Below are 70999 nucleotides of genomic sequence, written 5' to 3' on the forward strand. Positions count from 1 at the left end.
GAGTCATCAGCAAGATTCAGAGGAAGCAGGAGATAAACACGCCATGCTGAAACAGAAAACGAGCCACCCCAATTAAATGTTTCCTTTATAAGAGTTGCCGTGGTCATGGTGTCTCTTCACAACAATGAAAAACCTAAGACAGAAGTTGGTACCAGGGACTGGGGTATTGCTGTGGTAGGCCTGACCATGTTTGTGTTTGGAGGAGTTTGGACTTCTTTACTTTTGGTTAGGAAAGTAGCAGAATGAGTTAATTACTGCTTAATGCATTGTGATATTGTTACAAGTTTTTGGAAGCCACCAAGTGGAATGTGGTAGTTTAAATGTAAGTGGCGAGCTGGGCGGTGGTGGCGCACGCCTTTAATCCCAGCACTTGGGAGGCAGAGGCAGGCAGTTCTCTGTGAGTTCGAGGCCAGCCTGGTCTAGAAGAGCTAGTTCCAGGACAGGAACCAAAAAGCTAAGGAGAAACACTGTCTCGAAAAAAAAAAAATTAAAAAAAAATAAAAAATGTAAGTGGCCCCCATAATCTCACAGGGAGAGGTACTATTAGGAGGTGTGGCTTGTTGGAGTGGCTGTGACCTTGTTGGTAGAAGTGTGTCACTGTGGGGCGGGCTTTGCGGTCTTTTGCTTAAGCTTTGCCTAGTGTTACTGTCACGGTTAGTTGACTTCTGCTGCTTGCAAGATGTAGCTGTCTCAGCTCCAACTCCATGTCTGCCTACACATCACCACCCCCACCCCCACCCCCCCGGGATGAAAATGAACTGAATCTCTGGAACCGAAGACAAGCCCCTCCAATTAAATGTTTCCTTTTTAAGAGTTACTGTGGTCATGGTGTCTCTTCACAGCTATAAAAATCCTAACTAAGATATCTTGATTTCATTACTTAAAGTGAGACGATTCTCCCGCGGTGGATGGCACCATTCCCTGGTGGGAATCCTGGCTCTATAAGTGAAGAAGTGAGTATAGGCCTCCATCAATTTCCGCTTCCTGACTGCAGGTTCAACGTTGTCAGGTGATGGGGGACGCCCTTCTGTATGCCGTGACTATGCGTAGCTTTTGCTGGTTGACGAATAAAGGTGCTTTGGCCTATGGCAGGGCAGGAGAGTGTTTAATCACAGCCACAGAAGGGGGACATCATGCCGGGCGGTGGTGGCTCACGCCTTTAATCCCAGCACTCGGGAGGCAGAGGCAGGTGGATCTCTGTGAGTTCGAGACCAGCCTGGTCTACAAGAGCTAGTTCCAGGACAGGCTCCAAAACCACAGAGAAACCCTGTCTCGAAAAACCCTAAAAAAAAAAAAAAAAAAAAAAAAAAAAAAAAAAAAAAAAGAAGGGGGACATCATCCATCATTCCAGAGTTTTCCGCCCTACCTTGGTGCAAAAACACTGCCATCTGGTGGAAGTCGTTCATTTCTCTAGATTTAGTGTCTTCGGTTACACATGAATGTGGTACCCTTTGTGACCCCTGTCTCACACCTCTCTCTCTTACCAACTTCCCACTAGGATCCATCAGAGTAAAAACTGAGAACATGGCAGTGTTCTTGTCGTGTGGCATTTTGGGGACAGAAACTATTGAGGAAATCAGTGCCCAAGTCCCTTTCTCTTGGTGCCATGTCTCAGAATTCTGGGTGAGCTGCCCCTCCCCAGCCTACCTGGACACTCAACTCCCTGGTTGCTTCAAGCACAGTCACTCATAGAAAGAGACTGTTTTCTTCCTTTCCAATTTGTATCTCCTTGATCTCCAGTTATCTTATTGTTCTAACTAGAATTTCAAGTATTAAATTGAATATATTTGAATATATTGAGAGTAGACAGCCTTGTCTTATTCCTGATTTTAGTGACAGTTGCTTGGCTTAGATAGTTACTCACAACACCCGGATTACATAGTCAGTTCCAGGTAAATCTGAGCTAAACAGTGAGGTCCTGTCTCAATAAATCTGCTATTGCTGGAACTGGGGAGATGACTCAGCAGTTAACAATATTGACTGTTCCTGCAGAGGACCTGGGTTCTATTCCCAGCCTCCAGATGGCAGGTCCCTACTGTCTGCAACTCCAGTCCTGGAGGATTTGATGCTTTCTTCTGGTCTCTTCAGGCACTACATGCATATGATACCCAGACAAACATGCAGGCAAAACCTTCACACGCATAAAATAAAACCTCAAAAAATTTAAAAAATACTACTATTACTAGTAGTAATAATAAAAATCAAGTGAACTAAAATGGAATTGTCTTAGCTAGGGTTTCTATTTCTGTGAAGAGACGCTATGACCATGGCACCTCTTATAAAGGAAAACATTTGGTTGTAGGTTGGCTTACAGTTCAGAGGTTCAGTCCATGGTCACGGAGGGAATACTGGCAGCACGCAGGCAGACATGGTGCTGGAGAAGGAGCTGAGAGTTCCACATCTGGATTGGCAGGCAGCAGGAAGAGATAGTGCCACTGGATCTGGCTTGAGTATTTGAAACCTCAAAGCCCACCCCCCAGTCACAGGTTTCCTCCAACACAGCCACATCTCCCGAGAGTGCCACTCCCTACGGCATACATAATTAATAAACATGTAGGCAGGGTTCTTCCCACATGTATCCCTGCAGGCCAGAAGAGGGCACCAGACCTTGTTACGGATGGCTGTGAGCCACCATGTGGTTGTGGGAATTGCACTCAACAGCCTCTGGAAGAACAGCCAGTGTTCTTAATCGCTGAGCCATCTCTCCAGCCCTATACTACAGGTTGTATTAGGAATTTTTTTCTTTGCTGTGACAGAATACCTGGAGAAAACAGGCGGAGAAAAAAGGGTCTATTTTGGCTCACAGTTTGGATGCAATCCATCACGGCAAGGGAGGCACAGTTGCAAGAACAGCTCTCTCTAACTGTGCCACAGTCAGAAGCAGCTGGTGACGTCATCAACGGTTAGGAAGCAGAGAGAGAGGTGGACACGGGGCTGAGTTTGCTTCCTCCCTTTCTCTTTATCCAGTTAGGGATCTCAGCTCTTTGGATGATGCTTCCTGCAGTCGGGGCGGGTCTTCCTTCCTCAGGACACCCATGTAGAAATTCCCAGCATGCACACTCAAAGGTGTGTGTCCTCTGTGACTCCAAATCCAATGAAGCTGAAGATGAAAATTAGCCATCACCCAGATTGGGGGGCTGGGTCAATATTTAACTTTTGTCCAGGTTATATGAGGTAGCAGAGGAATTGTCAACGTTCTAAGCTTCCACTGGCTTTTCATCAAGAAACAGGATGGGCCAAGAATATGGTTTAATTAAATCTTCTGCAGATATAAAGATGTATTCTGGGGTGCATGAAAAGGTCTTTATTGGGTGACTTCACTTCTGAATCATTAGCTGGGCATAAGCATCTGCATTGTCTAACTGGGAGATTGGTTATTATACATTATAAAGCTGCCAAATACACAGGTAGATTGATGTTCTTGCAAATTGCTCTGGTCCTGCTGCAGAGCCTCCTGGGCATCTGTAGTTGAGTTAGATTAAATAAAGATTATGAATAAATGGGTCCCTAGAAGTTTAACTCTGCAACAGTCTAAGTTAACACTGGAAATCCAGAATTCAGCTTAGCTTCCCTTATGTAGAAGTTTGTAATTCTGAAAGTCTGACTATGGAATTGTCTACCATAGCCAAATAAAAAGGAAAAGCAAGACGCAGGAGAGAAAAAGGAGTAGGGGTACATGATAGGGAGAAGGGGCTCCTGATTTGTGATATCTGGAAGCTGCCTCTGGGAAGAGATCAGCCACTTTGTTGTGAGGTCCCCAACTGGTCCCCAGCTCCGAGAATTAGGAGGGGCTCTGGAGTTAGAGACATGGATCTGAGACTTCAGGGCCTGAAACCTTGCTGAAGTGTAAGGGAGGAAGAACTTGACAGAACTTTTCAGTCTGGCTCAAGGTGCTCTTTCTTTGGGATCTTTTCCGAAACACCTGATCTCCTGGGTCAAGTAATGAAAGATCTGGTCACCAATCTCCGGAGCACAGAAAACACCTTTCAAGCTAGAAATACGCTTTGGCATAACAGATCAAGGCCTGGCATCAGTAAGTCACAGCAGAGATTAGAAGCAGAAAACAGGTCAGGTGGTGGTTAATTCCAGCACTCGGGAGGCAGAGGCAGGTGGATCTCTGTGAGTTTGAGGCCAGCCTAGTCTACAAGGCAGATGCCAGGACAGCCAGGACTGTTCCACAGAGAAACCCTGTCTCGAAAAGCCACACACACACACACACATACACACACACACACACACACAGAGAGAGAGAGAGAGAGAGAGAGAGAGAGAGAGAGAGAGAGAATAGAAAACAAGATTCTGTCCTGAAGTATGCAGGCATCAAACTTGTGATTTCTAGTAGGAGTAAATCCAATTACCAATAAAGTCATTGGTAAAACTTCTAATATATTTTATCAGTTTGGTCAGTTTTAGTTTTAGAATACCGCTTGTTTATTTACCCTTCCCAGACAAGGAAGAAGAAGACAATGATGGATTTTTACCAGCCTCCACTACTATGCAGGATGAAGATTGCCTTCATGAGCTATTGGCTTTTGTTTCTGTAACCATTGCGCCCTCAGCACAGCTGATTGCCTGGGAAGATCCGAGTCTGGAATGTTAAATCTTGGGAAACACTCACGAGGTATCTGCATTTCATCTCTTAGGGTTAAAAGATTTCTCTCTGATCTTGGCCCAGCTTTTTCCAAAGTTCAGGGATGTACTCTGTAAGTCTTACTCTGTGCCCCCACTGCAGGTTGAAGGAGCTTCACCTGCAGCCAGCAAGGCTTTCTGCAGATGATGAACAGCAACAGACACCTGATCTTATTAGCGCTGCTTCCTTCTAAGTCTCGGATGTCCAGCGCATCGTACCTGTTAGCTCCATTCCTATTGGTTCACCTTTCCAGGTCACCCCAGTAAAAGATTCAACCACTGAGATGCCTAGTTCTACCAGTCACCAGCGATGGGGTCTCACGAGTGGCCTGATGGTGTGTGACCCAATTCCCAAACCTCACCGTACCACCCGCTTTTCTTAGATCATACCCAGTGCCCACTGTGGGAGCTCAGAGTCTCTGGAAACGAGAGATACAGGATGCTTATTAACTCTCAGCATTTGCAACGGGATACAAGGTGGTCCTTAGGAAGACGTTAATGAAGAGGGCAGCATAGCGAAGCCTTTGACAACCTCTTGGGAAGATCAGGAGTCGGCGCTGCTTGTCACTTTGCTTGGGCACACGGCCCGACCTGTGTAGTCCCCGTGTCTTGTGGCCTTTGAGTGACGTGGAAAGGATGTGACTCAGAGGATGCCACCGAGGACCTGGAAGGGGCTGACAAGTGAAGGGATTTGGCTGCATGAACTCTCTGCCATGGTTCAGCCTTTCCTTGAGGGTAGATTGGATGACGCTCTGGTCCTAGCATAGCTTTAAGATCATGCTCCTCAGTCCCAGCTCTGCTTCAGCTAGACATTTCAGATGCAGAGCAGCTGTGGAATGTGGAACAGCCTTAACTACAATATAAGTTAACGGCATGCATCTGTTTCTGAGATTTTTAAAAAGGGGGCGTTATATATTCATGCATATCTGGAACAAAGACACCCCCCTTTGCGACTTCTTTATTACAACGTGGATACTCACAAGCAATAGTGACTTGTATTGTCCTTTTTAAAATCTGCTAATAGAAAACCTTGTACAGTTTCTGCTTTCCATTCTTCATTGGAAATGCAGGGTCACTCAGCCCGCTGGGTCACTCACACACAGGAACATAGACAGAGTTAAGTTCGCCTCACAAGGCTGTCATGGGTTCCCTCTGCAGAGCTGAGTCACACATACAAAATCAAACTCCTTAGAAGGAAGTCTGCTACACAGTAACAAATCAGAGGAAGCCTCGAGGCTACAAACCTTGCAGGAAGGGAGCTTGAGGTTAGCCGAGACCCAGATTCCTAAGGTGCAGAAATAATAGCATGGTTTCAGTCACCAGCTGTGTACTTAGGGCCTGACATGTTGCCTCTGTGTTTCTATAGGTCCCACGGGAACACTGGAGGCCACGGGGATTGTCATCCCCTTAAAAGCCACGCCCCTCCAGTCACCATTGCTCATTCTGGCCAGACGAGTATGAAAGCCAGACCCCGATTCCTAGTTTAGCGCTTGCCTCTCTGTCTGCTTCCTCTCAACACTCCATGTTTATTTAGTATTCTTAGGGACACAATGCCAAGAAAAGCAGTGTCTTTGTTCCCACGCTTGGTGCCACTCCGACGGCAGATCACCACAGCAGATACTGGGTGGGCGCTTTCTTCCTTGGTGTCCAGCTTCTTCTCTATCTCTGGTGGTCTGAATGAAACTGGCTTCCATAGACTCATAAGGAGTGAGTGGCACTATTTGGAAGAACTGAGAGGTGTGGCCTTGTTGGAGGAAGTATGTTACTGGGGATGGGTTTTGAGGTTTCAAAAACCCCAAGCTAGGCCCAGTGACTCTATTCCTGCCGTCTTTGGATCCGAATGTAGAACTCTCAGATACTGCTGCAGTACCACGCCTGTCTGCATACTGCCATGTTCCCTACCATGATGACAGTGGACTAAACCTCTGAAACTGTAAGCAAACCCCAATTATAAGAGCTATAAGCCCTCTTTATAAGACTTGCCATGATCATGGTGTCTCTTCACAGATGTGGTTTTGAGGTCAGCCAGGGCTACACAGTGAGACCCTGTCTCAAAAACAAAGAAACAAACAAAAAGAATGGATTCAAACCAAATCTCAAAGACAATTTGAGTTTAAGGGCAAAGTCCCAGGGCAGGGAAATCTTAGTAGCTTCAGGAGATGGGAGAGAGAGAGAGAGAGAGAGAGAGAGAGAGAGAGAGAGAGAGAGAGAGAGAGAGAGAGAGAAGAAAAATAGAAAAAGCCATGCAGGTGGAGTTAAGCCACAGAGAAGCCAGCCACTCTGCAGACAAACAGCCAGATGGCAAGGAGGGGAGGGAAAAAGCCCAAAATGGCAAGAAAAAGCACACTTGGACTCTGGCCAGCATTTGAAAGAAAATAGAAGAGAGGAAAAAGGGAAAGTCATCCCTTCCTGAGTCCTGAGACCCAATAGACTCTCCCTGAGTTCAAAGGGACTGTGTTAGGGGGCAGGGACCCTGGGGGAGAAAAGCACATTATCTCCTATCTCTTTAGTCCCTTGGTTATGTGATTGGCTGAACCAATCAAATCAACTACTTTTTGTTGCTGTTGTGTTTTTGTTTTTTGAGACACAGTTTCTCTGTGTGTAGCCCTGGCTATCCAGGAACTCATTCTGTAGATTAGTCTGGCCTTGAACTCACAGAGATCCACTTGCCTCCTGAGAGCTGGGGTTAAAGGCATGTGCCACCACTGCCTGGCTCAGACCAACTCTTAAGGGAGGAGACAATGGCATGTTTTTACCTAGAAATAGATCTCATTCTTGTGTCTTTCCTTAATGGGCCTTCCATGATACTCTCACACCTATGCCTAGCAAGAAACTGAAGTTTTAATTATAAGTGTTAGGGTTTTGCAGAGGAAGCACCTCGGTGGATGGACCCAAGGAATGTCAGAGGGATCACACCACTCAACAGACCTCAATAAGAGATTTACTAGGGAGAGGGCAGGAAAGGCTGGCTACCTCTGAGCCAGGACAGGAGAGAGAGGGAAGAGAGAGAGGGGGGAGAGAGGGGGGGGAGAGGAGTGTGATGGGGGAGCTTCATGAAGGGCACCAGCCTCATGCAACAGTGGGAATGTCTTACATTTGGCAGCTGGTGATGAAGTGGCTGCTGCCACTGAGTCGTTGAAGTGGGATGGGGTAGCACCTAGTCCTGGAATGTGAATGGTTCTTAGTTTGCCAGCAATGACTATAGTCAATAAAATTGACTGGTACCTAGGACTCCTAAACCAGACACCATGGTACATGTGCCCAGCAACTAGAGGTCGAAGGATCCAGACCTGTTCAAGTAATTCCTTAGCCACATGGGACAAAACAAACCTTCCTGGGACATTGTCACCAGAAGAAATCATGCGTGTTTTCATAGATTACTGTCGCAATAAATATTTCAGAGTGTTTATTATTTCCATTATTGGAAACTAAGAAAACTATCAGTGTTGGGTGTTCCGAGACTCGCCAGGAGTCCGTTTCCCACATTCCAGCACCAGGTTCCTCTCCACGTCAATAACTCAGTGCCAACAGCTCCACCATCACTAATGGCCAAGGGGACACTTTCCCACCATGCTGCCTTTTCCCTGTGTGCTTGCTCCATGCCCCTGCAAAGCCCACCATCACAGCCTGACCTGTCGCTATCTCCATTCCCACACAGAGGCAGCCATTTTGTGCCCCCCTCCCCCATAACCTCTTGCGTGATGTCTATTTCATGGTGTGAATTTTGTGGTATTCCTTGGCCTCTGATCACCAAGATAATCTTTGCTTGAAAAATCCTTTTAGTGGGTGAGGTAGCACACACTTACACTCTCAACACTCACGGCCAGGAGATGGACACAGGAGGATGAGTAACTAAAGGTGATCTTCTCCTATGAGATGGGGTGCAGTAAATAAACTGCCAACTTGATCCAGCCATGATGTGGTTAGAGTTGTTATTGCAGAGAACAGGGGCATCTGGGAGAATCCAGAGCAGGGAGAGAAAGAAGTAGACTGAGCATGGCTGGCTGACTGCACACGGCCAGGGCTGTTGATGAGAGAAGGGAGAACAGAATCAGTTGTGGAGAACACAGAGATTATAGTGAAAATGGCAGGGCAGGGGGAAAGCTTGCCATCATAAAGAGAACGAACGGTATCTGGGATGAGGGAAGCCGGGGAGGTGAGAAGTCAGTGTGTTAGCATGGACCATTTGAGATGTAGATACTTGGGATACTGCTGTTGTGGGGTATCCCCCAGAGACGGCTGCTGGAGCAGAGGTTGAAGCCAATGATAAGTCTTTATAAGCTGGCACTGGGTGTTTAGGAATCGATACGGCATCCAGTCTTCCTCGGGGTGAGCTTTTAAGCACAAAAACCATGTTCTGGGTTGATATACTTCAGTTAACAAGAACAGTTAGCCAGAGGTGGAGCTACAGGATCCTAAAAGCAAGTTAGTACATTTAGAGACTCTCCCAGAACTATGAACTTTGATGGATGAGGCCTTTGTTTTTGTTATGGCAGGTGGTGCTGTCTGCGTGCTGAGTTTTATGGTCTGACTGATACTTCCATCATGGAGTCAGTTGTGCTAAGGTCTGGGGGCCTCCAGAGGTGTGTGGCCCTGTTACACCAAGGGGGCCTGGAAACCAGCATGGACTTTGATATTCTACCACAGGCAGCCATGTGCTCCTTCTGCCAGAGGTAAGGGAAACGATTCCTTTTGGCAGGTGGGAACCAGTTTTACAAGTTCCTGAGGCTAGCTGGCTTTTATCTAACTGCCAGAAAGCATACAGTCCAGTTTGAGCTCATTTCTGGGTATTTGGACAGACTCAGATGTAGCTCTTCTGCTATACAACAAATTCAAGTCCGTTGAGAGGAAGAGAAAAGGGAAAGAGAAGAAAAAGGCAGAGGACACTACCAAAACATAAAGGAACAAACAACAACAACAACAACCCCTCTGTCTCTTACTGTTACCCAAGCTGGCCTTCAACCCTGTCAGCCTTCCTGTTTCCAGCTCCTAAGTGTTGAGATTCCACATCCCGTGACTGAGTGAGGGAATCCAGGGTTTGGGGGCAAAGCTCACGTAGGGCTCTTGTCTAGGGAGGTTGGGGATGGAGGAGCAGGCCCACTAGCAGTGCCCCTGACTTCCCTAGACAGGAGCCCACAATTCTTTCAAGTTGCCATCCAGTCCGGCACAGATGCACCCCAGTTTTGGAATTTCAGTTACTGTCGTTCAGGTAATGTGTGGCCCTGTGCTTTTCAAAGCTCTATTTCTGGGGCTGCCTTGGGCCAGATGAACCTTTTAAAGTATGTTCTGAACAGCTCTTGCTCTAAGTTTTACTTATGAATACTTACTGTGCATATTCTGACCTGCTGTGGTTATGCAGGTGTGTGTCTCTGTGTGTGTATGTGTGTGTTGTGTGTGTTTTAAGATGCTCTCAGGGGTAAATCCATTGCACAGTTCAAAGAGAAATTTTAATTGCTAATTTTGCAGGATGGGATACGAGGAAGGATTGTTTCAGGTTTAGAGTGGAAGGCACATGTTTGACATTCCCATGAAATAACCCTCTCTCAGATTGCATTTGGTTTCCAGAAATAAGAACATGGCACTGTGAGGGTGGGTGAGGGTGTGTGGGTGTGTGTGAGTGTGCACGTGCATGTGGGAGTACCCCTTTGTTTCTTTGTTGTTGTTTTTGAGGGAGGGTCTGAAAACAGCTAACGCTGGCTTTGAACACCTGCCTGAGCTTCAGGAATTAGAGCTTTGCACTTTTCTTCCTTTCTAGTTGAAAAAGCAGAACTAGTTTATTTGGGCTCTGGGCTCCAGACTGCTAGAGCCCGTGACAGCCGAGTGCAGGCATGATGTCCCTTGTCTCTTACACAGGGACTGAGACTCGGGGAAGTGCCTGGCCTCTCAGACCTTTCCTTTAAGTCCCCCACCGTTGATCACCTGGGAAAGAGCTTGCATGTTCCCAGTCTTTGCTCCACATCTGGTGCCCAGAACAAGGAAGTGAGGGGACGTGGAAGAGACACACATCACGGAAATGTGGAGAACTCGTCTAGCACCAGGCCATAGGAGCCATTTGGAACAAAAGCATTTTAATTTGCTTCAGGCTCAGAAAGTCAAGCCAAGAGCTTCGAGGAGGAACTGGGCAGGTCTCTCTCCAAACCACTTCCTCGCTCTATTCTCTCTCAGGTGGTCAGGTGGTCATGACGCGGCAATCTTGACTACTAACAAAGAGCCAATGGCATGGCTCGTGGCATCTCAGCTGATTTTTATTGGGTATTACCACATACTTCATTGTACACCCTGTGTGTATATCAGCTGACTGACCTGGCACAAGAACTCCATGCGGTGGGATTTACCATCCGCAGCTGAGGGGTTGTACGGGGGCTCTCATGCAGTCAGCGCCAAGAAGCTCTTGATTTTAATTGACCCAACTTTTAGACTTTGACCTGAGCCTTGGAACGTAAGTTCGGTTTCAGTCTCTGGAGGTAGGAAGAAGGCGAAGAGTTAATATAAACCCAAGGCGGCAGCAAGAAAACTCTACAGGATCCTGTGGGTGCCTGGGAGGCCGCTGGCTTCTCCCAAGTACCTGTCTACTCACTTGGAGTCGTGACTTGGTGTTTCAGTTGAGAGTGTCTGCTGCTGTTAAAAAAACAAAAAACCCCACCATGACCAAAGTCAGCTTGGGGATGCTTTACACTTCTACACCACAGCTCATTGCATAGAAAGTCAGGACAGGAATTCAAGGCAGGAACCTGGAGACAGGAGCTGATGTAAAGGCCGCACAGAGGGCTGATTACTGGTTTGTTCCTCAAGGCTTGCTCAACCTGCTTTCTTTTCTTTTTATCTTCATTTTTTTTATTTAAATCTTTTATTAATTTTCCATACCAACCACAATTCCCCCTTCCTTCTCTTCTCTTCCTGCTCTTCCTCCCACCTCCCCACCCCCACCCATTCCGCATCCACTCCTCAGATAGGGTAAGGCATCCCACGGGGAGTCAACAAAGCCTGGCACATTAAGTTGAGGCGGGACTAAACCCCTGTCCACTACCTCAAGGCTGAGCAAGGCATCTACCATAGGGAATGGGCTCCAAAACCACCGCATGCACCAGGGCTAGGTCCTGGTCCCACTGCCAATGGCCCCTCACACAGACCAGGCTACACAAGTGTCGCCCACACGCAGAGGTCCTAGTTTGGTCCCATGCAGGCTCCCCAGCTGTGGTCTGGAGTCTGTAAGCTCCCACGAGCTTGGGTCAGCTGTCTCTGTGCATTTCCTCATCACGATCTCAACCCCACTTGCTCATCTAATCCCTCCTCCTTCTCTTTGACTGGACTCCCAGCTTGGCCTGGTGCTTGGCTGTGGATCTCTGCTTCTGCTTCCATCAGTTACTGGATGAAGTTTCTCTAACAGTTAGGGTATTCACCAATCTGATTACAGGGAAAGGCCAGTTCAGGCACCCTCTCCACTATTGCTAGGAGTCTTAGCTGGGGTCATCCTTGTGGATTCCTGGGAGTTTCCATGGCACCAGGTTTCTCCCTAACCCCATCATGGTTCCCTCTGTCATGATATCGCTTCCCTTGTTCCCCAACTCTACCATCCTGTCCCCTCATGTTCTCCTCCCCTGTCCTCTCTCCTCTACCCTCCCCCACCTCCAGTTTTCCCAGGAGATCTCATCTATTTCTCCTTCCGAGATGACCCATTCATCCCTCTTAGGGTTACTAGTTTATCTGGAGCTGTGGATTAGTCTGTTATTCCTTGCTTCACAGCCAATATCCACTTATGTGCTTGTCTTTCTGGGTCCAGGTCACATTACTCAGATGGATTTTTTTTTCTAGTGCCACCCTGCAAAGTTCATGATGTCATTGGTTTTTACAGCTGAGTAATACTCCATTGTGTAAATTCACCACATTTTCTTTATCCATTCTTTGGTTGAGGGGCGCCTAGTTTGTCCCAGGCAGGGAGCTATGTGGTGGGTGAGAGACACTCGGTGGGTGGGAGACAGAGAAGCACCATGCAGAGAAGATGGGTATTTATTTAGTGGGTTATGGAAGGGGAAAGGGGAGCAAGGGAGAAGAGGGAAGAACAGAGAGAGAGAGAGAGAGAGAGAGAGAGGGAGGGAGGGAGGGGGAGGGAGGGAGAGAGAGAGAAAGAAGGAGGGAGAGAGGGAGGAGAGAGAGAGGGGCGGGAGGGAGAGGAGAGAGGAAGCAGGGAGAAGTGGGGAGAAGTGGGGAGAAGGGAGAGAGGCAAAAGCTGCCTCTTTGGATGAGATACAGAAAGGAAGGGACTCAGGCTCAGAAAGAAGATCTGCTTGCCTCAGTGGACAGGGGTGGTGGGGGTGGGGGGTGGGGGTGGGGTAGGGGAATGGGCAGGCCTTGTCTCTTAAAGGGACAAGACAGACCATTACACTAATGACCTGAAAGCAACTGGAGGAGGAAAGGGTTTATGTCATTGCTGGGAGCCGATTCGAGTGGCCGCCATTACAAGATGGCGCTTGCCCCCCCCCCCCCCCCCCCCCCCGCCTCGCTTGCTGGACAGCTCCATATTAGGCAATGCAGTGGAACCGTGCCTCTCGTATGTGCAGTGACGATGATGTGCTTAGGGCCAATCCCGTGGCCAGGAGCATCGGCAGGCGCGCATCGGCCAATCCAGGCACGACTCGTTCCCTTACCCCCTATATAAGCAGCCACCGTTTGGCGCTCGGGGCCCCTCGCTTCCACTCTCCCTTCAACCAAGAGGCTCCAATAAAGCATGATTTGGGAAGAATCCTCATCTGGTGGTCGTCTTTTCCTGCTGGTCAGGGAGTTCGCCGCATGTCATCTTACAACTTACAGTCCATCATTGAAGAAAGCAAAGCCAAGAATTCAGTCGAGAACCTGGTGGCAGGAACTGAAGCGGAGACCATGGAGGAACCCTGTGTGCTGGTTTGCTCTCTAGGGCTTGCTCAGTTCACTTTCTTATACTATCCAGAACTACCTGCCTAGGGGTGGCATTGACCACAGTGGCTATGCCCTCCCACATCCATCATTAATCAAGAAAATACTCCACAAACATGCTCAAGGAGGCCAGAAGAGGGTACTGGCATCCCTGGAGCTGAAAGTGATTGTGAGCTGCTTGATGTGGGTGCTGGGAATGAACTCTAGTCCTCTGGAAGAACAACAAGTTCTCTCAACCACTGAGCATCTTTCTTGCCCTTCAAGCAGTTGTTTTTGAAGAACAAGCCATTTGGCCGTATTTTCCTCAAGTTTCTTTTTTTCCAAAGATTTTGTATTTTCACAGGTTGGAGCTATCAATGGAACATCTGCTTTCTCTACACCTACCTCGTCTGCCATTTTAAGAAGTGCAAGCTTCTTCAATCAAACTGCATTTTTCATGGTTTTCTTCTTTCTGATGAAGAGCTAAGAGCAGTCAGCAGTAACTGTTCTGCAGGCTGGATGTTACACTGTCATTAAATCCCCTGATGAGTAACATACTCTGTTACTTTTGAGCTTAGCCTTAAAATTTCAGGACATAGCCAAAATGCAGCCAAGTTCTTTCCAGAATCGGATACAAAGGACGTCTAGCCTAGTTCCCAATGGGGTCCTTGTTCTCCACTGGAATCTCATGAGCCAGGACTTCACTTACATTTCTGTGGGCGTTCTGGTCTTCTGAACCCCTCTCGGTATCGACTGATTAAGCTCTATACAGCGTTATAGAGCTGCCCTAGCCCACAGTTCCAAATTCTCCCACATCGTTTCTATAAACCTGTTTCAAAGGCTTAAGAAACACACGTTCAGGTTTATTAGACTAGAGATCCCATTTTTCCTAAGAATTTGGAGTATTATTTGCCTTTTTTGTGGTTGCCACAAAATACAAATAACAATTTAAGGGCAGAAAGCTGTGGTAGTTTGAATGGACTTGTTGCCCAGCCTGGGCTGTTTGAATACTCGGTCCTGGTGGGTAGGGTTGTCTGGGGGAGGTTTAGGAGGTGTGGCATTGTTGGAGGAAGTACGTCACATTTCCAGTGTGCTTCCTGCTTCCAGTTTGTGGTTTGGTCTGTGAGCTCTCAGCTATTCCAGCTTCTAAGCCTGTGAGCTGCACACTTCCCCGCTGTGATGGGAATGAACACATCCTTCTGGAACACAAACCCAAATAAATATAAGTTGCCTTGGCTATGGTATTTAGTGATATTTTGTTTGTGATCTAACAAATAAAAGCTAGCCTGAAGAGTGCAGAGCCAAGCCATGAGTTAGTCATAGAGGTCAGGCAGTGGAGGTACACACCTTCTTTAAGCCAGAGGGACAGAGGTGGGTGGATCTCTGTGAGTTCAAGGCCACCCTGAGCTACCTGAGATTGAACCTGTCTAAAAGAGAAACAGAGCTCACAAAGCACTTGGGATCACAGGGCTCTAATCCCAGCACTAGGGAGGTGGAGGCCGGAATGACGTGACTGGGTGGAGAGAGGAATATAAGGCGGGAGGAGGCAGGAGCTCAGGGCAGTCTGAGGATTCGAAGGACAGGATCGCTCCTCTGGTCTGAGCGATGGTAGAGGTACGAACTAGTAGCTGGCTTCTCTGCTTCTCTCATCCTTCCACTTTCACCCCCTGATAGCTGACTCCAAGTTTTTATTATTAAGACCAATTAGAATTTGAGCTACAATGGCGTTCTATTCTAGCAATAGAAAAGTGACGAATACAAAAAGAGTTATTTTGTCTCACAGTTTGTAGCAGGGTGGTAAGAGCAAGCTAGCTCTGACGGCAGGAGTCTGAGATGGGGGTCCTACGCTGTATTTATAGACAGGAAGCAGAGAGGTGAATGCTGGTGCTTAGCTTCCTCCTTAAAAAAAAAAAAAAAGTTGGGCAGTGGTGGCACACGCCTTTAATCCCAGCACTTAGGAGGCAGAGGCCGGCGGATCTATGTGAGTTTGAGGCCAGCTTCGTCTACCAAGAGAGGCATGCCCATCCTCCAGTAAAACCAACCAACCAAAAAAAAAAAAAAAAAACCCAAATATTTTTTAAACATTTTTCTACATTTGTATGTACACACGTGGGTCTTACTGTGTATGTGTGGAGACTGGAGACTATCCTGGTTCTCACCTTCCACTATGTGGGTCCTGGGGTACAACTGGAGACTATCCTGGTTCTCACCTTCCACTGTGAGGGTCCTGGGGTACAACTAAGGTCATCAGGCTTGGTGGCAAGCGCCTCTACCTGCTGAGCCTTCTCTCTAGCCCTTACTTATTTTTTAAAGCCCTATTTTATTTGTATTTATGTGTATGAGTGTATTTGTCTCCCTGGGTGGAGGCCTGATGAAGCTATCAGATCCCCCGGAGGTAACTGGAGTCATAGGCGCTCCACATGGGTACTGGTAACAGAATTCAAATCCTCCGCAAGAGCAGAATACGCTCTTAACTCCGGAGCCATCTCTTCATCGCTGGCAAAAGTCATCCTGTGTTCGCTCCCAGCCCACGAGATGGTGCTGCCCATTCAGGGCCAGCGTTCTTAGTTAAAGTTGGCTGGAAACTCCCGCAAAGACACGCCCAGAGTTGTTTCCAAGTTGATAAAGTCTATCATCACATATTCTAGTAAGGACAGCCAGGACTTAATGTCAAGAGTGCCCATTCCTTTGTGCACGGTCTCCACGATCTCTGGGCCTCCAGTTTGCTAAGTTGTAAATCTAAAAAACATTAAAATAGAAAAATCCCTCAATCCAGAGTTTCTAAAATTCTGAGATAGGTACCACCTATCTTCCCAACCAGTCAGATAGATATGCAAGGTTTGAGAGAGCGGCTCCATATCTACTATTTTGGGACCCAAGGCGGATGGTTTCCCCGTCCTTGCCTCTATTCTGAAACCGTCCTTGACCACCTGTATTCATTTTGCTACCGCCTAAACCAGACGCGGAGTTCCCTTGCTAGCTAATCTTAAAAAAAAAAAAACAGGTTGACAACGCTTGGTGCTCAGTGGCTAAAGCTGAACACGGAACGAAGTGGTACCAGACTGGATGAAAAACGTCAATACACCGAAGAGAACTTCTAGGGAGATTTCCCCGAAAGCTGGGCTGTTCGATAAAACTTGCAGTCGGGGCAGGAGGCTGGGGAGCCTGAATCGCGGGAATCTGCGGGCGGGGACGCGTCCGGGTGGCTGGCGACCCTGGTCCAGTGTCACCGGGGGCGGGAAGCCCCGCCCACGCGGAAGCGCGCGCTCCTTCCTCCCAGCCCCGCCCTCTCCGGCGGCCGTCACGATCGCGCGCCGTAGGCGGAGCGGCTTGCGCTGCGGTCAGCTGACTGCTCGGGCTGGCACGTGACTCGCTCTGGGCGCAGGGGTCGAGGAAGCCGAGAGGCCGGAGCTTAGGTCCGGGAGGGATGGAGCGCTGAGCGGTTAACGTCTGCCCGGCTTCCCACCTCCGCACCCGCCGCCGCCGCCGCCGCCGCCTCCGAGACACCTTCCCGGGTCAGTGAGCGACAGCCCTGCCGGGAGCTGGCACTGCAGTGGCCGCCGGGGAAGGATGGGGGCGGGCGCGGGGCCCTAGACTGTGGCGTCGGAGCTGCAGCCGGCCTGGGCGCCGGGTGTCCGCATCTCCGGGCCCAGGGTTTGGTGTCTTCGGAAGAAGGGGCCTTGACAGGAACCCAGTGGACAGAAGGGAGAGGGTATAGTACGTTTGGGTCCCTCTTGGGTTCGAGTCCTAGTCAGTGCTGGCCACTCGCGAGGGGTTAGAATGTAATAGAATGGCTCTCCAAGGAGGATCTGGGCTGGAGTGCTGTCTCCGCTGGGTGTTCTCGTCTGTCCGGGAGGAGAAGAAATGTCAGTTTTCAGGGCCGAAGAGGTGTCTACCGCAGGCAGGGGGCGGTCACTGAGGACACAGGGTCATTGTAGGCAGTGGACGGAACAGGAACAGAGGCAGCTAAAACCATTTCACCAGAATGTGAGGTGGGTAGGCAAAATCTCTTGAAAAGGAACTTGCGGGCAGCCTCTCACAAGGCAAATTGAATCACCTATGAGGCATAAGAGGGAAGCGAGTGCTCTTTTTCAGAGGAAAAATGCAATGTGTGTGTGTGTCTGTGTGTGTGTGTTTGGGGTGGTGGTGGCCGCTCAGTAGTTAGTAGTTAGTGCTGGGGTGTGACTAGCTGGGCCCTGGAGTTCGCAGTGATGGTGAGATGATAGGTCACAGGAGAGCTGATGAAACTAGTAAAACAGAGAGGAAAAAAGTATGGAGGAGAGAAAACTTGAATTTGGGTCTTGGTGAGCTAGCGGGGTTGGAGAACGGACGAAGGAGAACTCTATTCAGGGAAGGCCCCAGGATTTGAGGTCCTGACGAGAGGGAAGGCATGTTTCGGGGTGCCAAGGCCAGGTTTGAAGTCGGCTGCATTGTGAAGTAATGGGGATAGCTCTGAGGCCGAGTGACACCTGTCACCTAAGTGCACGCCCAGTACCAGAGACTATGGGGACGCCAAGGCTTAGGAAGCTGACCCGGTCTCTGTTCTCACCGAGTTTACAGACAATTATGCAGGAGGGAGGTTTTAATAATACTGTACGAGTTGGGTGTGGTAGCACAGACCTTACTTAAAACCTCACACTTGGAGGCAGAGCCAGCCAGAGCTGGATAGTGAGAGCGCGTCTGAATCACGGAGACTGTTATCCAAGGGTAGAATGTGCTCCGGAGGAGCAATAGCGTCCTGCAGAGGTGTTTTCCAGGAGTAGGACCTCTGCGGGAGAGTCACAGAAGGCCTTGCTGACGAGTTGACCTGGGGGCAGGTCTGAGAAGAGGTTGGTGTCAAAGGGGGAATGAGCAGCCAGGAGTGAAAAGAACATTCCAAGCTGAGGGAACAGAATCTGTCAAGGCCCCTAAATGAGAGGAGGAGTATACCTTTCTAGAAATCAGGGGGCGCTTGGGATGGGGAGTGGCAGACTGGCAGAGATGCATGCCGGGCCTGTGTCGAGAGCTGGGGTAGGCTCTCCAGGGCTTTCCTGTTAGCAGCACAGAGGATTTTTAGGCTGTGGCTTTAGAAGACATAGTTTTGTGAAGATATGGATGGTGGTATAAGCCAACGAGACTAGCTCAGGGGCAGTGCAGTCCACTGAAGGGTTGTAAGGAATTGGGGAGGGAAAGGAAGAGATTCCGTTCCATTTGCCCCTGCCGGGAGGTAGTTTTTATGGTGCTCTAAGTTGACCTGAAGTGTACAGTGGAGGCCAGATCTTTCTGACGTTTGTTGGAGGAGACTCTTGCCAAAATGTGTTTAAATTTATCTTTTTGTAATGCCATCTGTTGCCCTTTCCCGATTCATTGTGTAGATAGGAACCCATTTAGACTCTTGGGCTAGAAGCAGAGAAGTCAAGTGACTTGTGTAACGTAACTTCCATGGTTTCTGACCTCAGATGCAATTCATGGTGATTACCTATGTAGTAACCATATCCACATAAGAAGGGTAAGGTTTGAAGGTGCATGGCATCTCAGATTCAAAGCTTTTGGTGAAACTTTACCTGGTTAGGGCTGCAACAAGGGATTCTGCAGAGGGAGTTTGTGCTTTAGAAACGGCTTCTGTGAACTGGGCCTGGTACCTGGTACACACTTAAATTCCAGCACTGGGGAGGCGGAGGTAGGAGTCCTGTCCAAGTTTGAGCAGCCTGGCATATATAGTGAGTTGCAGACCGGCCAGGGCTGCATAGCAAGACCCTGTCTGGGAAAGCCCAGGGTTGCTTTTCTGTGTACTGTGTGGCTGGAGGAGATAAGAAGCAACAGGGTGAGCTGAAGTGCACCAGGTGTGGATCACAGCTCTTTGGCAACAAGCGAGTCTTCATTGTGCTGAAGTCTCAGAACTACGGGATCCTTTTCCCTTTTGGTTCCTTTGCAGATACTAGATCTCAAGAAACAGTACTCTGCATCCTGAATGTTGAGAGCTGGGTGATCACTCTAATTCCGAATTTAAAACAAGGCAGGATATTTTTATTTATTTACTTATTTTGAGACAGTGTCTCACTATGGAGCCCTGGCTGTCCTGGAACTAACTCTCTCTCTCTCTCTCTCTCTCTCTCTCTCTCTCTCTCTCTCTAAAAAAGACCTTTTTTATGAGTTAACCCAATTAACTGGTATATTAACTTTTTAAAAGAAACTATTTTTGTTCTGTGTGTATGAATGTTTTGTCTGCATGTATGTTATGTGTACCACATGTTCCCTGTTTCTGTGGAAGCCAGAAGAGGGCATTGGATCCCCTGGAGCTGGAGTTACTGGTGGTTGTGAGCTACCATGTAAGTGTTGGGAACTGAACCTGAGTCTTCTGCCATAGCAACAAGTGCTCTTCCCTGCTGAGCCGTCTGCAGCCGTCTAACTTCACCATTTAGCTTGTACTCTCTCGGTGCTTCTGAGCTGCAATGCTAACGACAGTTTAGACATTTAGGCTGTCCTACGTCTAGACCATCCACCACGTCATGATTAGTGATCCTCACATCAGGACAGCTCGAAATAGTCCTGTGCATTTCTCACGGAGACAGATAAGCATGCAGTATCCCCACTGTCTTGGGCAAATACATGATGAAGATTCAGAAAATAAGAGTAATATTTCTGTAAACTCAGTTTGTTTTGATGACTGTTAGTATTGACTGCAGAAACTACATTTTAATATTTCTAATTGTATGAAAACCTTGAGTTCTCTGTCAGTCTCTGTGTAGTTACCAGCTATGCAGTTGCTAGCTGTGCCTTTGGACAGATACCTTCATTAACTGTTCTCTGCTCTGAAGGAATTTAGCACCAAATTGCGGAACATACTGAAGTGCTTTTCAGTACTCACGATTCAGTGTGTTGTCCTTGAAGCAATTCTAAGAGGGGAAGTAGGGTGGGGTTTGGGGAATTGAGTCAGTCTTGTACTTAGCCCCGATTTTAAGCCTTTAACTTGAATTTCAGACCTTAGCGCAGAGTGCACCATGGTCTAGTCAGGATTATCAATGATCACCAAGAGCAAAGGGAAGTGGCATTCTGAGGAGTATGGGTGACTTCGGCTGTTCCTTGGTCTACTTTGGTGGTCAGGCGACAACTTGGAGCAGTCACTTCCCTGCCCACCTGGTGGGTGCAGGATCCTGTGTACACCAGAACTGACTTGTGAACTCTGGGTGGCTCTCCTGTCTTTGCCTCTGTCTCCACGTGGGAGTGCTCACCACAGTTGCCCCTCAAGCCATCTTTTACTCAGGTTCTGGATAGAGCTTGGGTCACCAAGTGGTGCAGCTAGGGCTCTTATGGCTCTGCCCTTTTGTTTTATGAGCTGGGGTTTCATACCCTAGCCCAGGCTGGCCTGGCGCTCCCTATAAAGTCCAGGCTGCTAGCTTCAAACTCCACCTTCCTGTCTCCTAGATGCTATTCCATACACGAGCCCCCCTAATGACTCTGAATAATAGACATACTGTGGATGTGGTCAGTGTGCCAGTTCACCTACAGTAGCATTACCAGAAGTGACTAGGTGCTTTCCAACGTTGTTTGGCAGGACTGACTTTTATTCTTTTTGAACAGTCAGCAATGACCTTGAACTTCGGATCCGGCCTCCCTAGTGCTAGGAATACAGGTTTGTACAACCACACACAGTTTATGTGGTGTTGGGGATAGAACGCGGGGCTTCAGCCTTCCTAGGCAAGCACCGTGCCAACCGAGCTACCTTCCCCAGCTCCAAAGAATGAGTTTTGAGTAGACCACAAGAGGATAGTAGTAACTAGGGTGCCATTTGCTGGGCTGGTCCTAACCTGCCTCAGATCTTCCTGTTTGTTTGATAGTCATCTGCATAAAAGCAAGGCTCTCTTTTCTCAAATCTATTTCTCTTTTTTTTATAAATTTATTTATTTATTGTGTATACAATATTCTGTCTGTATGCCTGCAGGCCAGAAGAGGACACCAGACCTCATTACAGATGGTTGTGAGTCACCATGTGGTTGCTGGGAATTGAACTGAGGACCTTTGGAAGAGCAGGCGATGTTCTTAACCGCTGAGCCATCTCTCCAGCCCTCAAATCTATTTCTTGACAGCTGGGATGACGAGATACTAGTTTATAAACTAAAGTGATTGAAGATTGTTTTCTTTCATATTTAAATGCACTGAAGACATTTAGGTAGTTCCCCCAAACAAAAGCAGGGTTTCTGTGTGTTGCTCTGACTGTCCTGGAACTCATTTTGTTTGGAGCCTGTTCTGGAACTAGCTCTTGTAGACCAGGCTGGCCTCGAACTCACAGAGATCCACCTGCCTTTGCCTCCCAAGTGCTGGAATTAAAGGTGTGTGCCGCCGCCACCCAGCAGGTTTATGTAGTTAATATTTTTTCACTTGAAAATAAACTTGAAGAAGTTATAGTGTATTTATTGATGATACATGGTCTTAACAATTCTAAGATCTCAAGAATGCTGGAAATATTGAAAGGTGAGCTAGAAATGTTTAAACAGGCTAGGAATAGTCCCTCCCACAACCACAAGTAAAAGGCCTCTGATTTGAAGGTAAAATATTTTGTAATCAAAGAGGAAACATATTTTCAAGGACCAAAAAGGAAGTTATTTTGCACCTAGACCATCTTCCAGCCTTAATTCCTGTGGAACTTAAACTACTGTTAGAGATGAGTGTATTTAAAAGAAATGGCGTACTGCTAATCCGCCTGCCTGTCTGCTTGTCCATTCTTCTGAGACAAGGTCTTACTGGCTATAGTCAGGTTGACCTGGAACCTGGTTGTCACTTAGCCTAGCCTCCAACTTGCCTCAGTTTTCCAAGTGCTAGGGTTATGGGTGTGAGCCATGCAGCTGGGCTAATTATAGGCATGAGCAACCGCAGCTGGATTCAAGCACTAACATCAGTGCAGGCTTGGGGTGCTTACTGGGACACGTTCCTGTTCTCTGTGGTTGTCCCTCTTTGGGGTTATCTTCTACTCTCCAGTCACAGCAGCAATGCTAGCAGATCTGTACAGGCCCAGTACCCCCACCTTTTGTGGTCCTGTACAAGTTGCTACATTGTTGTTTTTATTTTACATTTAAGTTAGTGTGGTATGAGAGTAATTCTAGCCTTCAGATCAGCCTAGGTAAGAGACGTGACAGTTAAACAATCCCAGGCTTTGAACCCAGGCTTTCTCTTCCTACTGTGCTTTTTTCCTTGGGCTGCTCCTGTATTGCACTGAGGTTGTTTTCCTGTCTTGGCCTCTGCATGAGCCTCTCTCTCATCCCTCTCTTTATCTGTGTACCTTTGCCTACCAGATCTGTGGCCATCATCGGAAGTTACTTGATAACGGGACTGCAGTTTTGCTTCCCAGAGGCAACCCCAGTTCTGGAACTTGAGATGAATAAGATCCTACATTGAAAACAGCCACTAGTTAAGTAAGAGATGAGACATAAAATATGTATCTGTCTTAATGCAGTTATAATGTTTACCTGGGTTTAATGAACCTGGGTTGAGAGTGGTGCAGTGGAATGTATGTTGATTGATTTGGACTTAGTTGAGAAAATGTCTTAGATACTTTATTTATTTATATTTATTTTACATGCATTGATGTTTTGCCTGTGTGTGTGTGTGCCTTTGTAAGACTGTTGGGTTTCCTGGAACTGTAGTTACAGACAGTTGTGAGCTACCTTGTGGGTGCTGGGAATTGAACCCCGGTCCTTTGGAAGAATAGTCAGTGCTCTTAACCGCTGAGCTTGCATGGTTTTTATAAACAGAAGGTAATTTGTGCCGAGTGGACCTGAACAGAGAGGCAGCATGGGAAATAGCTAAGGGCAGGCTTGAGGTTAAGGTGGAATTGGATCCAGCAAGGTTTGAGGATATGGCAGGAAAACCTCATCTAAGAACTGGTGGGCAGATTCAAATTTCATTCCATGTGGGAGCCAGAACTTGGTGCACATGTGTAATGAGTTATTCAACCTTCTGTTATCCACGAGGAAACAGCGTGGGCACAAAGCCGTCTGTCACTTGTCCATGTGACATTCAAAATGCTTTGTATTCTGATGTTGGTAAGTTCACTCACTCAAGACAGGAATTCACTGTGTTGCCCAGCCTGGCCTGAGTTCTATATCCTCCTGCCTCAGCTTCCCAGTGCTGGAATTGTAGCTAAACTGTTTTCTCTCAAGACAAGCTCTCACTGGAATTAAAGGCATTTGCCACCATGTCTACCTAGCAAGTGTTCATTCTTGAGCAAAGCGGAAGTTTATCTATTTTGTTCTGTACTCTTAGCATTTGTTTTTGTTTGCTTAATAAGTGTGCTAGTTACCATCAAATGCATGCAGAAAGTGGGTTGATGTATATGTCTGTATGTGTTCAGACATGTCCACACGTGTGTCATTCTAAACTCAGTGTAGTTAAAATAACTTTAGTGAACAACTCTAGTGATGCTGTGTGGTTCTTTGGAAACACTCTGCAATTAGCCTTTTTTGTTTTGTTTTTGTTTTTCAAGACAAAAAAAGTTTTCTCTGTGTGGTCCTGACTGTCCTGGAACACGCTCTGTAGACAAGGTTGGCCTTGAACTCGGAAATCTGCCTGTCTCTGACCCCCAAGTGCTGGGATCAAAGGCGTGCTCCACTATGCCTAGCTATCTTCTGTTGCATACTATTGCCACCTCTTACAACGCTAAACTCACACCTTCCTCCCCCGCCCCCCAATATAGAGTCACTATGTAGCTCTGTCTTGGAACTCACTATGTAGACCAAGCTGGACTTGAATTCACTGATCCACCTGCCTCTGCCACCTGAGTGCTGGGTTTAAGGCATGCTCCACCACACCTGGCTGGGAATGCCTTATTTTGATACAGTGTTTCTGAAACCTGTTTGTAATCTGATTTTCCTGCAGGATGTTTTTTAAAATAATTTTAAAATTATTTAATTTAGTTTATTGTTACAGTGTTTGTGATGCATATGTGAGTTTGGATGCATGCATGCTGTGGTGTACGTGTGAAGGCCAGTTCTCTCCTTCCACAGAAAGGTAGCTTCAGTCATCTCCCTGGCCTCCTCCTCTCATTTTGCATGCAGTGATAAGCTGAGCTGCAATCAGCCCCCTACTTTATGTTGTCAGTGCAGTGCTGGCTCTGGCCCTTTGGTGGCGCTGCCTGGAGCAGGCATGGAGCGGGCATTAGGGTTTTCTCTGGCCATAGTTCACAGATGAAATTGCTGTTGGCCAGCCTTGATCCTGGTGCTTCACACATGGTTATAATAGTGTAAAGTAGTCTTTCTCTTTTGTTTTATCCTCCCCACTCTCCCTTTCTTTAACTGTGGGAGTGTTTGCCGCAGGGCATTTGTGGAGCCTGTTTTCTCTCCTTCCATCTTCACATGGTTCTGGGAATCAAAGTGACGTAGTCAGGCCTGGTGGCAAGAGCCTTTCCCATTGGGCCGTTTGCCAGACTCTGGTGTTCTGTGTTGTGATGCTGTTTGCTAGTCTCTGAACTTTTCAGCTCTTGGGATAGGGGCGTGGTTTTGTGCTTACAAAGTAGGGACACCTGGTAGGCTGGGGAAGTAGCTTGGAGCTGGAGTGCACGTCTGACAAGTGAGGTCCTAGGTGTGATCTCCAGCAACACAAAATACAAAAGATAAAACTGAGCCAGACGGGTACCCACACCTTATTCCCCACTGCTTGGAAAGCTGAGGCAGGAGGGTGGGTCAGCCCAGGCATTTAAACTAGTCTGGGCAGTATAATGAGAATTTGTCAGGGCTGTGTAGTAAGACATTTGTTAAGACATTACATTGTGTGTGTGCATTTGTGTGCACGAACATGTGTGGAAGTCAGAGAAGACATGCAGGAAACTGCTCTGCTTCCATATGTGAATCCTAAAGCATGGAACTTGGTCATCGAGCTTGGAGTTAAGTGCTTTCGCCCTGAGCCAGCTGTTCGGGCCTCCAGCATTCTCAGAAGGAAGATAACATGAAGATTAGGAATGTGACCAGTGATTTAACGGACAGTATCAAATGAGAAGAAAATGGAAATTTTCAAACAGAAAATCCTAAATTAAAAAAAAATGTGTGTGTCTTTGTCTTTTGTGCGTGCACACACACACACACACACACACACAACTGAACATAGAAAGGGGGACTATTTTTTTGCTGGGGAGAAAGAAGCCTGAGGAGACAGGGTGTTTTCTGTTGTGGACTCTATAGATTTTACCTGCTTACATTAGAGGGTAGTGAGGGTGGGTGGAGGGGTGGAATATGAGCAGGGTACAGCAATACAGTGAAGCCATTATTTAAAAAGACAGCCAGCCATAGTGGCCTTTTAATCCCAACACTTGGGAGGCAGAAGCAGGCAGATCTTTGTGAGTTCAAGGCCAGTCTGGTCGACATAGAGAGTTCAGAACAACCAGAGCTACATAGAAAGACACTGTCTGAAAACAAACAAAAACCACATGGGTATAAATAAACCACAGATACCTGTGTGCTATTGCTTGGGTGATATATTTTTGTGGTACTAGGGATGAGACCTACGGCCTCATGACCCAGTGCTAGGCAAGAACTCTACCACTGAACCAGCCCAGTAGGGGGATCTTACGTGGTGTGTGTGTGCGTGTGTCCATGTCCGTCTGTGTGGACTGGATAGTGGGTGGATACTCTCAGAGGGGCTAAGTGGGAAGTCTTTAGCCTCTGAGACCTGTTGGGCTCCTGTCCCTCCTCTTCTCTCCTGTGTGTTTCTGCCGTGATATGCTATCTGACCACCTGCCTGAGTGGAGTGCTGTCTAGACTAGACCTCTATAGTATCGAGCCAAGTCAACATTTTCTCTATAAATCAATTAGCTCAGGTTATAGTGGTACAGGGCTAATCGTGCATGCAAAGCTGATTGCGTTTCAAATTCTACCAGTGTACAAAACTCTAGAATTCAGTAATAACTCAGTCTCAGTATTGTTTTATTGTGTGTGTGTGTGTTTAATTTGTACACAGGAACTGGGGAGATAGCTCCATCAGTAAAATGTTTGTTGTGCAAGCATTGAGGGCCTTAATTCAATCTTAGGACTCATAAAAAAAAAAGAAAACAATAAAAAAAGACCAGGTGTACCTGTTGGTGCTTGTAATCCCAGCGATAGCGAAGCTGAGACAGGTGGGTCCGTGGGGCTCACTGGCCAGCCAGCAAGCCAGCCAAGCCTGCTAGGTAAGCTGAAGGCCAGTGAGAGACCCTGTCTCAGAAAGGGTGGTGGATGCTGGAGGAGCACACCCAGGACTGCACTCTAGCCCCTACACAAACACACATGTATATATATATGTGAGCAAGTAATTTAAAAAGGAACTGTAAGAGAAGGTGAAAAGATACTGAATTTCATCACACCTTGTGGGAATGTAGGACACACCTGCGGCCACTGACGGCTGAAGACGGAGCAGGCGGGACCACTGGAGCTTGAACGCTTTAATAATGGAGAACAGAAGATGTTCTCTTGCTGGAAAAGTTTGGCAGCTGCTCTGAGGTCAAAGAAACCACAGTGATCTGCTTAGAAAGTGCACTTTTGTCTGGCAGTGGTGGCTCACGACTAAACCCAGAACTCGGGAACCAGAGGCAGGCGGATCTCTGAGTTGAAGACCAGTCTGGTCTATAGTGCGAGTTTCCGGACAGCCAGGGATACAGAGAAACCCTGTATTAACACCCCCACCCCCAAAGTTCATTTCTGCAATGTTCTCCGAAGATAAATGGAAACATTTCACAGAATTCTTTGTTCATAAAATGCCTTGAGTTGCAGTGTCCACCTGCAGGTAAGCAGAGCTGTGGAGGTGCGCAGTGACGTTCCGAGCAGGAGCGTTTGCAGCCGCAGAAGCCGGGCCCACCGCGCATCTGCTCCCACCAGCACATTGGCAGTGGAGTTCTGTGTCCCGGCTGAGAGCGGAGTGGGACTGAGGACGGCGAGGTTTAAGGAGACGGTCTCAGGTGGTTCCGAGTGCTGAGGTCGTAAGCATGTGCCACCACGTGTGCCTGACTTTGTTTTTGAGTTCTGGGACAGGGTCTTGCTGTGTAACTCGCTCAGCCTTGAACTCCTGGTAATCCCGTTTCAGCCTCTCAAGTGAATCACCCCTCCTGAATTAAAAATATGGTTTTCTTTGTTTTGTTTTGTTTGGAGACAGGATCTTACCTGTAGTCCTGACTAGCCTGAAATTCAAAGAGCTCTCCCTGCCTCTGCCTTCCTTGTTTGGGGCTAAAAGCAAGAGTCACTACAAATGTTTATTTTGGTTTTGGCAGTGGTTTAACAGGTCCATATATGGCTCAGGATTTGATTGAAGCCTTAAGATGGGTATATTTAATTGTGTATAGATTAGATCAAGAGTAGGAAAAGGGAAAGCAGATAAGCAACTATGATTCAATTTATCTGTTAAATTATCATGTAATCCTCAAGGTTATTCACTCAACAATATTGAAGAAATATAGGCCAGGAAGGTGTGAAGTGGGTGAGAGTCTTAACTGCGCGAGCCCAGGCCCAGCCAGGTCAGCCTGAGTCACTGCTCCTGTGGTGAGGGAGAGAGATGGAGGTCACTCCAGAGAGCACAGTACAACAGACACCAGAGACACTGCCTCAGCCAGTGAACAACCCCACAGTCAGTTCTCCCACCTGCACACACGTGCAGTGCACACATGGGTGCACACATGCACATGCTAGCGTTCCTCTCTGGCCCAGCACAGGAAAGAGCCCTTTAGAGGACGCAGCCTTCTGAGTCCAGGCTAGACCCGGATCTCAATTGTGCGCTGTGCCCTCAGGTACACGACTAAGCTGTGAGCTTCTCAGGGTTATTGTGAGAATGGAACATGGCAGCTTGGAGACCTGTGTGTTTTAGTACCAAATGCAAAGGCCACTTTGCCATCTTTTCTCATCTCCCTAAAGGGCTCTGGTCCAAAGCGAGACTTACAGAGCTTTCTGGTTTGCCCAGACGCTGCTCTGCTGTGTGGAGATAGATTTGTGATATTATTTCCTTTTATCCTGGTAAAGGCTCAGTGGAGGAGAGAGGCGTGTGCTATTTATAGATGGAAAATAGGGTCTCCAGTGTTTCTGGGAGTCTTTGGGACATCACGGGCCAAAACGGTATAGAGTAGGGAGATGGACATGTACTGGCCCCCACTGGACAGAGGGGCAGAGCTCAGGCCATACGCTCTTGACAGAGTTAGAGCAGTTGGTTTCCTTAACCTGCTGTCTGGGGAGAGAGCAAGTAGAAAAATACACCCACAAGTACCCTTCACCAGATTTTCTGGTGTAAACATGCAGTAAAACATCAAATTTCCCCTAACTGAGGCCCCCAAGGAACTTGGTATTATTAAAGGTGGCTCAGAGTGGGCTAACACAGGCCTGTAGTCCTATCTACTTGGGAGGCCTAGGCAGGAGAAACCCAAGAGACTCCAAGCCGAACATAGGCAATTTAGTGAAACCTGTTTCTGGAGGACTGGGAAGGGACCTGGTGTTTATCTGAGGTGCCTGAGGCCCCGGGTTTTGTCTCCATATTGCTAAACAAACAAAACAACCAGAGGCTTAAAGATGCCAGTAGATTCCTGATAGACCAGTGTAGTACAGTCAGGATAGTCTCCTGATTGCTATCTGGGGTAAAATAGTTTGGTGACTGTAGAGTGTTAGGTGGAAGAAACCAGATTGGAAAATAGCCAAGGCCGGTGGCCAAGACAGCATGCAGAGGCTGACAGCTGTGGGGCTTTTGCATCTCAGTGCAGCAAGCCTGCCCACGCAGCCAGAAAGTCCTGTTTTCTTGTGTGTGTGGTGTTTGAGACAGGGTTTCTCTGTGTAGCCCTGACTGTCCTGGAACTATGCAGACCAGGCTGACCTCAAACTCAAGAGATCCTCTGCCTCATTTCCTGAGTGCTGGGATTAAAGGCGTGCGCCATCCACACAGCCAAGTCCTTTGTTCCTCATGGGAGTGAAAGGAAAAAGAGGTGCAGGCTTGGTGGCATGTTCCTGGAATTGCAGCCTTGGGAAGCCAGAGTGGGAAGAGTGCTGGAACCCAAGTTTGAGGCTAGCTTGGGCAAAACATTGAGACCCTAGATCAAAACAGGTGAATGAAGGAAAGAGGGGCCAAGGTCCCAATGTCCCATCTTCCCTCCCCATTCGTAGTCCCCAGTAGCTCCTCTGGCTGGGGCCATTTTAGATCCTGACTGATGTAGGATTGTACTTTAGACATTCAGTGTTACTGTTCTGCTTTAATATTACAGCTTCTCCGTTGATTTCCAAAGAGATAACCAACATGACTGAGTTCTGGCTCATATCTGCTCCTGGGGAGAAAACCTGTCAACAAACATGGGAGAAACTCCACGCAGCAACTACGAAGAACAACAACCTGGCGGTTTCTTCCAAGTTCAACATTCCTGACTTGAAGGTGCAACTGCACTGCGCAGAAAACTGCAGTTGGGGAGCCCGGGGAGGGCACGCTTTGTTCTGTCGGAAGTGAATTTCTAGGTTCCTTGAGAAGTCAAGTCATTCCTCCCTGGCTGTTGACGTGATTTAGAGCGGCTCCTGGTCTCTGGATGTCACAAGGAAGTCACTGAAGTCACGTCTCATTCCCATGTTTCTCTGAGTTATAGGAGGCCTTGGTACTACATCACATGGGATTTTCAGGAGAGAAGAGTCTTAGTATTTATTTTTAAATATCGCAGGAATATTTCTGTTATTGTTTATAGTCTGTTACCACAGTGCCTAGTTAGACATTATTTACTCAATTGAATTTTTTTTTTTTTATTGTTTTTTTGAGACAGGGTTTCTCTGTAACTTTTGGAGCCTGCCCTGGAACTAGCTCTTTCAGACCAGGCTGGCCTCAAACTCACGGCAATTTGGCTGCCTCTGCCTCCTAAGTACTGGGATTAAAGGCATGCGCCACTACCCCCCAGGTGAATATTTTTAACATTTATTGAAGACCCATGGTCTAGCAGTTATGAGGCAGGCTCCAGAATGTTACCTGAACTTTTGCGAAGGCAGCACTTTACTTCTTTTTGTTTTTTTGAGGTAGGGTTTCTCTGTGTAGCCTTAGCTGTGCGGAAACTCGCTTTGTAGATCTGACTGGCCTCGAATTCACCGAGACTCACCTGCCTCTGCCTCCTAAGTGCTGGTATTAAAGGTGTGCACCCCCAGCCAGGCTAACAGCATTTTACTTCTAAAGCATGATCTCTGGCACACAGTTCTGCATACAGAGTCAACAGCAGGCCCTGATGGACAGCCCCAGACCCGTCCTGGGGTCGTACAGCAGGACTTCACATTGCCATTGTCCCTGGCCTGTTTAAAGCAAGCGCAGGGCTGCTCATGAAGTGCCAAGTTTTCATGAGTGGTGCTTTCTCCTTGGAGAATTCCCTCATACATAAAAATGCACTTAAATGTCCCACAACCTTTTCTTTTGTTTTCTTTCTTTTTTTTTTTGCTGTTTTTTATGAAATAAAACTGGAGAATGTAAGGTTTGTGGCCCTTTCAAATAAAGATATATCATCTAGTTTTTGTTTGTTTTTAAAGGTAAAGGGATGTGGAACTGGGAGGACTAGTGCAAGCCTGATCCCAGCACTCAGTCAGCAGAGGCAGGGAGAGCTCGAGTTCAAGGCCAGCCTTGGCCACAGGGACTAGGAGGGATCCTGCCTCAAAGCAAAATAAAAACAGCCCCTTCCCTCTTAAGGGGTGGGAGCCAGATGTGGTGCTGTGAGCCTATAGTCCCAGCACTGGGGAGATTGGGGATGGGAGCCTGAGGTTCACCTTGGTTACATAATAAGACCTTCAGTTAAAAGCGATGGAAGCTGAATACTAAGTTGAATTTCCCTTCTAGGTTGGCACGTTGGATGTCTTGGTTGGCTTGTCGGATGAACTGGCTAAACTGGATGCATTTGTAGAAGGGTAATGTATCTGCATGTGTGGGATTGGACGAAGTGAGATTCTGTTGTCAGCGTCTGGGTCTCTGGAGAGTCTTCCAGAGTACTCTGTGCTAGGTGGATGATTTTGGGAAATGACTGGATTCTTTTTTTATATGTCAATGTTTTGTGTATATTTGTGCGTGTGCACATGTGTATCTGTGTGTACCTGGGGTGTGAGAGCATGTTCATGGAGGCACACATGTGTGCAGGTGCCCATGGCAGTCAGGAAACAGTCTCTCAGTGGAGCCTGTGAGGTTTGCAGACTCAGGTAAGCCACTGACCAGCAAGCCCTAAGATCCTCCTGTCTGCTCTCCCTACACTGGGACTGCAAGCATGTACCACCATGCTCAGCTCCTTTCTTCTTATTAGCAGACGATATTCCCTTATATTCATTGTTATCAAATACTCTATTATATGTCATGTTTTATATAAGGTAGGATTCATTATATAATATGTCCTAGTGTGACAGTTATTTTATAGCTTTTTTTTTCTAAAAATGATTTTTTTTTTAAAACTTTCCAGAGTGGTCAAGAAAGTGGCTCAGTACATGGCTGACGTGTTGGAGGACAGTAAAGATAAAGTTCAGGAGAACTTACTGGCCAGTGGAGGTGAGCTGATCTTTTATGACCTACAATTGTTAGTGTATAACGTGAGTGGCTTAGAAACATAAGCAGAGAGGATTAGAAGCCCATAGGTGAGGCTGTGAGGCTGCTGCTGGCGATGTTACCAATCACATCTGTCCCCTGGATGTAATCTCATGTCACTCTTAGGTGACACAGAATGTAGGGTAAGGTGCAGGCTTTGCTCTCCTGTCTGAAACGACTTACAGACTTAAAGCTGAGCATCTCAGCATCATTGCAGTTAGATGCTCCTGTTTTCTACTTAGAATGATTGACTTATTACAGGGTAATGCCTCTTTCCCCTCAAAATGCTGCTTTTCTTAGTGCCCATAAAATAGACTACTAATGTGTGTGTCTGTAGCTCTAAGTTAATAATTTATACTGAGCCTCTTCTGTAATGATAGCTTTATAAAGAATGCTTTGATCTCATTATTGTTGATTTTATTTATTTAATTAATTTTGAGACAGGGTCTCACTGTGTAGCCCTGGCTGGTCTAGAATTTGTTAAGTAGACTTGGTTGGACTTGAACTCACAGAGGTTCTCCTGCCTCTACCTAGGATTAAAGGTGTGTACCACCACAACCAATAATACTACTTAAAAAAAAAAAAATCTAGTGTTCTGGGGCTGGACAGATGGGTCAGAGGTTAAGAGCACATACTGCTCTTCTAGAGGACCTGAGTTCAGTTCTTTGCAGACACAGTGGATGACTCACAACAACTTGTAACTTCAGGAATCTTGTCTGGCCTCTGCAGGCATGTACGCTCATCTATACATACCTGCCCCTCCACCTCAGATACGTGACTAAAACATAAAATAAGTCTTAATTTCATTGTTCTTCTAGTCTCATTCACATTTATCTTTGCCTATGTTAAAAGACAGCCTTGGTGCTGGAGAGATGGTTCAGGTAAAGACCGCTGGCTGCTCTTCCAGAGTCCTGAGTTCAGTTCCCAGCAACCACATGGTGGCTCTCAACCATCTGTAATGAGATCTGGTGTCCTCTTCTGGTGTGTGGGCATACATGCAGGCAGAAAACTGTTAGCATAATAAATAAATAAATCTTTTTAAAAGACCAGCAACAAAACAGACAGATGTATGACTTGCACCTTTAGTCTCGGCACTCAGGAGTTAGAGGCAGATGGATCTCTAAGTTTGAGGCCAGCCTGGTCTATAGAGTAAGTTCCAGGACAAAAAAAATACTACAACTTCTCTTCAGTAATTAATTTATTACCTTATTTCAGTTGACTTGGTTACTTATATAACAAGGTTCCAGTGGGATATGGCCAAATATCCAATCAAGCAATCTCTGAAAAACATTTCTGAAATAATTGCCAAGGTAAGACAAAAATTGAGGCAGGTAGGACACACTGATTTATAGAAAATTTGTTTAAATTATATATTGTATGTATGTGGTGTGTATGTGAAGTGTGTGTGTGTGTGTGTGTTTGTATGTTATAGCTATGAAATGCTTTTTAGGATTTTCCTCTGTTTTTTGAGACAAGGTCTCTCTATGTAGTCCTGACTGTCCTAGAACTCATTGTGTAGACCAGGCTGGCCTCCAGCTCACAGAGATCCTCCTGCCTCTGCCTCTTGAGAGCTGGGGTGTGCGCCACCACATCTGGCCTTGAGGCCTTTTAATTAGTGATCTCCAGACCTTGTGGGCCGGGTCTTGAACTTGGCTGGAGAATTGATGTGACAGAAGCAGTTGAGTACATGGACTAATACGGTGTAAAAGATCCCTATGAAATTTTGTTAAAAACAAAGTTTCTTATTTTTTCAAATGTGCTTTTAAAGTCGTCCTTTGGCTGTAGCCACACTCCTGGTCAGAGCTATTGGAATTGTGCTGGTAGAGGAAACCTTGGAAACGCGTGCCTGTTTTTCTTCTTTTGAAGGGAGTAACTCAGATTGATAATGACCTGAAGTCTCGAGCGTCCGCATATAATAATCTGAAGGGGAATCTTCAGAATTTGGAGCGAAAGAATGCGTAAGCTCTCAAGTGTTGTGGATGCTAAGTGAGGGAGTGTGGGGCCAGTTTGTGCTGTTTCTGTAGTCAGTGATTCGTGGGGAGCTAGACGGATGGCTCAGCAGTCAGAGTGCTGGCTGCTCTTGCAGAGGACCTGCGGTAGTCCCAGTACTCGCCTGTAACCGCACTTCTGGTACCCTCTTCTGTCTGCAGGCTCCTCTACACAAGGCGTGCACAAAAATACTTCTTAATAGTTTGTTAAATTTTCATGGGAAAGTTAAGTAATTTTACAGAATTTGAGCAATTCAGAACAGATGTGAAGCTGATTCATTAAACTTAAATGGATAAACTCATAAATTTAAAAACTCATAAACTCGTAAATTAAACTCAAATTTACTTGTCACCTGGATGCTGGCTTATTTCCTTATCCATTTGATATTTCACTGAAAATTTTGTAAGGTTAGTTATTTTAAATCGAATCAATTATTACATAGCAATTACGTACCATTTAAAAATTTTTACATAATAACCTGTTTATGCTGTAATGATTATTTTCTACTTTCTCTGTTTTCCAGGTTTAGGATTTTGAAACATTTGCTTGTAACCATATTTGGTTGTTGTAATGTCACTGCAAGTGTAGTTCAGGCTGTTTTCTTGTTGGTTTCTGTGGTGGGGGGAACCCATATGAGTCAAGTGTTTTGTTTTTGTTTTATTTTAAATGTTAAATGTGTGAGAGTGTGGTGTTTAAGTGGGTGGTGCACATCTTTTGTGTGTACCTGTGATGCACAGAGGAGGTCACCCCTCTGTCACTCTTTGCAAGCCTCAGGGACCATCCTGTCTCCATGCTCCATAGTTCTTGGGTTATAGGTATGTGTGTGACTGTGCACAGCTTGTTACATGGATGCTGGTGTCTGGATTCAAGTCCACATGTTGTATAGCAAGTGCTCTTAACCACCAAGGATAGTTTCAAGTACATAGCTATAGATAGCCCAGGGAAAAAGCTGCCTGGAGGTGGGCTCTGGCACAGACGAGACAGGGCATTCTCATTCCTGGAAGACCAAATGAGGGCTGATTGGAAAGTTGATTATTGTGCTAGTTAACCAGAACTGTCTGGTAGGCGATATGAGGGAAAGGGAGAGAACACAGAGGTGTGCTTAGGTGATGTAATTTCATAATCAGGATGAGGTGCTCTGGTGTCTGGTGACTGCAGCTCTCCCAGCCGAGGTTGTAATTAGAGACGCTGGGCTGCCATGATTAAACACCCAGAGACAGACATGAGAGGCCAGTTTTGACAGACATTGACACTTCTCTGGCTACTCTCGACTTCCTAAATAAAATCTGTGTGTGACTGTTGTGCCTGCATGTGTGTGCGTGCACCAGGTGTACACCTGTTGTCCTTGGAGGTCAGGAGATGGTGTTAGGTTCCTTGCAACTGAGCCGCTGTGTGGGTATTGGGAATTGGACCTGGGTCCTCTGCAGGCACAAGTACTCTTAAGCACTGAGCGTTTATGATGTGTGTTTAGCTTCTTTCTTTTCTTGTGTCATGGAAGCGCACACTTACCCACCAATGAATCTCCTCTCATTCTTTAGGGGAAGTTTGCTGACTCGGAGCCTGGCAGAAATCGTGAAGAAAGATGACTTTGTTCTTGACTCAGAGTACCTTGTCACGCTACTGGTGGTAGTCCCCAAGTATGTCTGTTACCAGAGTCTCTAAAACTCAAGTACAACATGAGTCCAGCTCTTTGGAAACGTTTGTTCACGTGGCACATGCGGCAAAATTCGGTTCACAGTGTGGAGGCTCAGTTATGAATCAGTTGGCTTGGCTAACTAATAAACTAAGTAATTTTATTATTAAAAGTTTAAACATACATGTTTCAAAATCAGGCCACTGAATTGTTATTCTGAAAAATATTTATGATTAGTTGAGGTGAACTTGAACCCCGTAAGAATGAAGAATGTGAGCCGGGCGGTGGTGGTATACACCCTTAATCCACACTCGGGAGGCAGAGGCAGGCAAATCTCCCTGAGTTCAAGACCAGCCTGCTACAGAGTGAGTCTCAGGACAACCAGAGCTACACAGAGAAACCTTGTCTTGAAAAATCAAAAGGAATTCTATGAAAGGCTGCATAGTCTCAGCTCTCCCGTGTCACTTGGTTAGAGAGCTGAAGCAGCCGCAGAGGTATGCAAAGAAGTACAGTTTTGTTTACTGACCTTTATATTTAATAACCCTGCCTTCTATATGACTATTTGAGCATGTGTAGTTTTGGAGAGGCCTGGTAAGAGCAGAACTGAATTGTATGGCTCGTATGGTGGTGGAACGTGTCTTTATTTCCAGCACCCGGCAGACAGAGGCAGACATACCTCTGTAAGCCGAGACCAACATGGTCTACCTAGCAGATATCCGGCCAGCAGATATATAAAAGACCCTGTCTCAGAGCAACAGCAGCAGCAAAAGCCTGTGTGTAAGAGAGGCACTCTTAATGGCCAAGGTCTTGTTGACATCTCTGGGGGAATCTGAGCTGCCATGGTAGACTTTGCATGAAGCTACCTTTGTTGAGTATTTTTATCTGGCTGGGTGACCGGGAATAAGAGAAATCACTGTTCCTGGAGAGAGAGGAATAGCAGGGGACTAGGTTTTTGGAGTTGGTGCACGCCTCCTCTAATTGAGTACACAGGCTTTTGGACTTTTCTGCATATGTGGAGAAGAGCGAGGCTCTGAAGGGTTGTCCTTGAACTGGCACTTTGGTCTGGCTGGCCTGGAGCTTCTGCTGCTCTTGCCTTCACATCTGGGCACTGGGGTCACGGGCGTGTGTAGCTGGCCTCATAGGCATGCCCGCTGTGCCCAGTATGGAAAGCTTTGTTTCTTGTTTTCCTTACACAGCTCTTCCATAGAACATCGAGAACATTAGAGCACATTATTTATTCAAAATTTATCTTTATTTATTCTATTTATCTTTGCTTTTTTTAATATTTATTTATTATGTATACAATATTCTGTCTGTGTGTATGCCTACAGGCCAGAAGAGGGCACTAGACCTCATTACAGATGGTTGTGAACCACCATGTGGTTGCTGGGAATTGAACTCAGGACCTTTGGAAGAGCAGTCACAGGAAAATAACTTGCCCATGTTTTTTTATTTGGCTTTCTTTAAAATTTATGATTTGAAAATGTCAGCTTTTGTACCTTAAAGTGGAACCAGGAGCCCTGCAGGTCACTCTACATAATGCATCCCCCGTGCCTCCAATACTGCACTGTAAGTCACACATAGCTGTCCCTCCAGCCCCGAAGCCAGTGACCTTTCCAGAAAACTGTTGCACAGTATTCTGAGGCAGCATCATCTACTGCCACTGGCTTCCTTGCTGCTTCCTGGGGTGCACCCTGTTTTCCATAAATAGAGTTTTATTCAATCCGTTACAATGACCACTAAATGGTAGTGATTCCCTAAGGTTTCTTCTGTTTTTAGAATGAGGTATGTTTTCCAACCATGTAGTTTAAGAATAACATAGAATCTAGACTGTGCTTTTCCACCTTAACAAACCAGTCTCTCGGCTGCGCCTCTGTTGCAACAGTTTCTAGCTCCCAGGGAGGCAGGCGATGAGTACTTCCTGCTTCACTCCATGGGTTTGAGGCATGTTCTCAGTAGTTTTGCTACATATATATGGTGCATTATTGGCCACACTTCCTAACTGCCCCATGTTTTCTCTCCTGGGCATGGCGGAAGTAGGACTTGTTTCCCCTCCCATGTTTACTGTGCCCATGTTTTCTGCAGACTGAACCACAACGACTGGATTAAACAGTATGAAACACTCGCGGAGATGGTAGTCCCGAGGTCGAGCAAGTAAGTGGCTGTCTGGCAGCAGTGCTTTTAAGTCTTCCTACAGCTCGTGGGATTAGGAAATAGCTTCATGGTCTGTGTTTTCTTTCAGTGAATCTGTAATTTTAGAACCATCATTTTTACTTCATAAGTTGTCAACTCTAGTTATCATTTTATATCTAGAAGGGACTTGGCACAGCCAGTTTGACCCCTCATTTCTGTAGATGGAGACGTTTGAGGAGAATGAGATGAAGTTGGTTGCCCAGTCTCACTTCTAGCTAATGGCAGGATGAGGACCAGAGCCAGCTCCATCTTGCTGCCTTTGAAGCCTTGTCCACTGTGCACTCTGCCCACTGGGAACGAGGTGCATTTGCCTCCCAAAGGAATTGCACCAGGCATCTCCTGGATGCTGTACTGATCTCCAGATTTCATTATCACTTTGAGAAGATATAGGAGACTAGATATGTACATCTTTCAAAAGCAACGGAATATTTGCCTTTTTAGTTAAACACATGGAGTTGCGGGTTAATGTGTATTGTCATTTGTCACCTAAAGCAGTGTTGTGAAGCAGTTCAGGTGCTAATTTCCTCACTAATTTCCTCATAGGTAGGAAGCCGTATTTAAGGCACATGACTTTCAGTGCCCAGGGGCAAGGCAGTGCCATTGTAGCTCATGACCCATGTCATCAGCCCATGCCCGCTATTGCTGCCACAGATGTTCTCGTAAAAGAAGGCGTGGAAGACAGGGAGGAAGTGAAGTTAGTAAGGTCAAGCCATGGAGTACTTTCTTTTCCAGTTCATTGGGAGTTAGCTTAGTGTAATAGGAATCATGGACCCTATTGATAGTTCTTCTCGACTTGCTGTGTGACCTGGGTGAGTCTTTGAACATCTGGGCTGTGAGGTGATGGTGGTGGAGCAGCTGAGCCAGACCTGGTGGGCTTGCTGGATTGGCCTGGAAAGAGGAAGAAATAGCCCATGAGACAAGAACAGACCATTTGAGCAGCCAGCCTGGTGCTAGAAACTGAACAGCGTGCTCTGTAGTGTGGCTTTTCTTAGAAGAGAGTGTTTGTTAGCTAGTAAGTGTAAGGGAGGGTGTGAAGGTGTCCTAACGAGAGCGCATCCCAGACAGGACATCTTCCCTGTGGGAGGCAGTGCAGATGAAGAGGGAGGCACTGCTTCGAGTTCTTCCCTGTTTCTGAATTTCACAATAATGTAAGAACTCACAGTGACTTTCCCCCTTTAGTGTTCTTTCAGAGGACCAAGACAGTTATCTGTGTAATGTCACCTTGTTTAGAAAAGCAGTTGATGATTTCCGACACAAAGCCAGAGAAAACAAGTAAGTCTGACTGTGCTTCTCATAAATGTATGCACATGATTTTAATCTGTTGGATTGGCTGTATGTGGTGTGGACAAATTTGTTTTTTTTTCCTCCAAATTCAGGTTCATAGTTCGTGACTTCCAGTATAACGAGGAGGAGATGAAAGCAGATAAAGAAGAAATGAACAGGTTGTCTACAGACAAGAAGAAGCAGTTTGTATGTGGTCTTCCTTAGCATGGCCAGTGCTCAGCAGACCATATGTGCTCAGCCTGTCTTTGACTTGGAAAAGGGGAAAAGTTCTCTGGTCTTTCTTTTTAAGATAGTTGATTTTGGTTACTTTACTCTTTTTTTGAGACAGGTTTCATCCCAGAGGCCAGGCAGAACTCACTGTGTGGCCCAGGGCTGTCTTAAGCTCCGGGTGATTCTCCTGACTCAGCTTTAGAGTATTGGGATTATAGGCAGCCCACAAACATCAGGTCCCACCTGTCACCAGTTCCCACAGCACCGGGGTTACAAACTTGTGTGACCATGCCTGGCTTTTTTTTTTTTTTTTTTTTTAACCTGGGTTCAGGGATCTGACCTCAGGTCTTTTTATGTGCACAGCAAATGTCCTTTACCCAGAGCCATTGCGCTCCTGTTGCAGTCTTCATTGGAACTTTTAGAGCTTATTTTGCTTCTGAGTCTTAGGAAACTGGAAAAATGCATTCTAGAGATACCGAAAGCCTCAGAGTCTCAGAGAGAAACACCATGAAAAGCAGTTTATAATTTGGTACTAGAAAAATGAAAGTATTGCATGAAGGTACCGCTCAGTAGAGTGCTTAACTAACAGACAAAGGCCCCGTGCCACATTGACAGAAACTGGTTGTGGTGGCATATACCTGTAATCCCAGCATTGGAGGAAGAAGCAGGAGTATCGGGAAATTCTAGGTCATCCTTGGCTATATGAGAACTTGTCTCAAAAAAAAAAAAAAAAAAAGAGAAACCATATGTGTTGATGTACATGTGTATGAATTCCCAGAGCTCGGGCTGTGTGCCCAAGATGCCTGTGGGAAGCACACTCAGGTCACACCCAGGTCCAGTCCAGGTGTTGGTAAGCCCTGCTCACACGTGCATCTGCTGAGGGTACAGAGTGGTGGCTTACCCTTTCATTTAAGAGCATGAAGGAAGGTAATAGGGTGTCCAGCATAACATCTGAAACTTTCATAATGTGGCTAGTTACTTCTTTAAAAGGTTTGACTTTTCTAATTGCTATTTGCAAACCAAATTTGTGGTAATTTTGTGTTTTTCTTTTTAAAGGGACCACTTGTGCGGTGGCTTAAAGTGAATTTCAGTGAGGCATTTATTGCGTGGATTCATATAAAAGCACTAAGGGTTTTTGTTGAGTCTGTTTTAAGGTAAGAAAGTTGGAACTGCGGAGTTGAGTGTACTTCTTTCTCATGACTGCAGCTATGTGAAGGTGATTTGGAGCAGCCACAGAGACAGTTATGGGGCAGTGACCGTCAGGGTCACACAGCCTGTCAGGTGCATATTGTCCTTTAACACCAGGCTCAGGACAAGAGAGCCACACTGCTGCACTCTGTCTCTAATGTGTGGTCAAGTACTGTTGGGTGAGACGAGGTTTGGGCAGTTAGTGATTTCATTGTGGGGTACACAGATGTGCTATGTGCTTGTCTGGTTGCTATGGTATCAGTTACTCAACGTGGTCACTTGTTTTGTTTGATACAGTCTCTTCCTGGCTGATTTCAAACTCATTTTTAGCGTAGGCCTCCTGAGTGCGCCATCACTGCTGTGCTTGCTCCACGTGGCCTTTTGATGCAGTCTGGGCGGTGATGCAGCACAGCCTTGTAGAGTAAGAGCTTAAACCTGTAATTAGAAGGGCCTGGACTCCGCTAATACAAAGTGCAGTGTGGTGAATACTGCACCAGTAACAGTCATTTCCATGATAATCACTGAGAGTGACTGTGTGTGTCATACGTTTATAAGGCTGGATTGCCCCAGCTCTGCCGGAAACCCACGGGACCGCGCTACTCCAAAGAAACCCTTAGCTCCAGCTCCATTAGAATTAGTGTGCACTGCCATTAAAAGTCATTTGTGTGGGTATTTTGCCTTTATGCATGTCTGTGTATCACAGTGCCCATGAAGTCCCAAAGAGTGGGCATCACATCCACTAGAACTCAGTTCGCTAAGTACATCTCATGTGGACATGACTTGTAATTAAGTGCACAGTGAATTATAAGGTATTAACCAAGTTTGGTGTGGTGCTTCACACTTTTAATCCCTGCAGGCAGGACGCAGAGGCAGGCAGATACCTGGATTCAAGGCCAGCCTCTGGTTTACACAGTTAGTGAGACCTTATCTTTTTTTTTTAAGCCAATGTTTGTTTAAATGAAGATTTCTCAGATATTTTGCATGTAGTTTTATTTTAAGATGTAGTATAGAATTTACAATAACTAAGTGTCTTTTGAGCCTCTGTACATGCTGCTCCTATTAGAAATTATTTAAAAACTTACCCGAAACCATGCTTCTCTTCTTTAAATTTTTTAAAATGTTTAAAGTAGGTATAGGAAGTCCCAATTTTTATAAACATATCTTCTAGCCCTGTGTTATTTTTATGTACTGGGCATATTCATAGTTTACTGTGAGGTTGAAAATTAATTACATGATTGGTTTGCCTATTTTCCCTCTGCTAAAGCCCAGGCTGGCCTCAAATGTACCCAAGCCCTTGTCTTAGCCTCCTCAGCACCAAGATCACAGACGTGAGCTGCACCCCCAGCGTGGCTCAGTTTTTTACTGACAGACTTCTAGTGGACGCAGAGGCTGGCTTACGCTAGTGGGCGGACCTGTAAAGGGATTGCTAACATGATGTGCGCTGTGTGCGTAGAGAGCCTTGCGGAGAAGCAGAAGGATGTTTGCTCTGAAAAGAAAATACCTGTGTGCATTTACACTACACACCACTGTGCTGCTTTAGGTATGGTTTGCCGGTGAACTTCCAGGCGATGCTCCTGCAGCCTAACAAGAAAACGGTGAAGAAACTAAGAGAAGTTTTACATGAACTGTACAAGCACCTCGACAGCAGCGCAGCCGCTATCATCGATGTAAGTACACGGCAGCTCAGCAGACATAAGGCAGGCACTGCTGAACGAGTGTGCGCTGAAGAGGGCGGCCAGTGTGTGCGTGACCCAGCCCGCTTCTGTTCCCCGAGTGCCTCCCTTGGGGAGACGCAGCAAGTGCTTTCTTTTTATTTACTAGGTGCAGCTGTTCTTGTTTCTAGAAGCCCATCGTTATCTTACTATGTGTCAGATGTTTACAGCTGCAGAAGTTCAGAAACAATCTTTGCGTTTAGTTCTTAAAAACTATAGATTGCAAAGAGAAAGAAAATAAGAAATTATTTTAATTTTGTTTGGTAGAAATAATGAAGTCAATAGATTAGCAATTTACATTTTTATTTGTTTTGGGAGGATACACATATGCCATGTGTATGTGTGTGTGTGTGTGTGTGTGTGTTACTTTTCCTTCTACCATGTGGGACCCAGGGTTCAAACTTAGGTCATTGGGAGGCTTGGCAGTGAGCACCCTTGCCCACTGAGTCATGTCTTTGGCTCAGATGACCATTTTGAAGGGGATGTCATTTCTCTGAAATGGTTTAAAGTTTTATGTTTAAGTGTGTTTGGCCTGCATGCGTGTCTAAACGTCACTTAGTGCTTAATTCTAAAGAGGCCAGAACAGGGAGGCAGATCCTCTGAGCTGTGAGCAGCCCTGCGGGCGGCACCCAGATCCTTTGGAGAAAGAGCCAGTGTTCATGCTGAGTCACTGCCCCAGCCGCTCTAAACATGACAACAGTGTGTGTGTTTGTGTGTGTTGTTTCACCATGTTAGCAGGCTTTTATTTACAGTTTAAATTACACATACCTTGCTGTTTTTCATTTTAGGTAGTATCTCGTGTATGTATTGGAATAATGAGAAATTAGTGGTTTTGGTAAGAGAAAATGCAGGAAATGACTTGCTGTCTTTTCATAAAATCTTGGAGAAAATAAGAATTGTAAATTTTTGGTACAAACTTTGTTCTCAGTAAATTCTTACAAGGTACAAATAGACCTGAAATCTTTAAAAACACACTTGATTTATTTGGATACTACATTTTGTAAGCCTTATCCGCTAAACCCAAGATTTGAAAAGTTAACTTTTACAGTTTACACAGTAAAACACGGTGCAGTTAACTTTTACAGTTTACACAGTAAAACACGGGAAAGTTAACTTTTACAGTTTACACAGTAAAACACGGGAAAGTTAACTTTACAGTTTACACAGTAAAACACGGGAAAGTTAACTTTACAGTTTACTAAAACACGGGACAGTCCCGGTTCAGTCACAGCTTTCAGTGTTGGCGCTCAGCTCAATCTGACCTTCCTGCGCGCCTCAGACTCTACCCATGCTTAAAGCAAAGAGAATGCCTAACTCAGCCCAGATGAGGGGTTCATGCAAGGTTCTGTCAGTGGCTAACTGGCCTTTGTGATTTCTCCTTAGGCTCCTATGGATATTCCCGGCCTAAACCTGAGTCAGCAAGAATACTACCCCTATGTATATTACAAGATTGATTGCAACTTGCTGGAATTCAAGTAAAAATGAGCTCCTAGACAGTCCTGTTCTTGTGTTGGTGTGTGCTCACAGAATTAAGTCTCGTAACCTCATGTCCTCTGCTTGCTCCTTCCCTTTTCCCTAGGTGAATTTTCTTATGTGGTCCATATCTCAACATTTGCTTTTTAAAGGAAAAGAAATATATATATATTCTTTCTTTTTATTGATCAGGTCTGTAAATGTGTACTGAAAAAAATCAGAGTTTATTTATCAATAGAATAGCTTATTTAAAGAGGTATTTTCCTCCTTGATATCATGGTATGCATAATTCTGTGTGTTACTGTTGTGCACAGCCTTGTTTACAGGAGAATGGTGTAAACATACCGTTTTGTTCACTGTATTTAGTAGACATAACTGTTCAGTAGTTACTAGGTTGTGATGTAGAGCAATGTGACAACATTTGGGTGTGTGCTGTATTTTCCCAACACTCTGTCAGCACTGTTGACCCCACAGGACAGAATAAAGAGCCTGTGCGCAGTGTGCTGTGTGACTTGAGAGGGTGTCACTGTGGTGCGGGCTCAGGGAAGGCACAGTCGACCCTTTCAGAGGACTGCTTTCAGGGTTTCCCTGCTGCCGAGCTGTGAGCATTTGTGTCTGACTTGCATATGATTTAATTGTGCCAAATTTGAGCCAGAGCACAAATCTGAAGGTTATTTTTCCAACACATGGTGATATTTATATTTGGACACCGGATGCCTAGTTCTCTTAAATAAGAAGTGGGGCCAGTTTTGAATAAAGTGCAGCAAAACCACTCAGCAGCAGTCGTTGTTTGTCTAATCTTTGTTCCCTAGCATTCATACTCATAAAGACCGCGCTCTGACCTGGTCGTTCTGCTGTGTACTGGCCTTTAACATCCCCGAAATGAGTGGCTTGGCTCAAAATCTAGAAAGAGTTCTGAGAGTGGGGCCTGTGTGGGCCTGTCCTCACTGTGTGGGAGAGCTCGTCTGCACTGTTCTTCCCTCTTCAAAAGTTAGCCTGCAAGGTCTTTGCTACTTGGGATTTTGTATTTTTGTTTCATAACTAGTTACTGACTCCAAACTTAGAGATGTCTGCAAGGTAGAACATGCGAGAGATGCCCCGTCCCTCTGATTTCCACCTTCAGAGGAAGTCCGTGTCCAGCATCTGTCTGTCTATCGCCCCACTTTTCCTCCCTCCTTTCCTCTCTTCTCTTTCCCTCACCTAGAGCTTGTTTGAGTAGGCGAGGTTCATGCTCCCACTCCCGTCACTCCGAGGTCCACACTGCTGAGATGAGAGCGGGATCGTCCCCTCCTGATCCCTTTCCCTCACCTAGAGCTTGTTTGAGTAGGCGAGGTTCATGCTCCCACTCCCGTCACTCCGAGGTCCACACTGCTGAGATGAGAGCGGGATCGTCCCCTCCTGATCCTGCAGGTCTACCGAGTCTGCCACAGAGCCAGTGATGGGTGTTCAGGCCGTCAGGGTGTTCATTCTACTCTTGACACAGCCTGTGTACATCCGGGCACTTTGACTGGCACCCTGTACAGGATTCTACATGTGCACATAGTTCAGTTTGGACACGTGCTGTCAAATTATTGTCAGGGTTCTAAATTCCAGATGAGTTAGGAGACAGGGTGTGGTTGTTGTTGAGGCAGAGTCTCTCTGTAGCTCTAGGAGGCCTGGAACTCACTGTGCAGACCAGGCTGGTCTTGAACTGAGAGCTGCCTGCTTCAGCCTCGTGCTGGGATCAAAGGTATCCACGACACCTGGCACAGGTGCAGCTTTGGTTTTTTTTGTCTGTTTGTTTGTTTCCTGTAGATAAGAGAAAGCTGAGAACTGTTCTATTTGGTGTCAGAAATGTGTGGGGTGTTTCTTTCTTGCTTATTTTGCAAGTGTCTGGTGTTAATTCGTGTGTGTTTTCAGCTCTGGGACTTTGCTGTCCCTTCTGTCCGGTGTAGTACAATAGAGGGCTGAGAGGTGGTCCTGAAGCCAGACCACTCTGCTCCTGATGGGCTCTCGGCCCTAGGCCCAGCCCCATCAGAGGTGGTAAAGGCTGTCATGATGAATAACTGACCCACACTGCAAGAGGGTGCCGAGTGTTGCCTGAAGTGAGCTTAACACATGCATGCCTTTACCTATGGCTGGGAGCCGCTTCCCGGTGATTGATACAGGAACTTCAGGCACACACACTGTTAGGGGAGTCTAAAGGTTAGAAATGCTTACAAGTAGGGTTTGAGTTTGTGTCTTAAACACAGTCTTAAAGCCACTTCAGTGTCATTGAGTTCAGCTGTGTTGAAGTATTTACATTGTGGGAAAGGACTGCTCCTGCCCACTTGTCTTCCCAGGGAGTCTCCTGGTCCCCTCCTGTGTGAAACCTGGGTAGTTGTGAGATGCCCGAAACACATGGAGGCCGTGTTTACCTGTTGCTTAGCCTTTCTCTGTGGTGATGGGAAGACTGGTTGGCCCTGTTCCACAAAGAAACGAAAAGCCACAAGTATGCATGTGTTTATGTGTGTAGGCACATGCGCGTGTGTGTGCATATGTTTATTGGTTGACTGACTGAACGTGTGGTGCTGAGGATAGCTCCCAGGGCCTGACACATGCTAGGCAATCATTCCCTAGCCCTGACAACTCCGGCTCCCAAACTTGAATCAGCCATATTTGAACCTAACGTTTCTGATTGCTGAGATCTTCCCATCTCTCTGTCTAAGACAGACAGTGGTAGAAATGAGTTTGGAAGATGGACACCTACATACTAGTCTGTTGTAGAGACCGCTTGTGTGTTCTGGCTGCCCAGACTCCCGAAATAACCACACAGAAACTGTATTATTTGCAATACTGTTTGGCCAATAGCTTAAGCGTATTTCTGACTAACTCATATCTTAAACTAACCCATCACCATTAATCTGTGTATCGCCAGCAAAGTTTTGGCATGTCTGTCTCTTGCTGCAGCTCCATGGCTTCTCCTTGACTCCACCTTCTTTCTCCCAGCATTCATTGGTTTTGCCAAAGCAAGCCTGCTGAAGCTGCTCTTAAACCAGCCCTCTGTGGAACATGTCCTGAGTGGATTTGGGAATGAGCATACATCAAGTAGTGTCTTTAGGGATATACTTTGTGGACATTGATTCAGTAGTGTGAACGTATCTGTCTGCTCTCCCTCTCTCCCTTCTCCCCTCTCTCTCTCCCTCCCCCCCTCTCTCCCTCCCTCCCTACCTCTTTCTTTCTTGTTTTGTTTTCTTTTTTGTTTTGTGAGACAGGCTGTCCTGGAATTGGCTTTGTAGACCAGGCAGATCTTCCTGCCTCTGCCTTTAAAGTGCTGGGATTAAAGGTGTGCACCATCACCACCTAGCCTACCTGCTCTCTAAATTATACTCAGGTGTTGGAAATAAAGTAGAAATTGACATAGATATGAGAGTTTACTATCAGCTTCTTTTTCATTTAAGAAAATGTACATAAGGTTAAAAGCCATATGCAGAAATATTACAGACTGCTTACAGTGAAAACATTTAATGCCTTTTGAAAAATATATGGTTTTATTAACATCAGTGAAAGAAATCACTTCTTCATTTCTTGATTAAAATCAAATGTAGTAAATTAGTGAAAGACAGTTTGTTGTGGAAAGTCTGACAGTATTGTGTTCTGTGGAAAACACTAGAGACCAGCACTCAGTTAAACACTAGTTTAGAGACCAGCACTCGGTTAAACACTAGTTAAACACTAGTTTTAAAGACCAGCACTCAGTTAAACACTAGTTAAACACTAGTTTAGAGACCAGCACTCAGTTAAAAATTACTCAGGAGGCAGGTGGATCTCTGACCAGTCTGCACCTCTGACCTGGTCTGCATAGAGATCTCCAGGAAACCCAGGACTGTATAGCCGGAAGACCCCACCGCCCCCGCCCAAAAAAACCCAAAGACTTTAAAATATTTTAAATTATCATTTTGATATATAAACTTATTCATAGTTTATATTTTTATAATGTTAGGTCCTTTATAAACATTTGGCTGTGGAGGCTTGAGAGATGGCTTGGTAGGTAATAAGAAAGACTGTATCACATTGGAACCATTTCATTTCCCAGAAAACCTGCCTTTCATAGTGTGGTTAAGTCCAAGTTCATTATCCGAGAGGGAAGGGCTTGGAGCAAAATAGTTGCGATCAGTCAGAGCAGCCTTTTACTGTTAGATAGCTCTGCAGAAGAGAGCCAGGGTAGTCGGGATAAAGCATTTTGAAGTAGAAGGCAGCAATAAACGAGAGATTTCCTGCCAGTTACTGTGTGCTAAGATCAGCCGGCCTGTCCATGGGGCACTTAAGAAATATAATGAAAGTACTTTTGCTTCCTGTAAAAATCATGGCCATGCAGGGCTTGTGTGTTGCCACAAGAGGGCACTCTAGTGCTGCTGGAAAGTAAAGGCTTCGCTTGTCCTCTGCCCACACTCAGCAGCATTCTGATTGGGGGTATTTTATTAAATCATATTAACAGAAAAATTCCAAAAAACACCAATTCATTCTGTGTCTTAAATCTCTTGCTCTATCTATCTATCTATCTATCTATCATCTATCTATCTATCTATCTATCTATCATCTATCTATCGCCATTGGCTGTTGTTACTGAGCTTGTACCATGAGCCATGCATTACTTTGGGCTCCTGGTCTAGAGTTCCAGGCTGAGTGGAAGGAAAAAGCTGAGGGTGTACCAGTATTATGTGCCTCCTACGGTCAGGGAATGCCACTGACCACTTCATGTTCCTGCCACCACGCCTTCCCACCATGGTGAGCCATCCCCTTTTAAACGCTGAGCCCATGTGAGCCTCCTTCCCTTGAGTTGCTGTTGTCAGGTGTTTGGTCACAAGAAGAAACGTACCTAATATGGTGTCTCGTGCCTGTCCAGGAAATCCAGCCCATAGACCCAGACTTTTTCAGATCCAGCCACACAGCTAGCTGAACATAACATTGTCCAAAATAATTGTCTGCAATGATGCTGTAGATGGGCTGGGTTTGTTGCCAGTTGCGGTTGCCCATAGCTGTTGATCACCCGAAATACAGCTAACGTGTCAGGAACAGATGTTTGACTTTTAATATAGTTAGTTACCCGTGGTTCGTGGTGGCCGTGTCTGGTACCGAGCCCTTTATCCTGTGTGTTCTCACACACCCGTGGCTCGTGGTCATATGGTGGCCGTGCCTGGTACTGAGCCCTTTATCCTGTGTGTTCTCACACCCGTGGCTCGTGGTCATATGGTGGCCGTGTCTGGTACCGAGCCCTTTATCCTGTGTGTTCTCACACACCCGTGGCTCGTGGTCATATGGTGGCCGTGCCTGGTACTGAGCCCTTTATCTAGTGCTGCCACATGGCCTATGCCCGTTGCCCTTCTTCCTTCTTGATGTCCCTGTAACTAGAAGAACCAGCCTCTCTGTGCCTTGATTACCAGATGGGATTTCCCAACACTAAGAAACAGAGAGGAAAGAGTGGCTCTCTGAGTCACTGACGTGCCTTGAATTGCTCCCGACAGCACTCCCTTTATCACAAAAAGCACCGCATGCATTCTGAGCCTCCCTGTGCATGAGGATAATGGTTGCAGCACTGAAAGACCAAAAGCTGTTTCTGGTGGTAAATATTGAATCAGCAGAATTGAAAACACAGCTGTGTGCTTCTGATGGGAGCATCATTTCCTGTTAGGCAGTGCCTACTTAGCGGTTGTTTTGTGCAGGGAGGGCCCTGCACCGGCTCTCGGGATGCTTGCTCTGCATGGGTCCCTGAACTGCATTATTTGTCTACACTGAGGATTTGCAGTTTCCAGAATGCTGAACAGGTGTGGCTGGCCTCTTGTGAGAAGCACAGAGGCCCTCAGGAAGAGGCATCTGTCTAGGACAGGGGTCTTGTTTCATGAGTGGTGTGCAGGTGAGGGCCTTGTCACTTCCTCAACAGAGGAACTGCCGTGCCCAGCAGCAGGTTGGGGCTGAGGCGCTAAGAGTCACCATGCGTATGCCACCTGGGGCTGCCGTCTGGCCCTTTGTACCTGCTATGTGGACATTAGGGACATATCCCTGTCCCTCCCCTAGCTCTTCCTCTGCCGTCTCTGCCGTCTGTGTCCCTTCTCCAGCGTATTTGACAGATCCTTAGTGGCCACTTTGTCCCCATCTCTGCTCACCTTCAGTTGGTCCTCTTAGCTCCGAGGCAGGAACAGCTGGCCACTGTTCTGAATCATGAGCTCATCTCCCACAAAGGGCTCTTGTTCAAACTGGATCTTCTCACCTTTAAACCTGGCCTCTTTCGGCTTCCTGGAAGCAGAATCTTTAATGTTTGTTTTTTAACTTGATGGGAACGTTTTTTCTTTATTTTATGTATGTGAATGTTTTGCCTGTATGTGCGTCTGCACCACATGGTGCAGTGTCCGCAGAGAGCAGAAGAGGGCATCAGATCGTCTGGACCTGGGGTCACAGGCACGGGTGCCGGGAATTAAACACGGATCCTCCAGAAGAGCGGCTCTTCAGCGCTGAGCGTCTCCCACACCTAAGAAAATTGGAAGCACACAAAAACGTAGGAAGTTCAAAGCAGCTAAGCATGTGGATGATCTTTAAAAACATGCTAAGAAGCCACACACACACACACACACACACACACAAAATCACACGATTTTATTATGTGAAATGTAGGCAGATCCGTGAATTCAGAAAGCTCAGTGTTAGCAGGCACCAGAGAGTGCCAGATTGTGACATTGGTAGAGGGTTTTTAAGAAAACGGTAAAGATTAGATGGTGTTGGTAATGGCCGCACTTTGTGAACAGTTTTTAGTTTTTTATTTTATGTGTATGAGGGTGTGAGTATGGTGTCCTCAGACGGCAGAGGGGGGGGTGTTGGATCCCCAGGAACTGGTGTCAGAGTTGGTGTGAACTGTCACATGGTCATTGGAAACCGAGCCAGGAGCCTCTGGAAGAGCGGCCACTTCTCCAGCCCCAAATGACAGAACTTTGAGAAGATAAATTGTATTCTATGGAACTCAGCTTAAACAGCCTACCCGGGGGCGTCCAGACTCCCAGTGTGGTCTGCTCACCGTCTGTGGCTACCCAGTCAGAAGACATTTGACACACTCCCCCACATCCCCATGAAGGATACGGGTCTGGAGCCTTAAGGTTTCACTTCCTGGTGTGTGTGCGTGTGTGTGCGTGTGTATTCCCTGTTTCATTTGTTCCATACACCAGCCTCCTGCAAACCTTCCTCTGCTTCCCCGCTTGCTGTTCCAGGGAGTTCCCTTCCTTGGTCACAGCGTCCCCAGAATCATTTATTCTTAGCACCCTGAAGCTGCCTGGCTGAGGAGCTCCTGTCTGGGACTTGACGAAATGATGATCTCTTTGTTGCTCTAGTTCCTGCCATGCCCAGTCGCTGTGCCTTGGGCATTCTTTCAGCAGTTGTTTACTGAGGGTGGAATCCTTACTCGGCACCCTTTGTTTGTTCTTAGGAGGGTTTCTCTGTGTAACCCCAACTGGCCTGGAACTTAGGATGTAGACCCGGCTGGTCTCAAAGATCCATTTCACTCTGTCTCTAAGTGCTTGGGGTTAAATTGCCACCACTCTCAGCCTTTGCTTGCTTGTTTAAAAAACCCATTTAGCTACGCAGCACAGGCAGCCCTTGACCTCACTGGAGGGCTTTTGGGAACTGTAGTATCACGTGATAGAATGCCTGAGAGAAGCAGCAAGGGAGGAAGTGTCCTGGCTCAAGGTTGGGGGTGAGGTTCACCATGGGGGGTGGGCGCGTGGTGGGGGTCTGCTCCTGCTGCTGCTGGCAGTAGTCCACAAACAGAAGGGATGGTGCTGGGCTCTGACCCCCAAGTGACCACTTCCTCCTGCTGGGTTCTACTTCCAAAACATCCCACAAGATGTCCCAAACAGTCCCAGCAGCTGGGGCCTACATCTTCAAACCAGTGGTGGCCCATGGGCCAATGTGGGGCATTTCACGTTCAGACTGTAGTTTTCCACCTCTGACATCGTAGGGTCATGGTGCAAAATGCGTTCAGTGTGACTTCAGAACTGGAGAGTTCTGTAGTCCCGGCATTGTTTGGATGGCCAAAGTCTCTGAGACTCACAATAGTTTGATAGACCCTGTTTTAAAAAAAGTGTGTGTGTGTGTGTGTGTGTGTGTGTGTGTGAGAGAGAGAGAGAGAGAGAGAGAGAGAGAGAGAGAGAACTTCGGGGAGTCCATTCTGTCCTTCAACCATGTGGGTCCCAGGGATCAACTCAGTCATCAGGCTTGGCAACAAGTGCAAATCTTCAAGCTCTCAAAACTCACCCCACATATGTCCTCCAGCAAGGCCACACCTCCTCGGCCTGCCTGCCCAGACAGGGCCACCATCTGGGAACCAAGTATTCAAATGCCTAAGAATAGGGGGCAGGAGCATCTCATGCAAACCAGCACACTTTATTACCAGTGTTTAGTAACTGATCAGTCATTTCAAGTAATCATTGGCTCTGTAGCCCCGTAGTCATACAGTACTCTCAATAACAGCCAGCATAGGACCACGGGCGGCTTTCTGTTTGCTTGTTTCATCAGAGTGAATTCCAGACAGCCAGGGCTACAAAGAGAGATCAGACCCTGTCTTGAAAAAGAAAAGAACAGAATAGAAAAGAAAAGAAAAAAGACAGCCATCACCGCCCAGCTAGCAAAATGGTTTTTAAAAATTCTTTTTACTTCATTTAAATTTTAATTTTTAGTCAGTAGGATTTGCATTTTAGGAAATAGGATTTTTTTTAAAAAAAAAATCTAGACTCATGTTTTTAGAATACTTTTTAATTTTTGAGATTATAATTACAAAATTTCTCCCATAATTTTTAAACCTTGTTTGAAACTGGGATCTTCCTCATTTGTTTCCAGTCCCTAGTATTTTCCCTTAAATGCAGCAGTGTTGAGTAAGGGCTGAATAAACCGTATGCACACACTCAGCCACTGCAGATAGAAGGAAATCAAAAGGGGCACTAAACCTTGTCAAAATTGCATTAATTGGCATTAAAATATTAATAGTAAATCCAGACACTGTGGTGCACATCTGTAATCCCTTGGGGGACTAAGGCAGAAGGATTTTGTTTGAGGTCAGCTTGGACTACAGCATGAGACTATTTCAAAAATTGAGAGCTGTCATGTGGTGAATGCTTGTTTGGTGTGGTGGGTGCTGGGGTGGGAGTGGTGTGTGTGTGTGTGTGTGTGTGTGTGCGCGCACATGTGCATGTGTTTTACGCAAACTCATAGAACCAGAGCTACATTTCATTTGTCACCTGATCTAGCCTCTAAAATTCTGGGCTGATAGGAGTCAGAGACACCCATCCTCACCCTGTCTTCAGCCAGTGGCCATAGAGTTGGTAATTGTACCATGTCAGTCTGTCTTTCACTGCCTGTGGTGTGGTGTTCTGGTTAGAGGTGCCCACTGTGTGCTGAGTGCCCACTGTGTTCTGGGTGCCCACTGTGCTGGGTGCCCACTATCTTCTGGGTGCCCACTCTCTGTTGGCCCTTGTCAACTACAGGAGACACAAGATAAAAGCAATTCTGACTTTGGAGACATTCCCGCCCTTTTCTTTAGCAATATAAGAAGGTTCAAAAATATGGCTCTTCCTTCAGCTCAGCCCTGTGGAGCCTTTCCTTGTACATGTAAAATGTCTGTGTCCTGGTCCATCCAGAGGAGAGGGAAGGTGGACGCTCAGGTTAGGGATACTGGTGATCATCTAGACAACATCTCAGAGAGGACAGGAGGGGGTCCCAGGTCACAGATGTCGAGGGGAGGAAGCTCCGCCCTTCCACCTCCTCTGTGTAGGAGTGCAGGTCTGAGCTCTGCAAACCCATTTGAGCAGACCCATCTCTGCCCCACCCTTGCCAACACCCTGGGCCTAGGTCCAATCCCTTTGCTGTTTGTAAGTAGACTTGACTTTGAAGGGTGGAGGCTGGGCATGGTTCCCAGGCATGCACTTCCTCAGAGAGGGTGGAGAGGAAAGGGCTCTCTGTCATGGATAACTGTTTTTACCCAGATGCCACAAGTCCTCTGACACTCCCAGCACAGAGGTCATCCCCCTGTGGGAGGAGAGCTTCCTCCAAAGGCACGTCGTATTCTCCACAGGCTCTTAGCCCTGGAGAGGCAGGTGTTCTCATGTTCCTAGTGCTGGTGTGCTTAGTGGATGCAGTAACCAACCCACCTGAGCCTCGTCAGGGATCCTTCTAGAAGGGGCTCAGGAGTTTGCAGATGGAATGAATTAAGCACCCAGACTCCACCACACCAAACTAAAAACATCAAAACCCATAGGTCAGGTTTTTGAACGGTAGGGGGCTCTGTTTACCCATATAATAAAGGGGAATTTTTTTTCCACTACAGACTTTCTATGGAACCTTGATTTTTAAAATTGCTTAAAGATAGAATAGCACATATTAAATTTGACAGATATTTAAGTAATTACTAAACTTTAAATTATGCTTTGAAAAATAAAACTACCTAAGGTTGGTAGTGCATACATACATTCAAGAGGCTCTGGCTTCAGACCCAGAACTCCCCTGCACAAAAGCCATTACAGAAAATTCTTAAAACGTGAGATCAAATCCGCCGCTTGCAGTGTCTGACCCACGCCAGCCACGTGGCCGGGGTAATTATCATTTGCAGATGGTTTGCTAAGTGTCACCCTGAGCTTCCTCACCGTCTCATTCAATCTTCAGAGCAGCCCTGTGGTGATCGAGGTGGCAGGAAATTAAGGACGGAGTCAGTCACCACCCGCAGTCACACCAGTCCTCCGCTGTCTGCCTGGCTCCAAAGTTGAGACCTTAACCACCGGCCCTACCACCCCCACCGTGTGGCAAATTACTTTTCCTTCTGGACGCTCAATGGTGGCCTGGAAAGCAGCCAAGCCTTCCTGGGGAAGCTCTCATTTAGAACTTGGAAGAGTAGGGAGCGATGATTACTCGTGATCTGAAAAAAAGTTGGGGGCAGGAGGGAGCACTCTAGCTTGTTCTGAAGTCTGGGGGAGCACTCTAGCTTGTTCTGAAGTCTGGGGGAGCATTCTAGCTTGTTCTGAAGTCTGGGGGAGCACTATAGTTTGTGCTGAAGTGTGGGGGAACACTCTAGCTTGTTCTGAAGACTGGGGGAGCACACTAGATTGTCATGAAGTCTGGGGGAGCACTCTAGCTTGTGTTGAAGTCTTGGGGAGCACTCTAGCTTGTGTTTAAGTCTGCAACGAGCACACTAGATTGTTGTGAAGTCTGAGGGAGCACTCTAGCTTGTGCTGAAGTCTGCAGGAGCACTGTAGCTTGTTCCGAAGTCTGCAGTTGAATGCAAGGCCACCAAGCCATTTCAGCCACAGCTGTTTTACCATGGATGGCATTTTGGAGAGATGTTCTTACTTTCAGGCTTGAGAGCCTTATTCTCTCTTTGTCAGTTCAGGGCAAGGCCAGGCAGAAGGAAATTTAGATTCTTTGCTTAGCTGAGGGTCAAATCTTTAGCCTTCTAGAATCTCTTGGGAAGTAGAGATATTTGTGAAGCCTCCCCAGAACTCAGGTTGGATGGATCAAATGTTGCACAGGTGGACAGCAGCATATGGTCTGGGCATTGCAGAGGGAAGGTTTTCTGTGGAGGATGTCAGCATTTCCCTCTGAGAGAAGCTTGGCGTGCCACCCAGGGAGGGCGGCTCTGCACGGGGATATTTTTGAGACTGATGCAGAATCCTCAGCAGTGACGTTGCGGTGACTCAGCCCGTGGGTGGAAGTGATTTAATAATGATGGGATCAGCATCTCCCTCCTCCCACAATGTCACACATCACCGAATGCATGCTCATGGGCCCAGGACCACTGACTCAGCGAGTCTGCACGGTGTTGAAGAGGATACAGGGAGCACAGGTGGGTCACAGGCTGTGCCTCTAAACCACGCAAACCGTTTTGCACGTGGGGAGCAATGTTTTTCTCATCCTCAGAAACAAGCACAGAAAAACAAGGATGGAAAAGGTCACCTTGTCCATCTATCCTCCAGTTTTAAAGCAGCCCCCTAAGAGTTAAGTGCAGTGTAATTAAAGCCACCATTATCAGGAAGAGGCCACTTGAGTTAATTAGAAAGGGAAGCCACCCAATTGCAGTTAAAAACATGTAGAAATTGGTAGCATTTTTGAGAGCAAGAAGCTGCAGTGGCTGAATAGAGCCATTTACAGACGTCTGTTCCGACGGAACAACGGAAGAATCAGTTCAGCTAAGGAGTGCAGGTCACCGCCCTGCTTGGAGCTAATGAATGACCAAAACAGTGCCTGTCACCAAGGCAGTCTTGTGTCCTCCCTGACCCCGGTGCCTTCAGAGGTAAGGGGTCAGTTGAGGACTCTGCTGGGGCCTGTGAAGGATTGCAGTGACCCCAGCAACAACTAGCGTGGGGGGAAGTGAAGGGTGGTTTCCTAGGAGCTGCCTCCTCATGGATAAACATGAGTTTGAGGTAGAATAGAGATGCCAAGCACGGCTACGGTGCACCTTATGAACCGGAAGCTGCCATGGTCAGAGGCTTTAGCTCCACACCCCACCCGTGTCAAAGTCTGGGGCTCCCAGTGCAGGGCTGAGCCCTGGAGGTTTGCTTTATGAGTATTGTATTGGGCAGCATTCATCCACTGGGGGCATGGCTCGGTGTGCTTTAGGCCTTGGATTCTATCCCCAGAACCACCACACAGTAAACGAACAAACCGCTGTCGACTGTAAGGACACATACGGATCAAATAAGGTCTGGTTCTTGCTGAAAACTAGCCCTGGGTATAGTGGCCCAGATCTGTGACACCGGCATATGGGAGGCTGGCAAGGGCCCCCAAGGTCCAGGCCAGAGAGCCAGACTTCTCTCCCCTTTTGCTTTCCCTTCTGTCTCTCTGAGCACTCACTTTAGGAAACCCGGAGCTGTAAATTCTTCCTTCTTAGCAACGTACACAAATCCTTTTGGAGAGTCCACTGCCATTGTTGGCTGTGACCTGGAAATGTCTCTCAAGCTGGCAGAGGCCAGGAAAGGGTGTCAGGTCCCTTGGGACTGGAGTTACACACAATTGTGAGCTGCCCAACATGGGTGTTGGGAATCAAAACTAGGTCCTCTGGAAGAGCAGCCAGTGCTCTTAACTGCTGAGCACCTCTGTTGTCCCACATTCTTTTAGTAATTATGTAAAAGAATCTGTCTGTCTGTCTGTCTTCCCAGATGGCTTTTGCTCACTATGCATCCCAGGCTGGTCTTGCCCTCGTGGTCCTTCTGCCTCTGCTTCCATTTTATAGCTACATGTCACCATGCCTACCTTAATTTTTTTTTTCTAGACAGTGTCTCACTATGTATTACTGGCTGAAACTCCTTCGTAAACCAAGCTGGCCTCACACTCACAGAGATCTTCCTGCCTCTGCCTTCTGAGTGCTGGGATTAGAGGTGTGCGCCACCGTACTCCACACTTGCTATGTTCTTAAAAGTCCAGTCTGCTCCACTCTTGGGTATGTGTGTGCAGCAGGAGGTTGCGCTCATGTGTTCGCAGAAGGACATTGAGATCATGCTCACAGCAGTTCGTTCCTGGTAGCGCAAACCTGGAAACAACCCCAGCACGCTCACTGAGAGGAGACTGGATGAGTGGATGGATTGTACATCCACATAACAGAATACTGCTCCGTCATTGAAACAAGTCAGCAACATGTGAGATCGCATTAGTAACTCTCAAAAACAGTGTGTTGCTCTAAAGAAGCCAGACACAAAGACTGCACGCTGTGATCTATAATGGCAAATTAATCTCCAGTAGAGGAAGTGCTTGATGGCCGCTGCCTGCAACGGGAACAGGGAGGGGCCTTTGCGAGATGAAGGCACGCTCTATGTCTGTGTTGCACCGTGGGTGCACATGTGTGCAGAGGCCAGAGGTCAACCCAGAGTGTTGTGCCTCAGTCAGTACCTACCTTGTTTTGTTTGTTTAATGTTTTAACAAATTTATTTTATGTGTGTGGATGTTTTGCCTACATGGACGTATGTGAATAACGGGGGCCCAAAGAGCTCAAAAAAGAGTGTCAAATCCCATCCAACTGGAGTTGCAGGTGACTGTGAGCCACCATGTGGGTGCTGGGCATTGAGGCTGCACCCTCTGCAAGAGCAACCATTGCTTTACACCACTGAGCCATCTCTCCAGCTCCTATTGTTTATTTCTTGAGACAAAGCCTGAAGGTCATAGCATATGCTGGGCTAATTGGCCTCCCCACGCTGGTGTTATAAGCACGGCCACCAGACCCAGCTTTTTAGTGTGGGTTCTGGGGACCAAACTCGGGTCCTCGGGTGTGCAGGCAGGCAGTTCATTGACTGAACTAGCCCTGCCCCCATCTTTATGGCCTGTCTTGATTGGTAGAGTGGAGAGCGCATTGCATGTATGGAGAGTGATTGGAAGGTATTAGCCGTGTAGAGCGTAGTTAAACTTGAACTGTGCACAGAGCTGGACATCTTTGTCCATCCGTAGTGCCATGCTGGAAGACCGTGGGCCAGGTACCTTGTCAACGATGGGCATTCCGTTCTTGGAGTTCTGGAGTCTGGAGCCCAACCAGGTGCCAGCATGCCAGGGCCCGGCGAAGGCTCTTCTGACAGCTTACCTCTGTATCCTTACTGATGAAGGCAGGCTCTTTTTTCAAGGTGTGGACACTATTTACGAGGACTCTGCCGAGTGACCTAAGCACGTCCAGTGACCCCGCTTACTGATACCGTCACCATGGGGCTTAGGTTTTAGTGGGACACCGAAATACTCATTCTCCAGCAGTGGGTATAACCGATTGACTATGAAGTAGACTTAAGTAAAGTTTATTCTAAGGAGTAATAACACATTTTCCTTTAACAAATCTTGAAAAAAAATGTAATTTCTTTGTTCTCCGAGGTGAGGTCTGGTTCACATGGTGGCATCAGGACAGATGCTCCAGCGTGTGTGGAGTATACCCAGAGCAGAGCTTGCCCCAGGGTCAACCCTAGTCCATCCCTGGTCTTTGTGAAGATGCAGGCAGAGGTTGGTTCGCTGGCTTCATGCAGCTCCCCGGGGAAAGCCTTCACTCTCAGAGTCTTGTGCAGCCCACAGTCACGGGCTTGCGTGAGTCACGATCATCTGTCTACAGGGCGGAAACTCTGTGATTCACTCATGTCAAAGCTGATGGAAATATTAAGGGGTCTCTTCCTCAGGGGGAAAATAGAAAACCCTGCCTTTAAATATGTCGCTTCTTTGAAGAGATGCCATGTCAGCTCACTGTGGAAGCGTTGATTCGCTTAGAAGAAATGCTTGTCAGGGTTTTGTATTTAGTTAAGGACAAAAAAATTCTTCTTGGCAAAGACAGTAAAGGGCTTAGGAAAAGCAGCAGATTCTTGTCAGTGTTTGTGAAATGCAGAGAAAAACCTGCTTCTTTTTTGGCGCAAGAGCCCCGGTTCTTGCTTCTAAGGTTAGTGGCAGGGTTGTATTTACGACCAGCTGGGCAGAGACTAGTTCACTCACCTCCACCATAGGACAGGCAGGGCTAAAGAACCTGAATTATTGTTCATGTAATTACGGAGACCAAAGTTGGTAGATATCAGGATGGGATCTAAGAGAGGTATTGAAAGAGGGTTGTGCACGTTGGTCAGATATCCATTCCCTCGAAGGGGAGAGGGGAGCCTGGTGTGGTCAGCCCAGAAATCCTGCCTGCCAGAAGGCTTAGGATGTCTGCCTGTGACTCCCGAAGTGGAGAATTCTGGGAAAAGGTTCAGTGTTCAGTCTTCACCCAGATGCAGTAGAATGCAAGATGAGAATGCCTCACTGATAAAAGGTACCAAATCATGTGACTAAAACAAACAAGAATTGTGGGTTAATGTAGGATGTAAGGGTTAATAAGAAGCCTGAGCTACTAGGCCTACCAGTTTATGATTAATGTAGACCTCTTTGTGTTTCTTTGGGACTGAGTGGCTGTCGGATGGGCAGAACAGAAATGTCAGTCAACATTTTCAGAGGCAATGGGGTTGGTCTTCATGCCTTCCCAGCCCTCTGTGAGGGAAGTGGTCACCACCTATTCTGAGGAAGGCACTAGAGCATAAGAGAGGGAGGTGTCCCAGCCTTCTCTTCAGTGGGCCTGGTGTCTGAGGCGTCCCCCGAGGAGAAGCACTTCTGTTCTTCTAGAAACACTGTGGCTGGCACTATGGGACCACAGATTGCCCTTTGACCTCCACAAGTACACCTCTGGCTTGAGTGTAACACACACACAGAGAGAGAGAGAGAGAGAGAGAGAGAGAGAGAAAGAGAGAGAGAGAGAGCAGGATTCCTGGCAGCCCTACCATCAGTCAGCAGCAGCTTTCCAGGCTGAGTGTGAGTCCCAGCTATGAACTTTCGGGTAGCTCTTTCTCTGGTCATCATGTGAGTACAACTTTGAGAGGGGGAGGGGAGAGGGAAGGAGGTATTGAGAGAGAGAGAGAGAGAGAGAGAGAGAGAGAGAGAGCGACATAGCACTAGGCAATAGTGCATTGCTATTATTATTTGAGACCACCAAGTTTGGAACCAACTTGCTATGCAATAACAGTGAGGATGATGTATGTGTGTGTGCGTGTGTATGCTTATGTATACACAGTACACTTAAATGCTTTGTGGAGATTGCCTCATTTAATTTTGATTACCTCATAAGCATTTGTACTCAGTATAAGAGAAGTAATCTCTCCAAGGTCATATGTCTGTGAACCTGAGATTTCAGATCAGACAAGCTCTCTAACACCCAAAGGCTCAACCACCTAGCCCAGCTCCCACAGCATCCCTGTCTTCTGCCGGGTCACAGCATGTTCTCTGAGTCACATTTTTATTGCTCTGTCTCCCAGCAGCAGAAAAGCACAGAGAGTGAGCAGAGGAGGATCCAGCGAGCCCTCATGCCTCTCTAACCCATGCCTGAACCCCAATATTGAAGCCTATCCCTTTAGTTTACTCATAAAAGTTCCGCACAGGCAGTGGGTGTGGGTGGAAGCATGTTATCTCATATTAGTCATCATGTGTGCTCATACGTGATTGCTGAGGATGAGTTTAGAGGGAACTAGGAAGCTTTCCTCTTGGAAGACTTTTTGTGTTGCTGTTAGCTAGCAAATAAAGAAAAGGGTTTCACTCTGGGGTTTTCACGCACATGCGTCTTTATACTTTGTTCTTCATCCATACCGCTGCCTCCTGTCCGTCTCTCCCCTTTGCTGGAAGGTTTTCATGACAGCTGAGGCAGGGAGAGGAAGAAAGCAGAGCAGGTGAGGAGAGGAGCCGTGCAAACAGGACCAGACGCTCAGGAGGAACACTGTGTTGCTGAGATTGGAGGACAGAGGCCAGCCTTCATCCCTACCATTGAAGATCCGCATTGGAGGAGGGGCAGGCAGGATGGCTCAGTAGGTAGAGGCTGCCAAGCCGGAAGCCTGAATTTGATTCCCCAGGACCCACGTGATGGAAGGAGAGAGACAACTCCTGTGTTGTTCTCTGACCTCTGGACGCATTGGGGCACGTGCTCTCTACCCTGCTGCACCCCAAAAGTCACACTGGCAGGCTGCAACAAGGCAGGCCCTTCACTGAATACGGGCATGGCATTTCCGTCATCCGTTCCAGGTGAGTGGAGCTGTATAGAGTACCGGTTGGAGGCAGGTACTCCTCCACAGGCTGGGATATCGGAGGACACTTCCTGAGGAAGCAACAGCAGAGTTGTGACTTAAACGACTATGGTGAACCAGGCCAGCAGGAGGTGAAGCCTCTAACAGCCCCCAGGCCAACTCATAAAAGCCTGGAGTGTTTAGCGCTGGAGGGCAGAGGGCTGGTTAGAGTACCGAGGGTGAGCCTGGCCTGGAGGTGGCAGAGGACCCTGGGAGCTGACAGTTTGACGCTGTCTCCTGGGTGACAAGTCCTCCGCCCTTTGTCACTTCTCTTACCTGGTAGGATAACAGGGTTTCTGTGGTCAGCACCAATCCTGAAGCTAGGCCACACATTTCTTCAAAGTAGGAATCTTTTTTTTTCTTTTTGTTGTTATTGTTGTTGTTTTTTTCCAAACAGGGTTTCTCTGTCGTGGAACTCAGTCTGTAGACCAGGTTGGCCTCGAACTCAGGGATCCATCTGCCTCTGCCTCGCGAGGGGGGTATTAAAGGCATGACCACCACCGCCCGTCCAAAGTAGGAATCTTGGAATGAACATTTTCATCTCTTTTTCTCTATTGTGCTAAGTGAGGTCTGCTGGGTAGGGTGCCCGGGACCGGAGGTGGAGATAAGACTTGCTGGTCCACCCTCAGTGTGCTCAGTCTGCAGAGAGTTGGGGGAGGGACAGACACACTCCACATAGTGACTTAATAACAGACCGCCCATGCCATGTGAGCCCTGAAGACCTCCATGAGGCTGAAAAAGGCCCCTCTTTCCTAGTGAGGTCCTCACGCCATCAGTGTCCCAGTGTGACACATTGCTCTCTTGTGTGTGCTGATGCCAACGTAAACAAGCCTACTGAGAGGCCAGTTATATGAGCGTAAGTACAGCAGATACACGGTGCTCGAGAATAAACGACTACATTACTATACATTACTATACGGCATATGTGTTTGTCTGTGATACTATTAAGTTTGTTCTTTGATAATTTCACACACACACACACACACACTGCATTCCAATAACCTCCTACCCTCTCTTATTTCCCTCCCACCTCTGTTCCCTCCCCTTCCCATGAGTCCCTTCGCCATATTCGTATTATTTTGTTTTGTTGCTGATTTCCACTAGGGCCTTTTTCCTAGTTTAGAACTGCTCATTGGAGCCAGGTGGGCTCTCTCTTGGGCAGACAACTAAAGACGATGACCGTCTGGTCCCCGTGACATCAGCGGTCGATCGTTCCGTGGGGAAGGGTAGAGCCCTATGAGCCCCTCCCGGATTCGGATTCATGATTGGCTGTGGACTCACCCAGTCTTGTATGGACCCAGGGCAGGTCACTGTTGCTTCTGTGAGATCATGTTTGTCACAGCTGTGCCAGAAAGACTTTCAGCTTTTAGGAAGGGAACAGAGTTAAATCCAGAGGTAACTTGTGCTTTGGCTGTCAACATGAAGCTTTGCTATTTCAACTATTTTATTATTTATTCTTATTTCTGTGTAGGTGTCTATGAATATACGCAGTGTGTGTGAGTGCTCCCAGGGGCTAGAAGAGGACGTGGGATCCCCTGGAGCTGGAAGCACAGGTGATTGTAAGCTGCCTGGCATAGGTGCTGGGAACTGAACTCAGGTCTTGGGCAAGAGCAGCAAATGCTCTTAACCCCTGGGCCAAGCCTTCATCCCTGTGTTAATTCCCATTTGAAGTAATTCTACATAAAAGAAGACTATTTCTATGTAGACAACCTTCACAGCAAGTTTTATTAATTGTGCTGAAATTCTTGACTCTCCTCTGGTGAGAGCTTCAGCCAGACTCTGGCCTGGGGTGTACCTTCTCTTTCCTTAACTTACCCCTGATTCTCCATCCTGCCTCAGATCAACATAAGAGAGAAATTAAGGATTCGATACAAACACAAGTCTCACATGTATGTGTTCTTATGTGTGTGTGTCTCTGTTTCTGTGTCTCTCTGTGTATCTATGTATGCCCATGCTTGTATTTGTGTCTGTTTCTCCCTGTATGTGTCTTTATATGTGTCTCTGTGTGTGTCTTTGTGTGTGTACATTTGTGTTTGTAGGTGTGTGTTTGTGTATGTGTCTGTGTGAGGTGTGTGTAGGCTATAAACCTGAGCTCAGTCTTTAAAGATCAGCAGGAGCTGGTGCAAAATGTTTCTGGAAGGTTCTGAAGCAGCGTGTCTGCACTTGCCTCCTAACATGAGATGTCAGTCCAGAAGCCTCCAGGGCCTCTGCACCCAAACTTCTCTTGAGGAAAAAAGTCCTTCAGAAGGTGTTAATAGACAGAAAGCCGGCTCCAGAGAGCAGTCAAGCTAGTTTGTCCTGTTCATTTTCTGGGAGCCTTTCATATGTTAATGTGCTGTTAACAACAGAGCTTGAATTCTACTCTCTGTGGAAGTTCTGCTAAGTTTATTAACTGCACTCTTCAGTGGGTTGTGGAGTGAGGAACCCTCCCATCCCGCACTGTCCTCAGAACCAATTACAGGGTCCAGAGGCATTTCCAACAATCCATTGTGTGAACACTGGTGGATGCTGTGGACTTGCTTATAGTTCCTTCCTTGCAGCGCACAATGCCTGTCTGCGCTCTATGCGCTACCACACAGTTCCCGAGCTTCAGGCAAGGGGCTGGAGGTTGAAACACACAGAGACAGAGACCTCTAGTCAGTAGTAAGAAGCCCTTTCTTCAATAGCACCACGGAGGCTTATATACCCAACACAGTCAGGTGGGCCAACAGGTGAAAACCTTATCCTCAGATCCTCAAGGCCAAGGCAACGCATGCTCGTGAAGCAGAGCTGGTAAACAACTTTGACACAGTTTTCAGTAACTCAAATCAGAAGGAAAGTAAAGATCTCTAGCAGGGAAGAGCAGCTGGAGGCCAGGACTCCAAATGGTCCCAACACTTCCTCACAGCCTTTCTCCTTGCTACAGGTGAGTAGCTTGTGGCATGGTCTGTCCCCTGGAGTTCAGCACCCACTTCTGGTTCAGCACAATGACGGATGGCAGTGAACACACACTGGCTTGGTTAGTGGGAAGCCCGGTGTTAACTGTGCTGCTGAGGCGGGAAGGCAGGAAGACAGGAAAACTGAACAGCCATGGGAAGGAGAAAGGAACCCAGTGAACCCAGTGAACCCAGTGCAGACTTTCACCAGCTGAGAGTCAAGAACTGCAGCTGTGAGGGCCACGTAGAGACAAGATTGCTTTCATATAGAGATATCCTCAAATAAACACATTAAAATAACGAGCATATGTAAGCATGCGTAAGACTAGGCCTGTGTGACTGTTGAATGTGACCTTCCTCCTCTCCCAGATAGTTTCTGGGAATCTCAGAGGAAGACTAAACCTTTGTTTACAGTAAACACATCCTAAGGTCCCCACCAGCTGTGTCCTAGGGTTTAACTTTATCAGCTGAGAGCCCACACCAAGCATGTCATGAACACCCCATGATTAAAAAAAGAGAAAAGAGCCAGGCGGTGGTGGTGCACGCCTTTAATCCCAGCACTCGGGAGGCAGAGGCAGGTGGATCTCTGTGAGTTCGAGACCAGCCTGGTCTACAAGAGCTAGTTCCAGGACAGGCTCCAAAACCACAGAGAAACCCTGTCTCGAAAAACTTAAAAAAAATAAAAATAAAAATAAAAAAAATAAAAAAAAAATAAAAAAAGAGAAAAGAAAAAGAAAAGACTTACTTTGGGCTCCTCTGGAGAAGCCCACACCCAGGGTCTAGGGCATGTCTTGTTCTTTCCTGAGTGAATCTCTTCTAACTTGCATATTTAAAACCTGTGTTTAAAAAAAAAAAAAAAAGAAAGAAAAGAAAAAAAAAGAAAACCTGTGTTTAAAATATCTGTTATGGTGAAGTGAGGAGGTCAGTAGGTAACAATTTTTTTTTTTTTTTTTTTGGTTTTTCGAGACAGGGTTTCTCTGTGGTTTTGGAGCCTGTCCTGGAACTAGCTCTTGTAGACCAGGCTGGTCTCGAACTCACAGAGATCCTCCTGCCTCTGCCTCCCGAGTGCTGGGATTAAAGGCGTGCGCCACCACTGCCCGGCTAGGTAACAATTTTTTGCAGAAACTTGATGACCTGAGTTTGACCCCCTAGAGCACATGGTGGAAATAGAGAAAACACACACACGCGCACACGCACGCATGTATCATACACACAGAGAAAAATCATTAAAAAAAATGCCAAAGCTAAAGAAATGTTTTAGAGGTTAAGAGCACTGGCTGCTCTTCCCAAATAGCCAGCACCCACATGATGGATGCCTGGAGCCCAGTTGCGCTGCCTCCTCCCCCCACCCACCCCCAAGCTCTGTTTTGGCTCCTTCCCTTGTCTGACTTGTCCTTCTTCTCTATAAACACCTGATGCTACAGAGGCCAAGGGCGTGGCCGTTTCTCATAGTCAAAGAGCCTGACTCATGGGAGTCTTAAGAGCCCAGGATGGAGCGCAGTTTGCTCTAAGAATGGGATTGCAGTTAATGGCTGGTGACCGGCCCAACGAAGAGAACGGCAGGACCTCACACCACAGCAAAGGCCTGCCGCCAGAGGACAAAGTGGGGATGGAATGGGCCCTCGAACGCTTTCGTCTCTGAAAGTAGGGTACTTGTGATGGTGCGTGATTAGTGGTCACGTGTATAGAAGCAAAAAATCAATAACGCATCGCTGGACTCTCACAGCGTCTTATCCTGTCGGTGGTTACGCTGGTTTGAAAGAAAATAGCCCCCAAAGGGAGCAGCACTATTGGGAGGTGTGGTTTTGTTGGAGTAGGTGTAGCCTTGTTGGAGGAAGTGAGTCACGGGGAGGCAGGATTTAAGGTCTCATATATGCTCAAGCCACGCCCAATGAGACAGACTGCTTCCTGTTGCCTGCAAGACGTAGGACTCTCAGGTACTTCTCCAGCACTGTGTCTGCCTGCATATGGCCCTGTCCCACCGTGATGATAATGGACTGATTCTCTGAACTGTAAGCGAGGTGTTTTCTAAGAGTTTGCCGTGTCATGGCATCTCTTCCCAGCAACACGGTGGTGGTGGGGACAAAGGCCCGCACTAACACCAGTAGTTTGAGGAGCTCTATCCTCTAGGGACCTCCACTCCAGCAAATCTAGATGCTCTACTCGTTTTGGAAGAGAATTTCAGGGCAGGTCAGAACTGAAGCAAGGTTAGTGAGTCAAGGTAAACCATCTATATGCTTCCGATTCAAGTGTAGGCTTTAGGGGTGCCTGCAGGATGCCCAGGAAAGAGGCAACGGACACCTACAACACATGGTGCAGGCTTCTCCAGGGAGAGTCCGCCACCCATCGATGTCTTTGGAATAGCTCGACATAAAAACCTGTGTGTCTAAACTGCATTCTCAATGGATGTAATTACAACAAGGTTTAAAGATTAAACGAAGTTTAAAAATTAAGCAAAAAAAAAAAAAAAAGGGTTTATCATCCTCATCTTAAAGAATTTCCTTTTTATTCCCTCTCACACACAATGTTTTTGTTAATTATTTAGGAATTTCATACAATGTACCCCATCACACTCGTATCCCAGTCCCCCTAGGAACATCCTTGTGCCCCCTTCAAAAAAAAAAAAAAGAACTAAAACTCACGCAGTCCAATTTGTGTGCCCATATGCTCAATGGAGCATGGTCAGACTCCCAGAGACCAGCCCCTTAAAGAGAACTGAGTCTTTCCTCACCCCACTGCCAGAAGTCATCAGTTGTGATGAGCTACACGTCAGCATCTTTATTCAAGGACTCTCTTCAATAGCTCCATGTCTGGGCTGTTTCTTTTTTATGGGGGTTGAGGGAGGTTGGCACAGAAGCCTTCAATGTCTCTCACTCTCAGTCATGAGTCTGCAGTCATCAATATCACTGCAAAAGATGCCTCCCTGCCTATAGCAGCCACTAGCAGCGCAGATCACGGACATCAGCATATTTTCTGGTGGCTGCACAGATCATGGAAGTCTTTTTTGTTGTGATGGTGGTTTTTGCTTGTTTTTTGAGACAGGGTTTCTTTGTGTAGCCCTAGCTGTCCTGGAACTCGCTCTGTAGAGCAGTCTGGCCTTAAACTTGCAGAGATCTGCCTACCTCTGCCTCCTGAGTTCTGGGATTCAAGGAGCACACCATCACCGCCCGGCAGTTTGATGGGACTTAAACCAGAAAATGGACCATTCTTCATCTTGCCTGTTTTGTTATTGCTTGGAGGCAGGGCGATTATGTGGTTTGGCGGTGTGTCTGGGAGCAGGACTTGCATGAGCTCCAGGCTGCTTGCCTCAGCACCAGCCCTGCGGGTCCCTCAGGCTGCAAACACAATGTGCCCTGGACTCCTGCTCCAAGAATTTCCATTTGTAGAGGAAGCTGTAAGGTGGCTTCATGAGGAACTTTACTGGGTTTAGGGCCACAAACATTCTGGCCCTACATAAGCACAAGCTGGTTTTTTATTTTTTAAGATTTATTTTTTATTATTTTTAATTATGTGTACAAGTGTAGGTGTGTGTGTCTGTATGTAGGTATGTACATGTGAGTGCAGATGCCAGTGGATGCCAGAGGCATTGGATATCCCAGAGCTGTGGTTATGGGTGGCTGTGGGCCGCCTGACTCGGTTGTTGAACTGAACTCAAGTCTTCTTGAAGAGCAGCAAGTGTTTTTAGCCGCCAGGTCCTCCATCAAGCCCACGGTGCACTGTTTCTTCATATCCTTGTTTGAGAACCCTTCAGGAGAACATGCACTGTAATTTCTACTTCTGTTTATTTATTCATGGTTTATGTGTGTGTATGTGTGCCTGTGTGTTTGTGTGTGTGTGTGTGCATGCCAGAAGTCCACATTGGATGTCATCCTCATTGCTTCTCATTTATTTACTTTGCATTACTGGGGATCAAACCTAGAGCATCGCTATTTTATTTCTTAATTTCTGTATTTGCACACACAAACACACAGAGGTCAGAAGACCATTGGCCGGATCATGTGTTCTCCCTCTACCACATGGGTCAGGCCTTCCCAATCTGATGAACTCTCTTCCAGGCCCTTCACCTTTTTAAATACCAGGTCTCACTGTGTAGTCCTGGCTGACTTGGAACTTGCTGTTTAGACCAGGTTGTCCTGGAATTCATGTTGATCTGCCTGCAGAGAGGGGGCTTCACCCTGTTACAGGGGTGAGGAGCAGGGCAGAGAGGGGGCTTCACACTGTTATAGGGTGGGGACAGGATGGAGAGGTGACTTCACACTTACACGGGTGGGGGTCAGGATGGGGAGGTAGCTTCATACTTACACAGGTGGGGGTCAGGATGGAGAGGTGGCTTCACACTGTTACAGGGGTGGGGGTCAGGATGGAGAGGTGGCTTCACACTGTTACAGGGGTGGGGATCAGGATGGAGAGGTGGCTTCACACTGTTACAGGGGTGGGGATCAGGATGGAGAGGTGGCTTCACACTGTTACAGGGGTGGGGATCAGGATGGAGAGGTGGCTTCACACTGTTACAGGGGTGGGGGTCAGGATGGGGGGGGTGGCTAAGGCTTCCCAGGGTCTCACCGTTCTTCCGCATTCATCACAATAGCAGCAATGAATGGTACTGGTGGGAAATGATGCCTGAGGAGCGGCCATGCGCTTGTCCAAGCTTTGTTCCGGGTGGTCTGACTTGAGTCATAAATCTAGTGAACATCCCACCCATCCTAAGAAGCAATGGAATGTGTGTCCTAAAAGTGCTTTATTTTGTACAGAGAAAGAATCTCAATTATGTGGCCTGCTGCATACTACATGGAGATTTCCGAGTGCCTTCAGGAGCTCCAGGAAACAGTTTGCCTCATGCTCCAGCGGTGGGCAGAGGTGAAGAGAACCGAACCTGGGTCCTTCGGAAGAGCAGCCTGTGTTCTTAACTATCATCTCTCTAGCCTTCCCTCACACCCATCTTAAGAGGAACATTCTGGATGGCTATGATCTGTGTGTGTGTGTGTGTGTGTGTGTGTGTGTTGCAATGTGAAACCTTTGGGGGAAGTGACCAAGTCATGGGAAATTAATTTCAGTTCTACAAAAGGGATTAGAGACCTTATAAAAGATTGACAAGTGCTAGCTTCATCTCTTCCACCCTGGGAGGACATCACAAGCAGAAGGCAGCTTCAGCAGACACCGAATCTGCTGGGACCCTGACCTTGGACTCCCAACCTCCAGAGCTGTTGCATTTTGTTGCCACAGCAGAAGTAGACAAAGACATGTACTGTGGACATCTTCATCAGTTATGGAGGAAGGCACGATGGCGGTGCTGAGTGGCGCAAGGTATAGAGAGAGCAGAGTACAGAGTGCAAAGCTTAGAGCGTGCAAGGCTTAACGCATGTAAGGCTTAGTGCAAGGCATAGAGAATGTATGGCTTAGTGTGTGCAAGGCTTAGAGAGAGTAAAGTACAGAGTGCAAAGCTTAGAGAGTACAAGGCTTAGAGAGTGCAAAGCTTAGAGAGTGCAAGGCTTAGAGAGTGCAAAGCTTAGAGTGTGCAAGGCTTAGTGTGTGCAAGGCTTAGAGCGAGCAAGGCGTAGGCTTAGAGAGTGCTCCCTGTGTGGAAGATGTCATAACCAGGAAGTCTGTTCTTCCTTTTTCCTAAAGAGAAGCAAGATTCTATGTTTATTGACTGAGATCTAGCTTCTAATTACTCTCTACTTGACATTTAATTCTTTGGCAAATTACTCAAATTTTCTTTGTTCTATTAGAAGAGATGCAGAGAACAGTATTATGAACTCACTCAGTGTTCTGTTAGAAGAAACAGTGAGGACTCTAAAGGTAATGCCAGCCAGGCATCGTGGGGTGTGCCTGTAACCCCAGCACTTGGGGGAACTCAGGCTGGAAGATAATAATTTCAAGACAGCCTGGGTGATGGAGTGGGAGGAGTCACTGGCTCAACAGCTCCTCAGGGATGGGGAGATGGCTTGGCCAGTAAAAGCATTGCTGATCTTTCATGAGAACCTGAATTCAAACCCTCAGTGCCCACCTAAAAAGCAGGCGTGGCCATGCAATGACATGTAACCCCAAGTATGTGGGGGGAGGGGTGGAGACTGGAGGATTTCTGGGACTTCTGGCTGATAGTCTAGGTTTTGGTTCAGTGAGAGAAACCCTGTCTCCGAGGAGTAAGGGGAGTGACAGAGCTGGGTGCTTTCAGGGGTCTACACCCACTATCCATGTGTGTATGCCACACAGGCACACGTACACAGGCAGACAGAGACTTACACAACACACGCACACACACACATACACACACAGGCACACGTACGTAGACAGACAGAAACTTACACAACACACACACACCTGTGCACACACAGACACAGACATGCACGCACGCACACCTGTGCACGCACACACACACACACACATACACACACACACCCTAATTGACACTCTCAGAATTCACTTCTGAACAACTGGGGACTTGTATTTTTGAACCTATTTTCAATTTAGCAGCCTTTCCCTCTAACTATTCAACCTACAAACTGAAGTTTTTCATAAAGTTTTAAGAAATTACCATCCTCCATTTCCCTCCCCACTTCCCTTCTGTGACCCACACTTTCTTTTAAGAGAACGAACTGGATTTCTTTGCATCTCACCAACATGGGGCATAGCAGCACTACAACCAAAGGGGAAACAATGAGAGCAGATGCTCAGAAATACGGGGAACGGTGTTCCCCCTTTTCCCTGTGTTCTAATTGTGGGTGCATGACAAAGTGTTACCGATAACAATCTGGGCACGGAGAGATCCTGAAGACCTTTATCTTCATTGAAAGAACCTGCTGAATGCCTGGAGTCAATTTA

General features: G+C 46.9%; 1 protein-coding gene across 2 annotated transcripts; it reads left to right on the forward strand.

Moving 5' to 3' along the window:
* Window positions 1-16875: 16875 nt before the first annotated feature.
* Window positions 16876-44465, forward strand: Atp6v1c1 (ATPase H+ transporting V1 subunit C1). Of its 2 annotated transcripts, none has more exons than XM_057791888.1 (13): window positions 16876-17033; window positions 29690-29853; window positions 31279-31346; window positions 31886-31971; window positions 33223-33317; window positions 33874-33965; window positions 35535-35633; window positions 37715-37783; window positions 39002-39094; window positions 39199-39292; window positions 40373-40470; window positions 42045-42171; window positions 43600-44465. In XM_057791888.1, exons 2-13 carry the CDS (start codon window positions 29722-29724, stop codon window positions 43693-43695), a joined length of 1149 nt encoding a protein of 382 aa, XP_057647871.1. In that variant the 5' UTR covers window positions 16876-17033; window positions 29690-29721; the 3' UTR covers window positions 43696-44465. The 2 variants fall into 2 exon arrangements, with proteins under 2 accessions (XP_057647871.1, XP_057647872.1); XM_057791889.1 differs by lacking the exon at window positions 16876-17033 and adding an exon at window positions 22788-22907.
* The last annotated feature ends 26534 nt before the right edge of the window (window positions 44466-70999 follow it).

This window comes from Chionomys nivalis, chromosome 17 (assembly GCF_950005125.1).
Source record: "Chionomys nivalis chromosome 17, mChiNiv1.1, whole genome shotgun sequence".
Taxonomy (NCBI): domain Eukaryota; kingdom Metazoa; phylum Chordata; class Mammalia; order Rodentia; family Cricetidae; genus Chionomys; species Chionomys nivalis.

Bases quoted from the DNA above. Each gene is read 5' to 3' on its own strand.
- Atp6v1c1 (XM_057791888.1), top strand. From the start codon at position 29,722: ATGACTGAGTTCTGGCTCATATCTGCTCCTGGGGAGAAAACCTGTCAA. The intron at 31,347-31,885 runs GTAATGTATCTG...AAAACTTTCCAG, and splicing joins CTGGATGCATTTGTAGAAGG to AGTGGTCAAGAAAGTGGCTC. The intron at 37,784-39,001 runs GTAAGTGGCTGT...TTCCCCCTTTAG, and splicing joins GTAGTCCCGAGGTCGAGCAA to TGTTCTTTCAGAGGACCAAG.